Raw genomic sequence first — 70,840 nt, 5'->3', positions numbered from 1 at the left:
GGGAGGGGTGTGGGGATGTTGTACAAAGGTTCTGGGGGTGGATATAATGGAATTTGGGGGGTAAAAGGGGAGGCTTATGGCAATATTATGGTGCTATATGTTCTGGCTATACCAGTGCTCACCTTCCAACCTGTTAAAGGTCCAGCAGTACATCCCAAGCAAAAGGTGTGAGGGATGGCAGATGTTCCTGGCCTGAAACCTCCCCAAGAGTACGCAAGCAGCCCGATAAACCTTGAGGCTCATGAATTCCCAGCCAAAGGAACAGTCCTAACAGTGCCAGATGTCATTTTCTGGCTCTCCCATAGTCCAACATCGAACATGCTGAACGTCCAGCAATGGAGTCCCAGGGTCTCTAACACCTATTGCTGCCATTTCATTGGAGGCACCACAAGTTGGAGAGACACCTGCAAGCACATGTGGACCATTAAAAAGATGGAGTTTCCCTTCAAAAAGACCTCAACAAACCTGCACAGGTGACCCAAAATTGGCCAAGGAGGGTATTCCATGCCAATTCCATCAAGCTCAGCATAAAGGGGGCTGGTGGGGGGGAGGAGCGCAGGGCTCTGAGCTGTGGGGCCTGAGCTGTGTGGGTTTGGTGAGAAACTGCACCGGGCATCACCAGTGTTGTGTATTTTACTATCTTTTATTGTTTCCTTTTCCTTCCCTTCCCCATGTCCCAATTACTTCCCACCCCTCCACATCCTCCTATAGAGAGAGTGGACTCTCGGTGCCCAGCTCTTCGTTGTGTTGAAAGCAGGAGAAAGGTCCCATCACAACCCCTGCACATCAAGGCAGCTCAGATATGACAAATAGAGAACAGGCTGCAGGGACAAGAATTTGGTCGTTCCAGGGGATGCCATAGCAGTCAGAGGTGCTGAACAGGAATTTGGCCATGAGCACATTCGGTTGCACTGGGAGGAGAGTGGCCCTTCTGATACATCTAGACTCAGCACTGTTGAGGCCACCTCTGGAGCAGTCAGTCTCAGTGTGGGGCTCCAAGGTCTGGAGGAATGGGGAGGAACTGTCATGTGAAGGGGGTCAGCTTTCAGGGGAGTTTCTCTCCCAATACAGTTTTAATCAGATACATATAAAGTTCACTTATCAACACACTGACCTTCTGACAGAACAGACTTCTGAAAGATGGGATGTTATCCAACATTCTGAAGCCCAAACCAGACACTGGAGAGAGCTGAGTGACATCAGAATGAAAAAAGAGCAAACGGGGGTGGAGACCTGTGATGAAAGTGCAAACATACATCAAGTCTGCTGAAAAGATGTCTTTAGGCCTGGAGCAGGGAGATATTACATTAGGAATGGGATAAACGTGCACCATGTTATAATGGGTTAGAAAATATAGAAGGAAAAAATAAAAATCTAAAATCCTTACAAAATAAGAAGAGTTCTAACGTGTTACATGGCCAGATGGATGTAGAAGAAGATGATCAGTTTATTGCTGCTTAGAAATATCCAGTCATCAGTTTCCACACAGCATCCTTGAGCTCCTGGTTCCTCATGCTGTAGATGAGGGGGTTCACTGCTGGTGGAACCACCGAGTAAAGAAATGACACCACAACATCTAAAATTGGGTGGGAGGTGGAGGGGGGCTTCAGATAGGAAAAGAAGGCAGTGCTGACAAACAGGGATACGACAGCCAGGTGAGGGAGGCAGGTGGAAAAGGCTTTGTGCCGTCCCTTCTCTGAGGGGATCCCCAGCACAGCCCTGAAGATCTGCACATAGGACCACAATGAACAGAAAACAACCTAAAACTAAACAGACACTGACTGCGTTGACTCCAGTTTCCCTGACGTAGGCATATGAGCAGGAGAGCTTGAGGATTTTGGGGATTTCACAGAAGAACTGGTCAACAGTATTGCCATGGCACAGGGGCAGCGAAAATGTATTGGCTGTGAGCCAATGTGTGCAGCACAGCATGGAGAAACCCACTGGCCCAGGCAGCTGCTGCCATATGGACACAAGCTCTGCTGCCCAGGAGGGTCCCGTAGTGCAGGGGGTGGCAGATAGCAACGTAGCGGTCATAGGCCATGACAGTGAGAAGACAGAGCTCTGTGATGATCAAAAATAAAAGGAAAAAGAGTTGAGCCACACATCCTGTGTAGGAAATGACCCTGGTATCCCTCAAGGAATTGGCCATGGACTTTGAGATTGTGGTGGAGATGCAGCCAAGGTCAGTAACGGAGAGGTTGAGGAGGAAGAAGTACATGGGGGTGTGGAGGCGGTGGTCACAGGCTATGGTGATGATGATGAGGCCATTGCCCAGGAGGGCAGCCAGGTACATGCCCAGGAAGAGCCAGAAGTGCAGGAACTGCAGCTCTCGTGTGTCTGCAAAGGGCAGGAGGAGGAACTGGCTGATGGTGCTGCTGTTGGACATCTGCTGCCATCAAGCGTGGAGACCTATCCATAGAGGAAAAGGCACAATGAGAAGTTAGGAAACGCATCTGTCAGGAAAACATCTTCCAACTCTTAGGGAATACCCTCAGATTGACTCTCTGTATTCAGGAAGACTTTTGGCAGGTCCCTTTTGGGAGGTCTGCTTTGTGCTGTCTTAAGCGTGCCACTGCTGGGAGGAGGGTCAGCTGTGGGCTCTGGAGAACTCAGTCCTGCCTGGCAGCAGTCAGTAAATAGAAGGATGTTGTGACCTCAGACTAAATCCCCTGTGGATAGGAATGAGCTTTTCAGCACTGTCACTCCAGCTTCAACCGAGGGCAGAGCAGAGCTTTGGAGCTTTGGTTTTCTCCTCACTGCAACTGAGGAGTGTTTCTTCTGTCAGGACTCCCTGACATTGCTGCTGCAGTGCCAGTGAAACCTTCCCCTGAGTGCAGAGTGGGGAGAGCTGCTGTGTCCATCAGCCCTGCTCTCAGCTGCCCTGTGCTTGATGCTCTGTGATCAGAATCTGGTGTTCCTTGTAGTAGATTAAGGTCTGCACTGTGTGGCATGTCAGGGAGGTACCAAATCCTCACTGCCACGGATTTTCTTGGAGCAGCTCCTTCTCCCTCAGTTCCCAATGTCTCTGATGCCTGGAGCTGTCCCTACAGCTGCTTCGCTTTTCCCATGTCACCTCCCGCTCTGTGCTCACAGATCTCATCCAACCTGCTCTGTGTTCAGTCTTCTCTGCAGACCCCTCCCAGCATCTGGGCACTGGCCCACGGAACTTCTGCCTGTGCAGGGCTAAGGCAAAAATGTGACATCTTAATGATAACTGAGTTTCCATTGCATATTCCTATGGGAAGAAATAAGTCTGCACAGCCCATAGGAGAGTAAAAGTGAAAGCAAAGACTCTGCCTACAGGAAAAATGCTTCCTTGGTGTTGTTCCTCAAAGTGTCTTTGCAATTTCTTAAGGATCAGCTGGAGCTGGGAGGAAACCTGACCCATGTAGAACTTTCTTACAGCAGAAGAACCTTACACTGCTATTCCCTGTGCTGACTCAGGCAGCACTTTCTGGTCCTATAGAGAACCCCACACACTGCCCCATGTCCCAGCTTTAGGAGATCTCTCCAGGAACAGAACCTGCATTGCCCTGCACCCACAGACATACCAGGGAGAGTGCTGTGCAGATTTCTCCTCCAGTGAGCTCTCAGCATCCATCAGCTCTCTCAGCCTCACAGGTCTCCCCTCGGTGCCTACAGGCAGTGTCCCCAGCCCTGTGTGCTTGACAGAGGAGCTGCTCCTGGCCAGAGCTGTCTCTTGTCAGAGCTGCTGGGTTGCAGTGAGCTCCCTCTGTCCCAGGAGCCCAGCCCAGCTCACAGCAGAGGAGCAGGCAAATACGTCACATACTCCATTCCCCAGAGTGTCCTGTGAGGTGTCCCTGGAGCTCCAAGGAAATTACTTGGAAAGACACTAAGTCTTTCCTGCCTTTCCCTCCCTTGGCTGGGGAGAATTCCTTCTGTCCAGCAGAGTTGTTTCTCCTGACCAAACCAGAGCTGGGCAGCAGAATCACCTTTCCTTGTCTCCCCATCAGACAGGAACCCCCGGCAGGGACAGGGAGGTGACTCTTTCCCGCTGTGAGAGTCACTCCCGACCCCTCATCCTTGCTTTGCAGCCCTGGGGCTGGAAGGGAACACAGCTCTGACCTTTGACTGCCACAAACCCATTGCAGCTGGGATTCCTCTTGCCCCAGTTTCCGTGGCACAAAAATCAAAACCTTCTGCAATGGAGCTGCTGTTCCCAGCTCCCATGGGAATTACTGGGGGCAGAGGCAAGTTTCCAAGATCCCCTTCTCCATGAGAGTGGACTTGATCTGATGGAAACTGTGTCATCCCCATTCACCTGTATCCATAACTGAAGACCAGGACTGACTCTTTGGGAGCCCATGGGGGAGGCTTCTGCTCCTATTGCACACCTGGGAGTTTGTGAGACAAATGAAGATTGTATTTTTCCTTGTTATAAATCTCTCCTCACTCCTGTCTTTTACTTTGGAAAACACTTTTCCATACCCAGAGGCAGCAGATGTCCAACAGCAGCTCCATCAGCCAGTTCCTCCTCCTGCCCTTTGCAAACACATGGGAGCTGCAGCTCCTGCACTTCTGCCTCTTCCTGGGCATCTACCTGGCTGCTCTCCTGGGCAAGAGTGTCATGATCATTACTGCAGCCTACAACCATTGACTCCACATGCTCATGGATTTGTTCCTTTTCCATACCTTGTTGAATGTGTGGTGCTCACCAAAGCTGCTCTATCTCTCCCCCTTCTCAGCTGCATAGGGAAGAGAAGATGTAACAAAAGGTCAAGTGCTAGTAGAGTTTGAAAATGATGTCAGGCACTGTTACAACCATTCCCTTGGCTAGGAAAGCCCTGAGCCCCAAGGTCACTGGTGCTCCTAGTGAGGGAGATTTCAGGCCAGTAAGATCCTTCATCCCTCGCAGATGTTGTTTGGGTGCTGTTGCTGGGTATTGAGCGTTTGTGAAACTTGATGCTGATAGAGCTGCAAAGTGATGTCAGGCAGTGTTAGGACCCCTCCATTCAATGGGAAAGCCTTGAACCCCAAGGTTACTGATTCTTCTAATCCACACCCTGAGGAGGTGCCCAAAGCCTTTTTCAGCCCACACACATTTTGCTTGGGAGGTATTTCTCTACATATAATGGTTTCAAAGGTGGAAGCTGGTAGAATAAACTTGACACAACAATAAACCCATCCAGTTCTCTCCTTCCACTGATTGAGTGGCGCAGGGGGATAGCGATTGGGGGTTGGGGTCAGTTCATCACACATTGTTTCAGCTGCTTTTTCCTCATCATGGGGAAGACTCCTCACAGGCTCTCCTTGCTCCAGCATTGGGTCCCACCCACAGGAGACATTCTTCTATGACTCCCTCCAACATGAGTCCTTCCCACATAGCTTCAGATCAGCACCAACTGCTCCAGGGTGGGTCACTTTAATGGGGTGCCATCCTTCAACAACAGACTGCCCCAGCGTGGGTCCTCCACAGTCCTGCCAGCAAACCTGCTCCAGCACAGGCTTCCTATGAGGTCACAGCCTCCTTCAGGTGTCTGCACCTGCCTGAGCACAGTGACGTCTACAGGCTGCACAAAGAATCACTGTTCCACATCATCCAGCATGGGCTGAGGGGGAACAGCCTCATTCACCATGGTCTTCTGCATGGGTTGCACGGGAATCTCTGCAATGAGGTTTGGAGGACCTTCTCCCCCTTCTTCACCAACCTTGTTTGCAAAGTTTCTTGCACTTTCTCGCTCTTTTCTCTGGCAGCAAAAAGCAGCAGATAATTTTTAATTTCTTACTAAATATACTGTCACAGCAAATATATTTTCACTCCCCCTCTGCCAAGGCAATGCTGCTGACCAGTTCTTCTGTGAAATCCCACAGATCCTCAAGCTATCCTGCTCAGCTGCCTACCTCAGGGAAATAGTGGTCATTCTGGTCAGTGTCTGTTTAGTTGTGGGGTGTTTTGTGTTCATTGTGGTGTCCTATGTGGAGATCTTCAGGGCTGTTCTGAGGATCCCCTCGCAGCAGGGACGGCACAAAGCCTTTTCCACCTGCCTTCCTTACATGGGAGTAGACTCCTTCTTTGTCAGCACTGACATGTTTGCCTACCTGAAGCCCCTCTCAATCTCCTCCCTATTTACAGATTCACAGATTCACAAAATTGCTGGGGTTGGAAGGGGCCTCCAGAGATCATCAATTCCAAGCCCCCCTTCAAAAGCAGGATCCCTTGGACAGGTCGGACAGGTCGGCATCCAGATGGGTCTTGAATATCTCCGGAGAAGGAGACTCTACTACCCTCTCAGCAGACTGTCCCAGGGCTGTATCATCTTTACTTTGAAAATTTCTTCTGCATTTTGGTGTGGAACTTCCTATGCTCAAACTTGGAGTCATTGGCCTCTGTCCAGTCTCCACAGACCACTTAACCTGGTAGAGGTATTTCTTTACATGGTGGTTCCACAAGCAGTGAACCCCCTCATCTACAGCATGAGGAACCAGGAGCTCAAGGATGCCATGTGGAAACTGATGACTGGATGTTTCTAAGAAGCAACCAACTGATCATCTTCTTCATTGTATTGCTGGCCCTGATGATTCAATGGAATGTAATCACGGTGAATAGATTGATGGAGATGTAGCTAGGAGACAATTAATACAACTTTAATCTAAGAATTTTCATGTTTTTAAGAATAGATATTTTTTGGATTTTAGTAGGTGTGGTTTTGCCCCAGCTGAGAGCCGAGCACTAAACAGTCGCTTGTTCTTTAAAAGGGAGTGTGGAAGAAGAAACAGTTTGGGGGGCGAGGGGGGGAGGGGGAAGAGGATGGAAAAGGAAAAAAAAAACAAAACCAAGGAAACAAAACCCTGTGTGTTGGGGTAAGGATAGTTTACTAGAATAGCAGAAAGAGAGATATAACAAAGATACCAGGACTTTGTAGAAATATATATGTAACTGGTGATGCACAATGCAGTTTGTCATTGGACCACACAACCCAGGCATGCAGCCCAGAGCTGTCCTGAAAACAGGACCATCCCCAATACTGCACGTCCTGGAGCTGCCTTCTCCTCCTCCCACCAGCCCCCTTTTTGTGCTGAGCATGGTGTTATTGGCATGGAATACAGCCTTTGGCCAGGTCAGGTCACCTGTCCTGGCTGTGTCCCCTTCCTTCTCCTTAGTAGGGAAATAGGAACATCTGAATAGTCCTTGATTGCTTGGTAACAACCAGAAACATCAGGGTGTTATCAGCACTTCTCCAATCCCAACTCCCAAACACAGCATTCCATCCACTATTAGAAAAGAAATTAACTCCATCCCAACCAAAATAAGCACTCTGCCATAATTTCCCTGTCGAAGGGGCTGGTTGGGGAGGGGTGGTCATGACACGGTGCAGCACTCTGTTATTTTTGTGTATGTAAGGTACTCTGTGCTATACCTGGGTGTGAGTGCAATATGGGCTGTTTTTGTTCCCCTTTTATGGTGCTTTTGTCAGTAAACTGTCCTTATCCCAGCCCGCAGAGGCTCTGTCTGTTTCTCCTCCGCGAGTGAGAGAACCGCATGTGATGCTCAGCCATTGTTTGGGGCTGAACCACCACAGTATCCAAGCCACAAGCAGTGAGCTTCTCTAGGAAAAGGTGGTGGGACTCTGTGTCCAAGGCCTTGCTAAAGTCAAGGTAGACAACATCCAGAGCCCTTCCCTTCTCCAAGAAGCAGGTCACTCTGTTACAGAGGGAGATCCGGTTGGTTAAACAGGAACCCTTATGAAGCCAAGCTGACTGGGCCTGATCAGCTGGGGGTTCTTCATGAACTGGATAATGCTGCTCTGGATGATCTGCTCCATCAGCTTCTCTGGGACTGAAGTCAAACTATCAGGCCTGTAAATTCCCAGATCATCCTTCTGTCCGTTCTTATATAGGGGGTTACATTGACTGATCCAGTCAGCCAGGACTGATGGGAAGTGGCTTGGTGAACCCCCCTTGCATCTCTTTCAGTACCCTTCGGTGCATCCCATTCAGCCCCACAGATCTGTGCACACCTCTGTGGTGAACCAGTACCATCTCGTCCTGGATTGAGGGGGGATCATTCTCCTCCCTGTCCCTGTCTCCTAGCTCAGGGAATTGGATTCTCTCTGTACAACTGCTTCTATTACTGAAGACAGTGGCAAAGATTTCATTAAGCACCTCAGCCTTGTTGTTCTTGCCTGAGTGTTATACACCCCACGCTGCCCCGGGAAGAGCCTGAGCAATGCCTGCGGGACAGGACCTGTCTTCCCTGGGCTGGGGGTCAGGGCTTGGCCTTTCTGCTTCATCAAACCAACCCAGGGCTTGCTCAGCATCTCAGCTGCTTGTACATTGCCTTTGCCTACCAGACAACATGGCCTCCAATTACCTGTTCCAACGAGTCCCTGGGGAGGCTCAGCCAGCAATGGCTCTCAGCGGGACTCATTAATACTTCAGGGTACTTTGGCTTCTGCTTTTGACATGGAGTTTCTTCTGTAATTTCCTATCAGTACCTGAGCTTCAAGGACTCAGCACCAAATGCACCCCAGAGCTAATTAAAAATAAAAAAGCAAGCCCTAATGAGTTATGTCTCTTTGTGTAATTATCTTCAAGTCTTCAAGAGATGTACAGATCATTGAAGCTGTTTCAAAGGGAGCTCAGAGTAAAATTGATTTATTTTTAAGGGTGTAGGTTATTATTTTCACTGTAGAGGAGAGGTGATAACCTCTGACTGAGATTGATCCAGGGTGCCTCCTAAGGAGGTCTGGACTGGTCTGAAAAAGGGTCCCTTGAGGCAGTGGGGACAACCTTGCTGCACATCTCCACAAGCCCACCATGACTCTCACCAGCCAACTGGGACTTGCATCCCTTGTCCTTACATCAGGTCTCTCTGCTGCACTCCACAGTGGGGCATTACAGCCCCTCTGTACCAGCTCCCCTGCTTTCCTTAGAGAACTGGCTGCACACAGGCAGCACACAGGGAGTTATTTTCCCACCAACAGAAGAAACTTGACAAGATTCACCATTAAATTCAACACTCCTCACTCTATGGCAAGTGCAATCTGCCACCAGTGAGGTTCACCTTCCACAAAGCTTAACCCTGTGAGAAATGTTCTAGTGAGGAAGGAGGCTGTGAAATCACTGCAACTCAAGAGCTGGATAAAGACAGAATGAGTCAGTCAACTGCCAGAAAGGCAGATTTAACTCCCTGAAACTCAGAGCAGCAGCTGGATGGTTGAGAGGTGTCTGAATGGTCCAAGGGGAAGGTGAAGGGAAATTTTGAGAGCAACCAGAAGCACTGGTGTGTAGATCCACTGTTGGAATGATGATTTCAGACACGGACAATTGACTTTGGACAGGTAGAAATATGTGACAGACAGGGGAGATTAAATGCACAGCAGTTCTGTTTCTGGTCAGGCAAGAGTTAACCTCCCTAAGCAGCCAGCAGAGGTGAGCTAAGTTAGCAGAGGTGACCTGAGTTAGCACAGGTGAGCTGAGTTAGTCAAGGCTGTTTTCCACACCACTTGACATCTCTCGCCCATAAAAGGGGCTTGTTGGGGAGGGGCACTCCTGGGTTCCTTAAGGGCAGTCTGAGTTTGGCTGTAGCGTTTGATTTGTCCTTGCATTGTGCGGTACCTTGTGATCCTTTGGTCAATAAAGTACTCTCTGCTATCACTGCATGTGAGTGTAGTTTGCAATGTGCAAATGATTTATAATTTTTTGACAGTGATTTTTTCATAAACTGTCCTTCTCCAAACCCAAAGAGGGTCTGTCTGTTTCTCCTCGAGGAGTGAGCATTATAACCTGATCCTTGTACATGAGTGAGCTGGGAGAAATGAGAAAATATTTCAGCTGCCCTCCAGGGGAGCACATCATCACCTGGCTACTCCGATGCTGGGACAATGGGGCATGCAGCCTGGAATTTGAAGGCAGGGAGGCCAAGCAGCTGGGATCCCTGTTCAGAAAAGGAGTCATTGACAAGGTGATTGGAAAGAAGTCTCAAGCCCTCAGGCTGTGGAGGCAACTTCTGTCAAGTGTGGGGGAAAGGTACCCGTTCAGTGAAGACGTCATGTGTTGGCCAGGCAAGTGCATGACCACAGAGCAGAGTATGCAGTATTTGAGAGGATTAGCCCCTCATCATAGATGAATTACTATGATCCTGATCATCTGCAGCTACCCACCAATCCTGATGAAGTCCAATGTTCCTCACCTATGTGGCGTAAGTCTGTGTGGAGTGCACCAGCTTCATATGCCAACTGACTGGCAGTAATAGATTGGGGAAAGGAAGAAGCACCGACAGTGGCTGAGGTGTCTGACCAACTCCATCTATTTGAAGAAAGTCTTTGTTCCTCCCTTGACTCAGCTGTGGAAAAGTTGTCTTGAGAGGTCTGGCAACTCAAAGACGATATGTCCTACTGCCCACCTGGGCAGACAACAATTTCACCCATCTGAAGCAGGCCTTCCCCTGTTCCAGAAAGAATCCCACACTACGAGGCATCCTGTGGTTCTCTCTGCATGACCATGGCAAAGACATGAGGAGGTGACCATGGGAAACCCACCTGTTGCAGTTTTGTGAGGCTGTGCTGCTGAGACGGTTTCTTTAAGCAGCAGTTAGAGTTTTCTGCCAGCCTGAACTATAAACAACGAGCAATTCAAGGCCAATGTCGTGGCCCCAGAGATAGCCGAGCACCTCTGAGAATCACATAGAGGAGAAAACAACCCAGAAGCAGCTGCATTTTGCCACTAGAGGAGGAAGGGAGAAGATGTAACGAGCTGTGCAGACACAGGGCAGGGGAGGAGGTGCCTCAGGTTACAGAGAGAAAGATGCCCCTTCAGCCCCTGGAGAAACCCGTGGAAAAGGCTGAGACCCCACCTGCAGCCCGTGGAGGGGCTCCATGCTGGATGGAGCAGGTGGAGACATACAGGAGATGCTGTGACCCTACGTTGGAAGAAGCCCCTGCCAGCACTCGCAGCCATGAGGAGAATCAGAGAGGCAGAGATGAGTGAGAGAGAGATTTGCACTGGAACAGGTTTGCTGGGGGAGGCTTGGAACCCTGTGGAGGGATTGAGAGACACTGTGATTTATGACTGCACCCATAGCAGTGACCCACACCAGGGCAGCTGATGAATAAAGCCCTGGGGAAAGGATTCATGTTGGAGAAGTTCATGGAGGACTGTCTCCTGTGGGTGAGACCCCACGGTGCAGCAGGGGGAGGGTGTGGAATGAATGCTTCCCCCACACACCCCGGCCAAGAAGGAAACCAACTTGCAAGGGACTGACTGAACCCCTCCATCTCCCAGTCCCTGCCTCCCTGTGCTGTGAGCAGGGGGAAGAAGGGAGCAAGATCATGGCTAAAGGGAAGTCTGCTTAGAATAGAGGGGTGGGGGGAAGGTGCTACCGAGAACCCCATCTTCCCCAGTCCCTGCCCCCCTTGTGCTGTGAACAGGGGGGAAGAAGGGAGCAAAATCCTGACTAAAGTCTGCTAAGAAGGGAGTGGTGGGGGGAAAGTGTTTTAAGATCTGGGTGTGTTTGTTTTAAGATCTGGTCACACTCCCAAATCCGGTTTTTTTCTTCACTGTTCTTTGCAGTTGTAGTGTAATGAAGTAGAGTAGCTTCTCTCTTCTTCATTTTGTGTTGAGTCTGTTTTGCCCACGTCGACGACAGAGTGATCTCTCCCTGTCCTTATTTTGACTCCTGAGCCTCTTCATATATATTTTCTCCCTGTCCAACTAAGAAGGGGAGTAATAGACTGACTTTGGTGGGCATCTGACTTCCAGCCAGGGCTAAACCACAACAACATTAATAACAGAAGGAGGGTCAGGGAGAATCTCCCACTTTTACTGAAAGTGGGGGGAACTATTGTGATGGAGGATGAAGAAAAAAGGCTGATGTACTTAATCCCTTCTTTGCCTCAGTCTTCAGCAGTAAAACCAGTTGTCTCCTGTTACACAGATCCCTGATTGGAAAGATGGGGATGGGAAGCAGACCAAAGCTCCCATAATCCCAGGGTAATTCGTAAGTGACCTGCTCAGCTGCCTAGATCTGCACAAGTCGATGGTTCCAGATGGGATACACCTGAGAGTACTGAGGGAGCTGGCAGAAGTGCTTGCCAAGAATCTTTCCCTTATTTACCAGCTTTCAAGGATGAGCAGGATGGTTCCACCTGACTGGAAGCTGGCACATGTGACACCCATCTACAAGAACAGCCAGAAGAATGTCACAGGGAACTACAGGCCTGTCAACCTGACCTCAGTGCTGGGGAAGGTGATGGAACAAGTCATCTTGAGTGCCATCATGCAACACATGCAGGACACTCAGGCAATCAGGCCCACTCAGCATGGGTTTAGGAAAGGCAGATGGTGCTTGAAGAAGCTGATCTTCTATAACAAGGTGACCTGCTAAGTGGATGAGGGGACGGCTGTGGATGTGGTCTACATAGTTAAGCCTTCATCACTGTCTCCACAGCATCCTCCTGGAGAAATCTGAGCACCTTTCCAGGGAGACATAATGCAAAGAGAGCACAGCTTTTTGTTAAGGAATGTCTGCATCACACAAGACCTGGAGATACTGGGTTAGGAATGGGATAAATGTGAACCATGTTAGTATAGAAGAGATTCCCTGGAAGCCCCTGGTGAAGGCCATGGTCAGTAAGGTTGTTCCCCCACCTCCCATTCTGGATGATATGGAACACTGATTCTACCTGCAGCCTGTAGACATCCCCACGCTCAAGCATGTGGAGACACCTGAAGGAGGCTGTGACCCCATAGGAAGCCTGTGCTGGAGCAGGTTTGCTGGCAGGGCTGTGGAGGACCCACGCTGGGGCAGTCTGTTGCTGAAGGAGGGCACCCCATTAAAGTGACCCACCCTGGAGCAGTTGGTGATGATCTGAAGCCATGTGGGAAGGACTCATGTTGGAGGGGTTTATGGAGGACTGTCTCTTGTGGGTGGGACCCAATGCTGGAGTAAGGGGAGACTGAGAGGAGTCCTCCCATGAAGAGGAAGGAGCATCAGAGACTATGTGTGATGAACTGACCCCAATCCCCATTCCCATTCCCCACCCCCATGCCGCTCAGTTGGAGGAAGGAGAGAAGTGGAGAGTGAAGTGGACCCTGACAAAAACAGGGAGGGATATGGGGTGTGTTTTAAAGTTTGGTTCTTTTCCTTTTTTCCTCATTGCTCTACTCCCTTTGGATTGGGTAATAAATTAGATGGGTTTCTTGAGAGTAACTCAGGAGACTGACCGCTGCATGATCTCTCCCTGTATTTAACCTGACCCTTTGTTACATCTTCTCTCCCCTATTCAGGTGAGGAGGGACAGTGATAGAAAAGCTTTAGTCAGCACCTGGGTGAAACCACCACACATTCAAAAAGAGGTTGAAGAGGAAGAATAAGTACATGGGGGTGTGGGGTCAATGTTCATAGGCTACAGTAATGATCATTAAACACTTGCCCAGGAGAGCAGCCAGGTAGATGCCCAGGAAGAGCCAGAAGTGCAGGAGCTGCAGCTCCTGTGTGTCTGCAAAGGGCAGGAGGAGGAACTGGCTGATGGAGCTGCTGTTGGACATCTGCTGCCTCTGGGTATGGGAAAGTGTTGCAGAAGTAAAAGACAGAAGTCAGGAGAGATTTATATAGAAGGAAAATTAAAATGCTTCATTTGTGTCACAAACTCCTAGGTATGTATGAGGAGCTGAAGCCTCTTCCAGGGGCCAGAGCTGTGTTCCCTTCCAGCACCAGGTCTGCAAAGCAAGGATGACGGGTCTGGAATGACTGGCCTGACTCCCTTCTTTTCACAGGGGACAAGAGTTGCCTCCCTGTCCCTGCGTGGTGGTCCTGTACCATGGGGAGACAAGGAAAGGTGATTGTCCTGCCCAGCTCTGGTTTGATCAGCAGAAAGGACTCTGATGGACAGAAGGATTTCTCCCCAGCCAAGGGAGGGAATGTCAGAGAGGACTTCAGTATCTTTCCAAGTTGGTTCCTTGGAGCTCCAGGGACACCTTGCAGGAGCCTGTGGGGAATGGAGTATGTGATGTATTCACCTGCTCCTTTGCTGTGAGCTGGGCTGGGCTCCTGGGACAGTGGGAGATCATGAAACATTACAGCGCTGCAGAGAGACAGCTCTGCCCAGGAGCAGCTCCTCTGCCAAGCACACAGGGCTGGGGACACTACCTGTAGGCACCGAGGGGAGACCTGTGAGGCTGAGAGAGCTGATGGATGCTGAGAGCTCACTGCAGGAGAAATCTCCACAGCACTCTGCCTGGTATGTCTGTGGGTGCAGGGCAATGCAGGTTCTGTTCCTGGAGGGATCTCCTAAAGCTGGGACATGGGGCAGTGTGTGGGGTCTGCCAGGAGGACAGGTTCTCTGTAGGACCAGAAGGTGCTGCCTGGAAGGGATGCCCTTCTGCCCCGTCACCTCTCTTTTCCTGGGCATGGTTGCAGAGGTGTGAAGCAGAGTGTGCACCCAGGGGTGCCCAGGGCTGTCCTTGTGAGCAGGGTCAGCACTCAGCCTGGCTCATGGGCTTTCTGCAGCGATAGAGACAGCACCTGTGGGTTTGAGGGACCCAAGGAAAGGCAGCGTAAGATCCTCCTGCTGTAAAAAAATGCTGCATGGGTCAGCTTTGCTCCCAGCTCCAGCTGATTCCTGAGAAATTCCAAAGGGACTTGGAAGAATAACATCAAGGAAACATTTTCCTGATGCTTTCCTGATTATCCTTAATCTTTACTTTGACTTCTCCTCTCCTGTGGGCTGTGCTGACTGTGGTAGATGAGAACTTATTACTCTCCTCAAGAATGTGAAGTGAAAACACAATTCTCATTGAGATGGAGCTTTTCCTGAGCCTTGCACTGGGGCAGAGCCCTGATGCCAGGAGGGGTCTGCAGAGCAGAGCTGAGTGCAGATCAGGTTGGATGAGTTCTGTGAGCACAGGGCACGAGGTGAAATGGGCAGAGAGAAGCAGCTGCAGGGATAGCTCCAGGCAGCAAAGGCATTGTGAGGGAGGGAGAAGGAGCTGCTTCCAGAAATGCCACCCAGCACAGACTCTGACCCCAGGATTGTGTGGCTCACTAATGAATCTTTGGATTGGCTTCTTTAGAGAAAAGAAACCCCTGACTGTATTTCAGTCTGTCCCTGTCATTCCAGCTTTGTCAGCCCTCACCACTCTGAACTCAGGGGAAGATTTCACTGGCACTGCAGCAGCAATGTCAGGCAGTTCTGACAGAAGAAACACTCCTCAGTTGCAGTCAGGAGAAAACCTAATCTCCAAAGCTCTGCTCTGCCCTCGATTGAAACTGGAGTGACAGTGCTGAAAAGCTCATTCCTATCCACAGGGGATTTAGTCTGAGATCACAGCATCCTTCTATTTACTGACTGCTGCCAGGCAGGACTGAGTTCTTGAGAGCCCACACCTGACCCTCCTCCCAGCAGTGGCACGCTCAAGCCAGCACAAAGCAGACCTCCCAAAAGGGACCTGACAAAAGTCTTCCTGAAGCCAGAGAGACAATGTGAATTAGAAGAGTATTTCCTCAAAGAAGAGTTCCCTAACTTCTCACTGTGCCTTTTCTTCCACTGTCAGGTCTCCACACTTGACAGCAGCAGATGTCCAACAGCAGCAGCTCCATCAGCCAGTTCCTCCTCCTGCCCTTTGCAGACACACGGGAGCTGCAGCTCCTGCACTTCTGCCTCTTCCTGGGCATCTACCTGGCTGCTCTCCTGGGCAATGGCCTCATCATCATCACCATAGCCTGTGACCACCACCTCCACACCCCATGTACTTCTTCCTCCTCAACCTCTCTGTTCTTGACCTTGGCTGCATCTCCACCACTGTTCCCAAATCCATGGCCAATTCCTTGTGGGACACCAGGGCCATTTCCTACACAGGATGTGTGGCCCAACTCTTTTTCTTTTCATTTTTGATCACAACAGAGTACTGTCTTCTCACTGTCATGGCCTATGACCGCTACGTTGCCATCTGCCACCCCCTGCACTACGGGACCCTCCTGGGCAGCAGAGCTTGTGTCCACATGGCAGCAGCTGCCTGGGCCAGTGGGTTTCTCTATTCTCTGCTGCACACAGCCAGTACGTTTTCCCTGCCCCTCTGCAAGGGCAATGCTGTTGACCAGTTCTTCTGTGAAATCCCTCTGATCCTCAAGCTCTCCTGCTCAGATGCCTACCTCAGGGAAATTGGACTCATTGTGGTCGGTGTCTGTTTTGCTTTTGGGTGTTTTGTGTTCATCGTGGTGTCCTATGTGCAGATCTTCAGGGCTGTGCTGAGGATCCCCTCGCAGCAGGGACGGCACAAAGCCTTTTCCACCTGCCTCCCTCATCTGGCTGTTTTCTCCCTGTTTCTTAGCACTGGCATCTTTGCCTACCTGAAGCCCCCCTCCATCTCCTCCTTATTTCTGGACCTGCTATTGGCATTTCTTTACTCAGTGTTTCCACCAGCAGTGAACCCACTTATCTACAGCATGAGGAACCACGAGCTCAAGGATGCTTTGTGGAAACTCATGACTGTATGTTTCTAAGCTGCAAAAGCCAGCTCATCTTCTTCTGCATATCACTGTCCATTTAACTCACATTAGGACTATTGTTGTAGCTTTTTTATTTGTTTAATTATTTCTTTTAGTATGTCTAAGCTATAATATCATGGTGCATGTTCATCCCATTCCTGCTGTATTTCCTGCTCTTGTGGTTCTCAGACAGCGTGTAATGACAAGCTGTGCTCTCTGCATCATGTCTGCCTGCAAAAGTCCACTTTCTTTCCTTTTTTCTTTTTGTGTTTTTTTTTTCTGTTACATTTATAAAAACTTACAAGCACATATTCCTCAGCTGAATCACTTGAGTACTTGAATGAAATTGCAATGCTTTCCCACCATGACGGAACAGGAATTTCCAGGATTGGTGCCCATGGCAGCAGAAGAAATACTCACCTTCCCCTGTACCTGCATTACTACTTGTCTCTCTGTTTCGTGTCCCTCATCATTCAGGTGTTTCCACCTCTCCTGATAACATGGCCATGCCTAAGGACATCCTTTTCTGCAGACTGACTGGATGTATGCTTACAGATTTCCACCTCAGCTTTCTCTTTAGTCATTCTGATGCTGCTCTGTTACCTGGTTTCTGCTTTGAGCTTCAGAGAGTTAGAAAACGTCCCATCTTTCAGAAGTCTACAGAACTGTTCTGTCACAAGTTCAATGTGTTGATAAGTGACCTTCCTATGTATCGAATTCAAACTGTTCTGGGAGAGAATCTCCTCTGAAAGCTGACTCCCTTCATAGGCTGCTTGGCCGTAGCAGGCACCTGAGGAGAGAGATTTCATGGTTATTAAACTGTGTCATGTTTAACTGCTGTTTGTTGTCAGAGAAATCTGTCTCTGCCTGTGAGCACAGATGATGGGAGGAAAAGTGTTGGGAGTCCCAGAAGGCCAGTGAGGGACCTGCTGGGCTTGGGGAAGAGCAATGGTCTCCAGGCAGGGTTAGATCTCCAGAGACTGCTTTTCCTGCCTGTCCAGATCTCCTTATGAGACCCATATCCATCACAGAATGCTGCTGTCACTGCTTCTATCAACTGAGCCATGACAGAAAATACCCGTGACTGAAAAAGGTCCTTCATGGGAAATTCCTTTGAAACCTGTATCACTAAGGACCCAACTAAAATCCAAGTAGTTGTACATGTCTTGAGTTCTTTAATGAAAATGTCTGCAAGAGCCATGCTTGTAAGGGCTTTCTGGATGCTAAGGAGCCCCATGGTGTCTTTTCTTCTGACTCTACAGACTCAGATACCAAGCGGAGAATGATGAAACCTCTCCAGAAGTTAAGTCAGGAGTAATGCCCAAAGTACACTGAAGCATTCTGGAACCCCAGTAGGAGCCATTCCTGACAAAGCCTCCCCATGGGCTCATTAGAGCAGACAACTGGAGGCCATGAGGACAAACAGAGGCAAAGCACAGGCAGCTCTGATGCTGAGGACACCCTCGCTTGGTCTGATGAAGCAGAAATGCCAAGCACTGACCTCTAGCTTTTGGGCAGGGAGATACTGACCCTCACTTGTGTCTTAGAGCTCATCCATTTGATGTGAGGAGTGGGATGCCTAGGGAAGGACAGGGGTATGACACATGGTGTCCTCTCGTGTGGTGGGTTCCAGGATTCAATGATGATCCGTGGCCATGAGGACAATGTGTGTCCTCTGAGGCCTGTGTGGCAGGGCCATCAGCCATAGAGAAGGGGGCAGAGACCTCATTTCTATTGGACCCTTTTTAGCCTGGCCAGCACCCTTGGCCATCTGCACCACGGCCCATCCCACACTGCCCTTATGCTATACCTGTTTCCCTGCATGCTGCAGGCAAGCATTGTCCTTCCTATCCTCATTCTCACCCTATGATGTCCCTTCCAGTTCTGCTGTTTCTCCTTCACCAGCTGTTTCCCTAAGCACAAAGCCACCAGCTCATCCACAGTTTCTCTGAGTGACTTCTTGCACCACAGCACTACCCTCAGAATGACATTTCTTTATCCTCACGTCCACTCTGACCTTCAAAGCTGCAATTTCAGTGGATTTGATACCCTATGTGCTTTCCACATACCACAGACAGGGCTTCCCTCAGCCTCCCCTTCCCCGACCTATAGAAGCAATGGTCACTCAACCCCTCCACACAAGACCCCTAATCGTAACTTGGCATACTTTTACTGCCCACATGAGTGTTCCTCCCTATTTCTCCAGACTGGGGAGCCCCACACTGGCACTGACTGCTCCAGAAGTGGCCTCACCAGTGCTGCATCCAGTTGGACAAGAAGGGCCCTTGTCTGTGTGGCCACGGTCCTCCCAGTGCAGCCCAATGTGCTCATGGCCAGATCCCTGTTCAGCACCTCTGACTGCTATGGCTTCCCCCAGAATGACCAAATTCTTCTTGTGCCCGGTTCTCCACCCATCATGTCTGAGCTGCCTTGATGTGCGGGTGTTGTGCTGGAACCTTTGGTCATGGTTTCATCCCAGCTGAGAGCCGGGTACCACACAGCTACTCTCTCTCTTTAACAGGGTGTGGGGGTGGATTATGGCTGGGATGAAGGGAGAAAAAAGGAAACCAAAACACCCAAAACATCGTGGGTTGGGATAAGGACAGTCTACTGGGCCAGCAGAGAGAGACTAACAACAACAGGACTTTGTAGCACAATATACAAACTGGGGCTGCACAATGCAGTTTCTCACTGAACCGCACAGCTCAGGGGCAGCAGCTCAGAGCTGTCCTGAACCTGGACAGTCCCCAAAACTGCATGTCCTGGATCTGCATGATCCTCTCCCCTCCAGCCATCATCTGAGCATGAGACAATTGAATGGAATATGCTCTTTGGCCAGTTTGGGTCACCTGGCTGTGTCCTGGCTGTGTCCCCGCCCAGCTCCCTGGGTGCAACTCGTGTTCTCGGAAACAGGGCAGCATAAAAAACTGAAAAGTCCCTGACTGCTTGGACACAACTCGACCATCCCTGTGTTATCAGCACTGCTCTCACCTGAACTCACAAACACAGCATTGCACCCACTGCCAGAAAGAAAATCAACTCTATCCTGGCTGAAACCAGGCCACCTTTGCAGACAAGAAGTGCAACACAACAGTGGGCTCACTCTTGTAATCATACAGTATGGATAATCCCTTGTGTCAGTTATGGTCAGCTGGGCCTGTTCTGTCCCCTTCCCAGCACTTGGGCACTCCCAGTTGACTCATTTCTGGAGCAAAATTAGTCCAAAGCCCTTGATGCTGTGCAAACCCTGCTCAGCGAGGAACAAATCCATTTAGTTAGACTTTTTTGCTTACAAATCCACCCCACAGAACTCTGGGGGCTGCAAACATGACAATTAATTCCAGCCCAGACAAAATATGGTCAGGAGGAGAAGATCTCTTCTGGTTGGAAAACTTCTTGATGTTTCTGGTCTGGAAATCCCAGCGTTTGTCAAGGTCAGTTTGAAGTGCAGCTCCATTTTGTTAACAGTGCACATGTGTGCATGCAGGTATCTCTCCAAATTGTGTTCCCTCTAACAAAATGACAGCAATTGGTGTTAAAGAACCTGGGACTCTATGGCTGAACGTTCAGCATGTTTGAAGGTCGATGAAGGTAGATGCCAAAAATGAAATCAGGCCTCTTTAGGACCATTCTCGTGGCTAGGAATGCCCTGAGCTCCAAGCTTACCAGTGCTCCTAGTGCAGTGCCTGGGGAGGATTCAGTCCCCACACCTTTTGCTTTGGTGCTATTGTGTTACATGTAGAAGTTTTGAATTTGGATGCAGGTAGATATGTAAATTGACATCAGGCCCTGTTAGTACTGTTCCCTGTCTGGGAATGCCCTGAGCCTCAAGGTTAATGGGGTTGCTCATGGGCTACCTGGGGGAGGTTCAGGCCAGGAACCTCTTTAATTCCTCACACCTTTGGTTGGTGAACTATTGCTCTACATTTAGAATATTTTAAGGGTGACGCTGGTAGAGCTTGAAAATGACATCAGACTCTGTTAGGATTGTTCCCATGGCAAGGAATGCCCTGATCTCAAGGGTTACTGGGGCTACTTGCCTCTCACAGTGGAGGTTTCAGCCTACGAACATCTTTCATCCCTCAAATTTTATTTAGGAAGGATTTATTGCTGGAGCTTTAGCAGTTTCGAAGCTGGATGGTAGCAGAGCCTGGAAGTGACATAAAGAAGCCTGCCTTAGGACTGTTCTCCTAGCAAGCAAATCTCTGAGCCCCAAGGTTACCAGGGCTGCTAGTTGGCTACCTGGGCATGTTCCATTCCAAGTAACTTTTTTCAACCCTCTCACTTTTCCTTTGGGAGATATTGCTGGACGTTTAGCAGTTTCCAAGTTGGATGCTGGTAGAGCCTGGAAATGACATCAGGAACTGTTACAACCATTCCCTTCATAAGGACTGACCTGAGTCCGAGTATAACTGGAGCTGATAGTGGGCTACCTAGTGAGGTTTCAAGGCAGGACAATCTCTCAGCCCTTGATTTTCTTAGGGGGGATTTATTGATGGACGTTTTGCAGTTTCAAACCTGGACATTGTTAGAGCCCGAAAAATGATGTCAAGCACTTCCAGGAAGATTCTGTTGTCTATGAAAGCCCTGAGCCCTAAGGGTACTGGGGCTGCTTGTGGACTATCTCAGGAGCTTTCAATCCAGGAACATCTTTCATCCCTCAAAGCTTTTTTTAAGGATCTATTGCTGTTTGTTTAGCAGTTGGAAAGTGTATACTGGTAGAGCCCAAAAGCGACATCAGGCATTGTCAGGATTGTTCCCTTTCTAAGGAAAGCCCTGAGCCCCAAGGTTCCTGGTGCTGCTAGTGTGCTACCTGGGGAGGCTGTAGTCCAGACCCATCTTTCATCCCTCGCACGTTTTGTTTGGGAGATATTTCTGGATGTTTAGTGTGTTTGAAGGTGGACACTGGTAGAGTCCTAAAATGGCATCAGGCAATTTTAGGACCGTTCCCTTAGTACTCATGTACAAGGGTCAGGTTATAATGCTCACTCCCGGAGGAGAAACAGACAGATGCTCTGTGGGCTGGGAGGAGGACAGTTTACTGACAAAATCACTGTGAAAAAATGATAACAGCACATCACAAACTACACTCACATACAGTGATAACAGAGAGAACTTTACTGACCAAAGGATCACAAGGTACTGCACAATCAAGGACAAAACATATGCCCCAGCCACACTCAGACTGCCCTTAAGGAAACCATGAGTGTCCCTCTCCAACCAGCCCCTTTTACGGGGGAGTGATGTCAGGTGGTGTGGAAAACAGCCTGGACTAACTCAGCTCAGCTGTGCTAACTCAAGTCACCACCGCTGGCTGCTTGGGGAGGTGAACTCTTGTCTGGCCTGAAACAGGACAGCTGTGCATTTAATCTCCCCTGTCTGTCACATATTTCTACCTGTCCAAAGTCAATTGTCCATGTGCAGATAGGTTATACCCACTGCCTCAAGGGACCCTTTTTCAGACCAGTCCAGAGGTCCTTAGGAGGCACCCTGGATCAATCTCAGTCAGAGGTTGTCACCTCTCCTCTACAGTGAAAATAATAACCTACACCCTTAAAAATAAATCAATTTTACTCTGAGGTCCCTTTGAAACAGCTTCAATCATCTGTACATCTCTTGAAGACTTGAAGGTAATTACACAAAGAGACATAACTCATTAGGGCTTGCTTTTTACTTTTAATAAACCCTGGGGTGCATTTGGTGCTGAGTCCATGAAGCTCAGGTACTGAGAGAATATTACACAAAAAACTCCATGTCAAAAGTAGAAGCCAAAGTGCCCTGAAGTATTAATGAGTCCCGCTGAGAGCCACTGCTGGCTGAGCCTCCCTAGGGACTCGTTAGAACAGGTAATTGGAGGCCATGTTGTCTGGTAGGCAAAGGCAATGTACAAGCAGCTGAGATGCTGAAGAAAGCCCTGGGTTGGTTTGATGAAGCAGAAAGGCCAAGCCCTGACCTCCAGTCCAGGGAAGACAGATCATATCTCTCAGGCATTGCTCAGGCTCTTCCTGGGGAATAGTGGGGTGTGTAATGCTGAGGGAAGAACAACAGAATGAGAGTTTCTCCTCATTGTTGGTCCAAATCCCAGCTAGAAATTCATCTGTCCTCCATTTAAATGAAAGAAAGTGCAGGGAGACCCTCCATCCTCTTTCAGATTCAGGAGGAAACATTGTGGAAAGATGAGGCCAAGGCTGAGGTGCTTAATGAAATCTTTGCCACTCTCTTTAGTAATAGGAGCAGTTGTACAGAGAGAATCCCATTCCCTGAGCTAGGAGACAGGGAGCAGAATGACCCCACCTCAATCCAGGAGGAGATGGTCCTGCTGCACCACAGAGATGTGCACAGATCTGTGGGGCTGAATGGGATGCATCCAAGGGTGCTGAAAGAGCTGGCAAGGGGGGGTTCACCAAGCCACTTCCCATCGGTCCTGGCTGACTGGATCAGTCAATATAACCCCCTATATAAGAAGGAACAGGAGGATGATCAGGAAAATTACAGGCCTCATAGTTTGACTTCAGTCCCAGAGAAGCTGATGGAGCAGATCATCCTGAGCAGCATTATCCAGTTCATGAAGAACCCCCAGGTGATCAGGCCCAGTCACCTTGGGTTCATAAGGGCAGGTCCTGTTTGACCCACTGGATCTCCCTCTATGACAGGGTGACCTGCTTCTTGGACAAGGGAACGGCTCTGGATGTTGTCTACCTTGACTTTAGCAAGGCATTGGACACAGTTTTCCAGAACTTTCTCTTAGAGAAGCTCACTGCTTGTGGCTTGGAAACTGTGGTGCTTCAGCCCCAAACAATGGCTGAGCACCACATGCTGATCGCTCACTCACGGAGGAGAGACAGACAGAGCCTCTGTGGGTTGGGATAAGGACAGTTTAGAGACAAAAGCACTATAAAAGTGTGATAGCACAGAGAGTACCTTACAAACCCAACAATAACAGAGTGCTGCGCCATGCCACGACAACGACAACAACAACCACAACCACCACAACGACAACGACGACCACCACCCCCAGCCAGCCCCTTTTATGGGGAAGTGGTGTCAGGTGGTGTGGAAAACAGCCTGGGAAAACTCAGGTCACCTGTGCTGGCTTCTTGAGGAGGTGAACTGACTCCCGTGTTTCAACACCAGGCCCAGATCTTACATTTTCAGAGTATTTGGGAGGTTCATAACATCATTTTTGATTTAGACCATCTGCCATGGACCATCCATCATCAGTATAGAGCTACATATGTGGCCACTCTTCTCCTCTGGCAATGTCTAAAGCCAGCTGAGTGGCTTTCACCTCTGCAAACTGGCTGGATTTGCCTTCTGCACAGGCAGCTTCTGCAACGAGTCGTGTAGGACTCCATACAGCAGCTTTCCACCTCTGATGTTTACCAGCAATGCCACAGGACCCATCGGTGAACAGGGCATATTTTTTCTCATTTTCTGGCAGATCACTGTACAGTGAGGTCTCTTCAGCACGTGTCACCGTTCCTCTGGTGATATTCCACCTTCTTTGCCTTCTGGCCAGTCTGTGATCACTTCCAGGGTTCCTGGGTGATTGGGGTTTCCTATTCAAGCCTGCTGTGTGATAAGTGCAACCCACTTGCTTCACGTAGCATGAGTGGCATGTTGTGTAGAAGGGGCCTTCCCTTTGAACATCCAGCCCAGCACCAGCAGTCGGGGTGCCAGGAGGAGCTGGGCTTCAGTCCCAATCACTTCCTAAGTGGCTCAAACCCTTTCATGTGCTGCCAGTATTTCCTTTTCTGTTAGAGTGTCTGGATCCTCTGTAACCCCGACTCCAAAACCACAGAGGCTGACCTTGAGATTCCCCTGGTGCTTCCTGTCAGAGACTCCAGATAGGGCCATTCTCCCAGGCTGACCTGTAGAACACATTTTTTACATCTGGCCCAGTCTGGAAGGGCCCAAGGGCTACTACACGGACCATCTCCTGTGTGATCTCTTCAAAGGCTTCTCGCTGGGCCCCATTGGAAATCATTCTCTTACCAGGTTACACGGTAGAGAGGGCTGACAATGAGACTGTGGTTTGGGATATGCATTTTCCAGAAACCCACAGTGCCTAGGAAAGCTTGTGTCTCCTTTTTGTGGATGGGTGGAGACATAGCTGCTATTATACTGATAACATCCAATGGGATCTGATGACACCCATCCTGCTATTTTATTCCTAATAAGTGGATTCCTTAAGCAGGTCTCTTGCCCTTACTCTGTTTGATGGCAAAACCAGCTTAAGCAGAATTCAGATCATTTTCTTCCCTTTCTCAAAAAATTCCTCTGCTGTGTTGACCCATGCCATGACATCATCAATATACTGTACGTGCTCTGGGGCTTCATCCAGCTCTAATGCAGACTGGATCAGTCCATGGCAGATGGTGGGGCTGTGTTTCCAGCCCTGGGGCAGTCGATCTCAGGTGTACTGCATTCTCTTCCAACTGAAAGCAAACTGTGGCCTGTGTTCTGCTGCCAAAGGAGTCGAGAAAACCACATTTACAATGTCAGTTGTAGTGTAGCACTTGGCTGCTTTTGACTCCAGTTCATACTGGTGTTCCAGCAGGTCTGGCACTGCAGCACTCAGAGGCAGCGAGACCTCATTCAGGGCATGATAGTCCAGCGTCATCCTCCACTCTGCACTGGACTTCTGCACTGGCCAGGTTGGACTGTTGAAGGGTGAGCAGGTTCTACCAATCACTCCCTGACTCCCCAGTTGATGATCAGTTTCTGAATGGGAATCAGGGAGTCTCTGTTGGGTGTGGTATTGTTGCCTGTCCAACATCATGGTAGCAACTGGTACTCGTTGTTCTTCAACCTTTAGCAGCCTCACAACAGCAGGGTCTTCTGACAGCCCAGGCAGAAGAGACACTTGTTCAATGTCTTCTGTCTCTGAGGCAGCCAAAAGCCCACTGGTACCCTTTTGGGTCTTTGAAGTGCCCTCTCTGCAGGAAGTCTATGCCCAGTATGCATGGAGCTGCAGATCATCAGGATCACACTAAATCATCTCTCACATGGCTAATTCCTTCAGACAATGGATATCTCTCTCCATGGTCATCCACTGGTCTGGCCAATACACAGCATCTTCAATGAACTGGTACCTTGCCCTTACCCTTGATAGAAGTCACCTCCAAAGGCTGAGAGCTTGAGACTTCCTTCCAATTGCCTTGTTACTGCCTCCTTCTCTGGACAGGGATCCCAGCTGCTTGGCCTCCCTGCCTTCTCCCTGCTGTGTGCCCCATTGTCCCAGCATCGCAGTAGCCAGGTGATGATGTGCTCCCCTGGAAGGCAGCTGAAGTCTTTTCTTATGTCTCTCAGCTCAAGGACAGGAATCAGGTTACAACCTCTGGTATTGCCTCTTCAGGGCCTTGCAATGGTCCCAGTTCATCATCGACTTTCACAATGAGGACTGATTTCTCCATGTATTTCTTCTTCTGGATAGAGGTGACTGACAGTCGTACTGGTTGGCTGTCTGGATCAGCTCTGGGGTTGGCCTCTGAGGTTTGAGTACCCATGGTGCTTCTTGGGGAGACTGGAGGAGCTGCACTCTCTGAGTTATGGGTAGCTCCAGTGCCTGTTGTAAGGGTTCTTTCTGGCTCAGCTGTGGTGTTGGTTTCTGAGGCCTGGGCAGCCACAGTGCCTCTGGATCTGTTTTTCTTGTCTAGGTATTTTTCAATGCCCTCCCACACCCCATGCCACCCCTGACCCTTCAGTCCAGGGAAGACCTCTTGGCAATATTCTTGGAACAGTTGTTGGTTACACGTAGGTCCAGACAGACATTCAGGAGAGCGAGCAAGACACATATGCTGGTCTGAACATCCCAGGGATAGTCAACATTCTCAACAGATGCTGTAAAAAGCCTAAAGGGAAAAGGGGAGGAGATAGCACCCCTCACCTCATTCTCTACCGTTATCATAAACCTTCAGGCCCCACCTTGGGCTCCAAAAAGGTCTGTGGTGGTTCAGCTCCAACCAGTGGCTGAGCAACACATGCGGCTCACTCACTCCCACAGGAGAAACAGACAGAGCCTATTTGGGCTGGCCTAAGGACAGTTTACTGACCAAACCACCATGAAAGGTGAATAGCCCACAGTGAATTTCACTTATACCCAGTTATGACCCAGTAACTTCACAACACGATGACCAATTCGATGACTCGGCTGCACTTGCACTGCCCTGGAGGCACCAGGAGTGCCCCTCCCCAACAAGCCCCATTTTATGGGGGAATGATGTCAAGTGGTGTGGAAAACAGCCTGGGCTAACTCAGCTCACCTGTGCTGCCTGCCTGGGGAGGTTAACTCTTCTCTGGCAAGATCCAGGACAGATGGGATGAAATTGGGATGGGGGTGGGATTGGGATGATGTAGTCAAGGCACCCATCGATCAGGTGGCATGTCAATTTTCCAGGGTTGTTTGCCTGTGCAGCTGTAAAGTCACAGGCTGTAGGAGGTGATAACTGCTCTATGACCTGGCCAAATCCTTCCACAAACTCTGCCAGCCAGGGACTGGCTGCTGAGGGAGGAGGAAATGTTGGAGAGACTATAACACTGATCATTAAACTGTTGCCCAGAGGAGCAGCCAGGTAGAATCCCAGGAAGAGCCAGAAGTGCAAGAGCTGCAGGTCCCATGTGTCTGTAAAGGCCAGGAGGAGGAACTGGCTGATGTAACTGCTGTTGGACATGTGGTGCCTCTGGGTATGGACGGTCCTAACTGTGTCTTGTCAGTTGGCCAAAGGAATTCCCCACCAGGCTCAAAACTGCTGCTCCCAGGCACTGCCCTCTTTCACCATTGCTCCATTGGTCCTTGATCCCACTCATGTCTCTTGGACCACCTCTTGCCCTTTGGGTGACAACAGGGGTTGGTGTCTGAGCAACTCTCTCCTGGCCTCCACCCTCATTAATTCCCATGGGCACTGGGACCAGCAGCTGCCAGACAGCCATGCTCCTTAACCTCTCCAGGGGGACAGATAATCCTCCCGTCCCTGTCAGGGTGTTCTGTCTCATGCAGAGACAAGGAAAGGTGATTGTCCTGCCCAGCTCTGGTTTGATCAGGAGAAAGGACTCTGCTCGACAGAAGGATTTCTCCCCAGCTGAGGAAGGAAACATCAGTGAGAACTTCAAAGTCATTCTAAGTAGGTTCCCTGGACATTAAGGGTGGAGCCCAGAGGGAACCGAGGGTATGATGTCTTCACCTGCTGCTCTCCTGTGAGCTGGGCTGGGCTCCTGGGATGGACAGTAGGAGCTCAAGAAATATTGCAGCACTGCAGAGAGACAGCTCTGCCCAGGAGCAGCTCCTCTGCCAAGCACACAGGGCTGGGGACATTGCCTGTAGGCACCGAGGGGAGACCTGTGAGGCTGAGAGAGCTGATGGATGCTGAGAGATCACTGCAGGAGAAATCTCCACAGCACTCTGCCTGGTATGTCTGTGGGTGCAGGGCAATGCAGGTTCTGTTCCTGGAGGGATCTCCTAAAGCTGGGACGTGGGACTTTGTGTGGGGTCTTTCAGGAGGACAGGTTCTCTCTAGGACCAGAAAGTGCTGCCTGGAAGGGATGCCCTTCTGCCCCATCAGAGGGAGAGGGCAGGACAGCTGTCTTCTCCTGGGCATGGCTGCAGAGGCATGAAGCAGTGTGTGCACCCAGAGGTGCCCAGGGCTGTCCTTGTGAGCAGGGTCCCTGCGCCCTGGGGGCTGTGTGCTGGGGCAGGGACTCTGCTGCTGCCAGGGTCAGCACGCAGCCTGGCTTGTGGGCTTTCCCCAGGGATAGAAAAGGACCTGTGTGTTGAAGGAGTGACCAAGGAAGAGAAGCCTAAGGTCCTTCTGCAGTAAGACAGTGCTGCCTGGGTCAGCTTTGCTCTCAGCTCCAGCAGATCCTTGAGAAATTCCAAAGGGAATTTGAAGAACAACATCAAGGAAGCATTTTCTTGCCAGGCAGAGCCTTTGCTTTGACTTTTCCTCTCCTGTGGGCTGTGCTGACTGTGGTGTATCAGAACTAATTTCTCCCCTCAAGAATGTCCACATCAGAGGATCTCCCGAGCCCTGCACACACAGAGGTCCCCTGAGGCAGTGCCCTGATACTAGGAGGGGTCTGCAGTGCAAACCTGAGTGTAGGGCAGGTTGGATGAGGTCTGTGACCACAGAGCGGGAGGTGACATGGGCAAAGAGAAGCAGCTGCAGGGACAGCTCCAGGCAGTGGAGACGTTGGCTAGGAGGGAGAAACAAGGAGCTGCTCCCAGAAATGCCATGGGACTGGGGATATGAGACATCCCTGATATCCTCCACAGTGCAGACACTGATATCCTACAGGAACACCAGGGTGTGATCACAGAGCGTCCAGCACAGGGCAGCTGAGACCAGGGCTGATGGACAGAGCAGCTTTCCGCACTCTGCACTCAGGGGAAGGTTTCACTGGCACTGCAGCAGCAATGTCAGGCAGTTCTGACAGAAGAAACACTCCCTAGTTGCAGTCAGGAGAAAACCAAAGCTCCAAAGCTCTGCTCTGCCCTCGATTGAAACTAGAGTGACAGTGATGAAAATCTCATTCCTATCCACAGGGGATTTAGTCTGCGATCACACCATCCTTCTATTTACTGACTGCTGCCAGGCAGGACTGAGTTCTCCAGAGCCCACAGCTGACCCTCCTCAAGCGAGCAGAAAAGGGACCTGCCGAAAGTCCTCCTGAATACAGAGTCAATGGGAATTGGAAGAGGTTTTCCTCAAAGAAGAGTTCCCTAACTTCTCACTGTTCCTTTTCCTCCTTGGACAGGTCTCCACACTTGACAGCAGTAGATGTCCAACAGCAGCTCCATCAGCCAGTTCCTCCTCCTGCCCTTTGCAGACACACGGGAGCTGCAGCTCCTGCACTTCTGCCTCTTCCTGGGCATCTACCTGGCTGCTCTCCTGGGCAATGGCCTCATCATCATCACCATAGCCTGTGACCACCACCTCCACACCCCCATGTACTTCTTCCTCCTCAACCTCTCTGTTACTGACCTAGGCTGCATCTCCACCACTGTTCCCAAATCCATGGCCAATTCCTTGTGGGACACCAGGGCCATTTCCTACACAGGATGTGTGGCCCAACTCTTCTTCTTTGTATTTTTGATTGTCACAGAGTACTGTCTGCTCACTGTCATGGCCTATGACCGCTACGTTGCCATCTGCCACCCCCTGCACTACGGGACCCTCCTGGGCAGCAGAGCTTGTGTCCAAACAGCAGCAGCTGCCTGGGGCAGTGGGTTTCTCTGTTCTGTGCTGCACACAGCCAATAAATACATTTTCACCCCCCCTCTGCCATGGCAATGCCCTTGACCAGTTCTTCTGTGAAATCCCTCTGATCCTCAAGCTCTCCTGCTCAGATGCCTACCTCAGGGAAATTGGACTCATTGTGGTCGGTGTCTGTTTAGCTTTTGGGTGTTTTGTGTTCATTGTGGTGTCCTATGTGCAGATCTTCAGGGCTGTGCTGAGGATCCCCTCGCAGCAGGGACGGCACAAAGCCTTTTCCACCTGCCTCCCTCACCTGGCTGTGGTTTCCCTGTTTGTCAGCACTGCTGTGTTTGCCTACCTGAAGCCCCCCTCCATCTCCTCCCTATTTCTGGACCTGGTAGTGTCATTTCTTTACTCAGTGCTTCCTCCAGCAGTGAACCCCCTCATCTACAGCATGAGGAACCAGGAGCTGAAGGATGCTGTGTGGAAACTGAGGACTGGCTTCTTCTAATCAGCAATAAACTGTTCATCTTCTTCTGCATATCACTGGCCATGTAACTCACATGAGGACCAGTCTCTATTTAGTAGGGTTTTTTCCTTTTATGTTGTCCAAGCTGTAATAGCATGCTGCCTGTTCATCCCATTCCTAATGCAGTATCCAGTGGACTTGTGTGAATCAAACCCTGTGTAATGAAGTGCTGTGCTCCCTTTGCATCATGTTACCTTGAAATGTGCATATTTTTTGTTTCATTATTTTTATCCTGGCATTTATAACAAAATTTACAAGCACATTTTCATCATCTGAATCAGTTGACCAGTTGTCTGAATTGGCAAATCTTTCCCACCATGAGAGAATGGGAATTTCCTGGAACTTTACCATAGAATCATAGAATCTCTTATATGGTCCAACCACAGCCTGACCCTTTCCAGTCCTCCTGTAGAGCATGTCCTCAAGCATAATATCTAGATGGTTTTTAAATGCCTCCAGGGATGGTGAGTCCACCACTTCCCTGGGCAGCCTGTTCCAACACTTGACTATGCTTTGAGTAAGGAAATGTTTCCTGCTATCTAACCTAAATTTCCCCTGGTGCAGTTGAAATTATTTCCTCTTATTCTATCCGTGTCTATCCAAGATAAGAAACTGACCCCCACCACCCTACACCCTCCCTGCAGGTAGCTGTAGACAGAGATAAGTTCTCTCCTCAGCCTCCCTTTGTTAAGACTTTAAAAGCCCCAGTTCCCTCAGCTGATGAGCATAGGACTTGTGCTCAAACACTTCTCCAGATTCATTGCCCTTCTCTGGACACACTCCAGCATCTCAACATCCTTCTAGTAGTGAGGGGCAAAAAACTGGACACGGTACTCAAGGTGTGTCCTCATCAGAGCTGAGTATAATGGAACAATCACTTCCTTACTCCTGCTGGTTACACTATTCCCTACGCTGGTGACACCTCCTTATAGAGGCCAGGATGCCATTGCCCTTCTTGAACAGCTGGGCACAGCGCTGGCTCATGTTCATCTGCCTGTCCACTAACATCCCCAGATCTTTGTCCTCCAGGGAGCTCCCCAGCCACTCTGCCCCAGGCCTGTAGCATTGATTGGGGTGATTGTGACCAAAGTGCATGACTCGGCTCTTGGCCTTGTTGAACCCCATAAAACTGGGCTCTGCCCATTGATCCAGCCTGTCCAGGTCGCTCTGCAGAGCCTGCCTGCCTGCCAGCAGATCAACACTCCCACACAATTGGGTGTCATTTGCAAACTTAATGAGATTGCAATAAATCCCCACATCCAGATCATTAATAAAGACGTTAAAGAGGATGGGCCCCAGCACAGTGATGAAGGATTACTGAACACTAGGTAGATCACATCCACAGCCTTCCCCTCATCCACTAAGCAGGTCACCCTCCAATAGAAGGAGATCAGCTTCTTCAAGCACAACATGAATATCCTGAACCCATGCTGACTGGGACTGATGGCCAGAGTGTCCTGCATGTGCTGCATGATGGTACTCAAGATGATTAGTTACATCCCCTTTCTCATCACTGAGGTCAGGCTGACAGGCCTGTAGTTCCCTGTGTCCTCCTTCTGGCCCTTCTTGTACATGGGTGTCACATGTGCCAGTTTGCAGTCAGGCAGAACCATCCCAGTCAGCCAGGACTGCTGGTAAATATGGAAAAGTGGCTTGGGGAGCACTTCTGCCGGCTCCCTCAGTGCCTTTGGGTGTATCCCATTTGGACCTATAGACCTGTGCACATCTAAGCAGCTGAGCAGGTCAGTAACCAATTCCCCTTGGATGATGGGTGCTTTGGTCTACTTCCCATCCCCATCTTCCCACTCAGGGGTCTGACTATCAGGAGACAATTGTCATGTTGCTAGGGACTGAAACAAAAATGGCATTAAGTACCTCAGCCTTTTCTTCATCCTCTGTCATAGTGGTTCCTTCTGACCCAATAAAGGTGGGAGATTCTATTGTTAATACTTTACAATTTTTAATAGATTCAATTTTTTCAATTCTTTAAGTACAATAACAAAAGGAGGGACAGAGAGAATCTCCCATCTTTATTGTAGGTCGCAAACAAAAGTTGCAAGGGCTGTAAAACCTTCCTGGCCTGAAATCTCCCCAGGTAGCCCACTAGCAGCCCAGTAACCATGGGGGTCAGGGCATTCCTAGCCAAGAGAATGGTCCTAAGAATGGCTCACGTCATTTTTGGGTTCTACTATGTTCCCCCTTCGATATTTCTAAACATACATCAATAGCTCCCAAATAAATCCATGAAGGATGAGTGATTTTCCTGGGCTGAAACCTCCCCAGGTAGCCCACAAGCAGCCCCGGTAACCTTGTGGGGAAGGGCATTCCCAGCCAAGGGAATGGTCCTGTAATACCAGACATCATTTTCCGGCCCTACCAGTGTCCACATTCAAGAAGTGGAAAACGTCCAGCAATAACTTCCAAACAAAAGGTTTGTGAGCTACAGTATCTTGTGAGCCTGAAAACCTCCCCTGGTAGGTAGAGCAAAAGCAGCCCCAGTAAATTTGGAGCTCAGAGCTTTCGTAGCTGAGGGAATGGTCCTAAGAGTGTCTGATGTCATTTCCGGGCTCTGCCAGCGTCCGACTTCGAAAATGCCAAACGTCCAGTAAGAGCCCCAAACAAAAGTTGTGAGGGAGGAATGAAATTTCTTCCATGAAATGTCCCCAGGGAGCCTGCAGGCAGCACCAGTAACCTTGGGGCTCAGGGCTTTCCTAGCCAAGGGAGCGGTCCTAATATTGTTTAACTTCATTGTCAGGCTCTACAAGCATCCACCTGTGAAACTGATAAATATCCAGTAACAGCTCCCAAACAAATTGATGTGGGGTCTGGAAAAGGTTTGTGGCCTGAAACCTCCCCAGGTAGTAGACTAGCAGTACAGGAAACTTTGAGGCTCAGGGCATTCCTAGCCAAGGCAACGGTCCTAAGAGTGCCTGACATCAGCTTTCAATCTACCAGCAACAACCTCTAAAACTGCTAAACCTCCAGCAACAGGTGTCAAAGAGAACGAGCGAGGGCTTGAAGATATTCCTGGCCTGAAACCTCCACAGCTATCCCACTAACTGTGCTTGAGGTAGTTTTCCAGTTCTACCAGAAAAAGTTTCAAACATGCTAAATATCCAGCAAGAGCACCCAGCACAAGTTGCAAGAGATGAAGGATCTCCTTGGCCTGAAACCTCCCCAGGTTGTGCACTGGGAGCACCAGTAAAGCTGATCCCCTTCACACGCTGCTTGGCCGTAGCAGCAGCTGAGGAGAGAGATTTCATGGTTATTAAACTGGATCATGTTGAACTGCTGTTTGTTGTCAGAGAAATCTGTCTCTGCCTGTGAGCACAGATGATGCCAGGAAAAATGTTGGGAGTCCCAGGAGGCCATTGAAGGACCTGCTGGGCTTGGGGAAGAGCAAGGGTCTCCAGGCAGGGTTAGATCTCAAGAGACTGCTTTTCCTGCCTGTCCAGATCTCCTTAGCAGACCTCTGGACCAGCCCCCATTGCAGCATGCTGCTGAACTTTCTTCCATGATCTGAGATATGACAGAAACTTTTTTTCCTATGAAAAAATCCTCCATTGTGAAACTGCTTTGAAATTTTCATCACTCAAACTCACCTCTCCAATTAGTCATACAAGTCTTAATTTTTTTAATTAAAATGTGTTGAAGAGCCATGGTTGTAAGGGATTTCTGGGTTGTAATGAGCCCCATGGTGTCTTTTCTTCAGAGTCCACAGACCTCAAGATACCAAAAGGAGACTCAAGAAACCTCTCCAGAAGTTCAAGTCAGGAGTAATGCCCAAAGTACCTTGAAGCACTAACAGGCCCCACTGGGAGCCATTACTGACAAAGCCTCCCCATGGGCTCCTTAGAGCAGACAACTGGAGGCCATGAGGACAAACACATGCAAAGCACAGGCAGCTCTGATGCTGAGGACACAATGGCTTGGTCTGATGAAGCAGAAATGCAAAGTGCTGACCCCCAGCCCCTGGGCAGGGAGATCCTGACCCTCACCTGTGTCTCAGGACTCTTCCATGGGATGTGGGGAGTGTGACACCAAGGGAAGGACAGAAGAAGGACCCAGGGTGGCCTCTCCTAGGATGAGTGCAGGGAGTCAACCATGCTCCATGGCCATGAGGACAATGTGTCTTCCCTGAGGCCTCTGTGGCAGGGACATCAACTGTAGCCAAGGGGGCAAAGACCTTGTTTCTATCAGGCCCTTTCAGCCTGTCCAGCACCCTCGGCCATCTGTACCACAGTCCATCCTACAGCTCCCCACACCTGTGCCTGTTTCCCTGCAGGCACCTTATCCCCTTCCCGACCATGTTCTCACCCCATGATGTCCCTGCCTGTACTGCTGTCTCTCCGTCCTCACCAGCTGTTCCCACAAACACAAAGCCACCAGCTCACCCACTCTTCCTCAAAGTGACATTTTACACCACAGCACTACCCTCAGAATGTCATTTCTTTAGCCTCACGTCCTCTCTGACCTTCAAAGCTGCAGTTTCACGTGGACTTCCTTTCTTATGTTCTTTCCCTGTAGCACAAAGAGGGCTTCCCTCAGGCTGCACTTCCCCAGGCTAAAGAAGCCCGGGTCTCTCAGTCTCTCCACACAAGACCCCTAACTGTATCTGGTCAGACTTTCTGTGACCACACAAGGGTTTCTCCACATTCCACCAGACCGGGGAGCCCCACACTGGGACTGACTGCTCCAGAGGTGGCCTCACCAGTGCTGAGTCCAAATGGACGAGAAGGGTCCTTGTCTGCATGGCCATTCTCCTCCCAGTGCAGCCCAATGTGCTCATGAACAGATTCTGGTTCAGCACCTCTGACTGCTATGGCAGCCCCTGGAATGACCAAATTCTTCTCCCCGCAGCCTGTTCTCCACCCATCATGTCTGAGCCTGTCTTGATGTGTGGGTGTTCTGTTGGAACCTTTTGTCATGGTTTCGTTCCAGCCAAGAGCTGAACATCAATACAACACTGGTGATGCCCAGTGCAGTTTCTCACCAAACCACACAGCTCAGGCTGTAACAGCTCAGAGCCCTGTACTCCTCCCCCCCACCAACCCCCTTTATGCTGTGCTTGATGGAATTGGCATGGAATACCCTCTTTGGCCAATTTTGGGTCACCTGTGCAAGTTTGTTGAGGTCTGTTTGAAGTCAAGCCCTATCTTGTTAACAGTTCCTGTGTGCTTGAAAGTGTCTCTCCATCTTGTGGTGCTTCCAATGAAATGGCAGCAATAGGTGTTAGAGACCCTGGGATTCCATTGCTGGACGTTCAGCATGTTCAATGTGTGACTATGGAAGAGCCTGATAACGACCTCTGGCACTGTTAGGACTGTTCCCTTGGCTTGGAATTCATGACCCTCAAGGTTTATGGGCTGCTTGTGTACTCCTGGGGAGGTTTCAGGCCACGAACATCTGCCATCCCTCACATCTTTTGCTTGGGGTGTACTGCTGGACGTTTAACAGGTTGGAAGGTGGGCGCTGGTATAGCTGGAACGTATAGCACCATATTACTGACCTAAACCTGCCCTTTTACCCCCAAAATTATCTTATATCCACCCCCAGAACCTTTTTACAACATCCCCACACCCCTCCAGTCACCCATGGGTGCCCCCACAATTAACCCTCCCAGCACCCCTGGTGGCCCCCTGTCGTGGTTTTACCCCGGCTGAGAGCCGAGATCCACGCAGCTGCCTGCTCCTCAAAGGAAAAGAGCAGGGGAAGAGGGAGGGGGGGGGGGGGGGGGGGGTGAGAGGCAAGGGAAGGGAAGAGGAAGGGGCAAATAACCCCAAAACCAAGAAACTAAGAGGCCCGTGGGTTGGGATAAGGATAGTTTACTAAGATAACAGAAAGATACAATATAACAATGCTAACAGGACTTTAGAGCAAAAATATATGAAGCTGTTGATACACAATGCAGTTTCTCACCGAAACCACAGCTCAGGCCGTGCCACCCAGAGCCGTCCCGGAACCCGACCGTCCCCCAAGAACCGTGCGTCCCGGAGCCGCCCCTGTTCCTCTTCCCATCACCCCCCCCCTTTATACTGGGCAGAACGTAATTAGCATGGAATACTCTCTTTGGCCAGTTTGGGTCACCTGTCCTGGCTTCGCCCCTCCTTTCTCATGAATCCTGACCAAAACCAGGACTTCTTTTCCTATGTTCTTTTCACGTAGCACATGAGGGCTTCCCTCAGGCTCCCCTTCCCCAGGCTAAAGAAGCCCAGGTCTCTCAGCCTCTCCACACAAGACCCCTATCTGTATCTTGGCAGACTTTGTCGGACCAGATGACAGTTCCTCCCCATTCCTCCAGACCAGGGACCCCCGCACTGGGACTGACTGCTCCACAGGTGGCATTGTCTGTGCTGAGTCCAGATGGACAAGAAGGGCCCTTGTCTGTGTGGCCACAGTCCTCCCAGTGCAGCACAATGTCAGATTCCAGTTCAGCACCTCTGACTGCTACGGCAGCCCCTGGAATGATCAAATTCTTCTCCTTGTGACCACTTCCCCATCTAGTCATGTCTGAGCTGCCTTGATGTGCGGGTGTTGTGGTGGAACCTTTTGTCATGGTATCTCCCTTGAAGTTTTAAGAGAAGGTTTAAGAAGATTTGAGAGAGAGAGAGAGAGAAAATGCAGCAGGGGAAGGGGGTGTGGATTTCCACCCCCCCAGCTAAGAAGGAAAACAATTCCGGAGGAACGGACTGAAACAACATTCCCCCAGACCCTGCCCCTCCCTGTGCCACTGTGGGGGGGATGATGGGAGAAAAATCATGACTAAAGTGAAGTCTGCTAAGAAGGGAGGGATGGGGGAAGGTGCTTAAAGACCTGGCTACTCTTCTCACTACCTGACTCTGGTGTCACTGGGTGTGTAGCTGTAGTGTAATAAATTAGTTTTCTTTCCTTTATTCTGTGTTGAGTCTGTTTTGCCCGTGACACTAATTGCAGGGTGATACCTCTCTGTCCTTATGTCAAATCCTAAGCCTCCCACTATCTATGTTCTCCCCTTTCTGGCTGAAAAGGGGAGTGATAGGAGGATTTTGATGGGCATTTGGCCTGTAGACAGGGCCAAACCACTACAGTTTTCAATAGACTGTGGAGGGGCATAAAGTCCCTGTATTACACATGAAAAACCTGTTGGGGAAGGCACTCTGGGTTGTTCCTTCTTCAGACAAAGGCAAACCCATTCATGGGATTGCTTTTGCTCAGGGACCTGGGCGCAATTGGTGGGGGATGCGAAAGGATGGGGAAGTCCAGTGTGTACCCCAAGGGGGGTTAGTTCTAGGAAAGGATAGACAGGAAATTTTTGGTGTATAAATAAATCTGTCCATGGCAGAAGTTCTACATAATAGATCAATGATGTTCTGAATGTCCCCAATACTCTGAACATGTAAGATCTGGCTATGATGTAGACGGTGTAGAAAAAGGGGTGGATAATGACCTGGTTCTGGCCAGGTAAGAGTTAACCTCCCCAAGCAGAAGAGTTAACCTCCCCAAGCAGCCAGCACAGGTGATCTGAGTTCACCTGGGCTATTTTCCATACCACCTGACACCACTTCCATGTAAAAGAAGCTGGTTGGGGAAGGGTATGCTCTTGGTGCCTCCAGAAGAGTTAGTCTATCTGTCTGTCAGGTATGCTGTGTTAGCAGTGGGTGTGGGTGTAACTGGCCACTCTTGTTCTACATTAATGGTGAATTTTGTCAGTAAACTGTCCTTAACCAGTCCTGTCACGGTGGGAAAGCATTGCCATTACAGACAAGTACTCCAGTTGTTCAGCTGATGAAAAGGTTCTTGTAAAATTTTTATTAACAAAAGGGTGAAATAAAGAGGAAAATTATGGCTCTGTGGAAGCAGACGTGAGGCAAAGAGAGCACAGCTCATCCTTACACGGAAGAGCAGGTGATACTGCATTAGGAATGGGATGAACGTTGACCATGTTAGTATAGCTTAGACAAACTAGAGAGAAACCAAAAACTACCAACTAAAACCCCTATTAAATATGAACTGATGATAACAGGAGTTACATTGTCAGTGGTATTCAGAAGACAAGCAGTTTATTGCTGCATAGAAACATCCAGTCATCAGTTTCCACATGGCATCCTTGAGCTCCTGGTTCCTCATGCTGTAGATGAGGGGGTTCACTGCTGGTGGAAACACTGTGTAAAGAAATGCCAATACAAGGTCCAAAGATAGGGAGGAGATGGAGGGGGGCTTCAGGTGGTCAAACACACCAGTGATAATAAACAGGGAGACCACGGCCAGGTGAGGGAGGCAGGTGGAAAAGGCTTTGTGCCGTCCCTGCTGCGAGGGGATCCTCAGCACAGCCCTGAAGATCTGCACATAGGACACCACAATGAACACAAAACACCCAAAACCTAAACAGGAACTGAACACAAGGACTGCAGTTTCCCTGAGGTAGGCATCTGAGCAGCAGAGCTTGAGGATCTGGGGGATTTCACAGAAGAACTGGTCAACAGCATTGCCATGGCAGAGGGGCAGTGAAAATGTACTGGCTGTGTGCAGCACAGCATGGAGAAACCCACTGCCCCAGGCAGCTGCTGCCATCTGGACACAAGCTCTGCTGCCCAGGAGGGTCCCGTAGTGCAGGGGGTGGCAGATGGCAACGTAGCGGTCATAGGCCATGACAGTGAGCAGACAGAGCTCTGTAGAGATCAAAAATAAAAAGAAAAAGAGTTGAGCCACACATCCTGTGTAGGAAATGGCCCTGGTATCCCATAAGGAATTGGTCATGGATTTGGGAACAGTAGTGGAGATGCAGCTAAAGTCAAGTACAGAGAGGTTGAGGAGGAAGAAGTACATGGGGGTGTGGAGGTGGTGGTCACAGGCTATGGTGATGATGATAAGGCCATTGCCCAGGAGGGCAGCCAGGTAGATGCCCAGGAAGAGGCAGAAGTGCAGGAGCTGCAGCTCCCGTGTGTCTGCAAAGGGCAGGAGGAGGAACTGGCTGATGGAGCTGCTGTTGGACATCTGCTGCTGTCAAGTGGAGACCTGTCCAAGGAGGAAAAGGCAAAGAGAAATTAGGGAATATTTCCTTGAGGAAAATCCCTTCCACTACTTATGGAATGCCCTCAAGTTGACTCTCTGTATTCAGGGAGAATTTTGTCAGGTCCCTTTTGGGAGGTCTGCTTTGTGCTGGCTTGATTCTACCACTGCTGGAAAAAGGGAAGTCCTACAGATTGGGGTCCTGAAGTGAGGGTCATCTCAAGGTCAGCCCCACCAATGGACATGCCCAGAGCCCCAGGTAACCAGGAGACAAAGGCAGTAAGGACAGGAGAGGAAACAGGGAGAAATGCTCCAGCCCAGGCGGGAAGTACAGGGACAGACAGACAGGTACTCGGAGGTTTTTCTTCTCTGTGGGTTGGGCTTCCAAGGAGAAGGCTCAGCCTGAAACCCTGGCAGTCTGTGTGCAGAGTCTGTGCTGGGTGACAGAAACCAGGGGGTTGGTGAGGGAAAGGGTCTGCATTGCAAGGAATGTCAGGGAGGTACCAAATCGCCACTGCCAGGGCATTTCTGGGAGCAGCTTCTTCTCCCTCCCTGACAATGTCTCTGCAGCCTGGAGATGACCCAGCAGTTGCTTCTCTTTGCCCATGTCACATCCTGCTCTGTGCTCACAGACCTCATCCAAACTGCCCTGTGCTCAACTCTGCTCTGCATTCCCCTCCTGGCATCAGGGCACTGCCCCAGAGAACCTCTGTGTGTGCAGGGCTCATGAGAAGCTCTGACAAGTCTTAATGACCAATGAGTTTGCACTGCCTGCTGGAAAGTTATTGAGAAAAGCTCAGCTCTCACTTCCCACTCAGTCACCAGGAGCAGAAAATTCAAAGCAAAGTCTCTTTACCTTTCTCCTCCAGTGAGCTCTCAGCTTCCATCAGCTCTCAGCTTCACAGGTCTCCCCTCAGTGCCTACAGGCAGTGTCCCCAGCCCTGTGTGCTTGGCAGAGGAGCTGCTCCTGGCCAGAGCTGTCTCTGCAGCACTGCTGGGTTGCCATGAGCTTTTCCCATCCCAGGAGCCTGGCCCAGCTCAGCAGAAGACCAGTTCTTGTAGGCTCCCTCCTGGTGTCTCAGGCCTCATGGGGATCATTCTATGACCTCATCTCTGAGATCATTCTGCCTGGGAGCAGAATGATCAGCACAGGGAGAAATCATGCAGGGAGAAAGCACAGGGGGAGGCCATGCAGCTGTTACTCTCACTGGCAATACAGACTTGACAACAACAATAAAATCAATCTAATTCATTCTTCAATACAAAGAGAGCAGAGAAATGAGAACAAAACCTAAAGAAATGAAATTTTAAACACCCACCTACGACCCTCCCTTCATATCCCAGGGTCCACTTCACTCTTTAACTCTCTCCTCTCTGACTGAGAGGCACTGGGGGACAGGGAATGGGGGTTGGGGTCTGTTCATCACACATCGTCTCAGCTGCTCCTTCCTGGTCAGGGGGAGGACTCCTCACTGTCTCCCCTTGCTCCAGCATTGGGTCCCACCCACGGGAGACAGTCCTCCATGAACCCCTCCAACGTGAGTCCTTGCCACATGGCTTCAAATCAGCACCAACTGCTCCAGGGTGGGTCACTTGAATGGGGTTTCATCCTTCAGCAACAGACTGCTCCAGCCTGGGTCCTCCACAGCCCTGCCAGCAAACCTGCTCCAGCACAGGCTCCCTATGAGGTCACAGCCTCCTTCAGTGTCCTCACATGCTCAACCTTGGGGACCTCTATCGGCTGCAGACACAATCACTGTTCCACATCATCCAACATGGGCTGTGTGGGAACAGCCCCATTCACCATGGGCTTCTCCACAGGCTGCAGGGGAATCTCTGCAATGAGGCTTGGAGGACCTTCTACCCCTACTTCACCGATCTTGTTGTCTGCAATGTCCCTTACACTTTCTCACTCCTTTCTCTGGTGGCAAAAAGCACCTGCTGGCTTTTATTTCCCTTCTTAAAAATACTGTCCCAGCGTTGTGATTCACAGTGCTCTGTTCCAAACGGCCAAAACATTGTCACTGCCCCTCTGCGAGGGCAATGCCTGTGACCAGTTCTTCTGAGAAATCTCCCAGATCCTCAAGCTCTCTCACTCATGATCCTACCTCAGTGAAATTGTAATCAGAGCATGTCTAGCTTTTGGCTGTTTTGTGTTCATCGTGGTGTCTTATGTGCAGATCTTCAGGGCTGTACTGAGGATCCCCTTGGAGCAGGGACGGCACAAAGCCTTTTCCACCTGCCTCCCTCACTTGGCTGTGGTCTCCCTGTTCCTCATCACTGCTGTGTTCACCTACCTGAAGCTCCCCTCCATCATTTGCACCTGGTAGTGACAGTTTTTAGTCAGTGGTTCCTCCAGAATTAAAATTTCCCATCTACAGCATGAGGAACCAGGAGCTCAATGATGCCGTTTGGAAAGTGATGACTGGATGTCTCAAAGCAGCAACAAACTGCTCACTCTGCGTATCACTGGCCATGTAACTCACGTTAGGAACAATCTGTATTTCGCAGGGTTTTTAGCTGTTGGGTTTGGTTTTGTTTTCCCCCTCCTAGTTTGTCTAAGCATTAACAACACAGACCACCTTCATCCCATTGCTAATGCAGTATCTCCTGGTCTTGTGTGACCCAGACACTGTGTAATGATGAGCTGTGCTCTCTTTCCATTGTGTCTGCCTGGAAAGGGGCACAACTTTTTATTCCTTTTTTTCCGCCCGATATTTATAAAAGTTTTACAAGCACATTTCCAACAGCAGAACCACTCAACTATGTTTCTGAAATGACAGTGCTTTCCCACCATGACAGAATAGGAATTTCCTGGAACTGTACCATAGAATCATAGAATCACTTAGGTTGGAAGAGGCCTTTACGGTCATTGAGTCCAACCAAAGCCAACCCCTGCCTAGTCCACCTCTAGGCCATGTCCTGAAGCACAACATCTATCGGAACCTTTTAAATCCCTCCAGGGATGGTGACTCCACCACTTTCCTGGGCAGCCTGTCCCAATACTTGACTAAAGTTTCAGTAATGAAATTCTTCCTGATATCCAACCTAAATCTCAGTGGTGCAATTTGAAACCATTTCCTCTCATCTTATCACATGTTACCTGAGAAAAACCACCGGCTCTCACCTCTCTACATTCCTCCTTGCAGGTAGTTATAGAGAGTGGCGAGGTCTCCCCTTCAGCCTTCTTTTCTCAAGGCTAAAATGCCCCAGTTGCCTCAGCTGCTCCTCAGAGACTTGTGCTTCAAATCCTCCATCAGCTTTGTTGCCCTTCTCTGGACACACTCCAGCATCTCAGGGTCCTTCTTGTAGTGAGGGGCCCAAAACCCGACACAGTGCTCCAGGTGCAGCTTCACCAGAGCCGAGGATAATGGAACAATCACTTCACTCCTCCTGCTGGTCACACTATTCCTGATCCAGGCCAGGATGCTGTTGGCCTTCTTGGCCACCTGGGCACAGTGCTGGCTCATGTCCAGCCAAGGTATCCACGGACACCCCCAAGTCATTCTCCTCCAGGGAGCTCTCCAACCACTCTGACCCAGGCCTGTAGCGTTGCCTGGGGTTATTCTGATCAAAATGCAGGACCTGGCACTTGGCCACAAGAACCCAAGAACCTCATACAATTGGCCTCTGCCCATCGATCCAGCCTGTCCAGATCACTCTTCAGAGCCTACATGTCGTCCAGACAATAAATACTCCCACACAATTAGGTGTCATGTGTAAACTTACTGAGGGTGCACTCGATCCCCTCGTCCAGACCATGAATAAAGATGTTAAAGAGGACAGGTCCCAGCACTGAGTCCTGGAGAACACACCTTTTGACCTGCCGCCAGCTGGACTTAACTCAGTTCACTACAACCCTTTGGGCCTGGCTGCCCAGCCAGTTTCTAACCCAGCACAGAGTGTACCCATCTAATCCATGAGCGGTTAGTTTCTGCAGAGGGGGAAATGCTTTGGGAGACAGTGATGAAGGCTTCACGGAAATCTAGGTAGACCACATCTACAGCCTTCCCCTCATCCACTGAGCAGCAGGTCACCTTGCCATAGAAGGAGATCGGGTTGGTCCATCATGATCTGCCTCTCCTAAACCCATGCTGACTGTGCCTGATCACCTGAGTGTCCTGCATGTGCTGCATGATGGGACTCATGACGATTTGTTCTATCACCTTCCCCAGCACCGAGGTCAGGCTGACAGGCCTGCAGTTCCCAGGGACCTCCCTCTGGCCTCTCTTCACGATGGGCGTTGCAGCTGCTTGTGGTTTTCTCCTCTGTGTGATTCCCAGAGGCTCTGTGACCATCGCAGATTCGCTCGGCCCTGGTCAGCAGCACCTATGGCCTTGAATTGGCCGATGTTTACTCTTCAGGACCTGCAGAGAGCTCTCGCTGTTCCTTACACCAGACATTTTCTGCAGCCCCAGTTCTCTCCCAGCACCCAGCTACACAAAACTGCGACAGTCACAAAATCCTTACCTCACAATCCACTTAACTCACAATCTGTCAAATTGCTTACCTCACAAACTGTCTATCAGTCAATCTCCTGACCTCACAATCTTTCTCAGTCAATCTCTTTACCTGACAGTCTATCTATGAATCAATCTCCTTACCTCACAAACCCCTTACCTCACAATTGGTTACTCTCCTTACCACATAATCTATATCAGTCAATCCCCTTACCTCACAATCATCATACCTCACAATCCCCTTACCTCATAATCTATCAGTTAATCTCATTACCTCACATCTATCAGCCCATGTTCTTACCTCACAATGTGTTTATCTGTCTATCGGCTTACCTCACTATCTATGTGTCAGTCAATCTCTTTACCAGGTCACACAGGTCAGCGTCCAGAGGTCTTGAATATCTCCAGAGGTGGAGACTCCACCACCTCCCTGGGCAGCCTGTCCCAGGGCTCTGCCACCCTCACTGTGAAAAAGTTCTTCCGCATGTTGGTGCGGAACTTCCTATGCTCCAACTTGCAGCCAATGCCCCTTGTCCTATCCCCACAGACCACTGAAAAGGGGCTGGCCATTTCCCCCTGCATCCCCTGCTTCAGATAATTATAAACTTTAATTAGGTCCCCCCTTAGTCTTCTCTTCTCAAGGCTGAAGTGTCCTAACTTACTCAGCCTGTCCTCATAGGGGAGATGCTCCAGGCCCTTAATCATCTTCGTGGCCCTTCTTTGTACTCTCTCCAGGAGATCCTGTCCTTTTTAAACCAAGGAGCCCAGAACTGGACACAATACTCCAGGTGGGGCCTGACCAGGGCAGAGTAGAGGGGGAGGATCACCTTCTTTGACCTGCTGGCTACACTCCTCCAGATGCACCCCAGGATCCCATTGGCTCTCTTAGCCACCAGGGCACACTGCTGGCTCATGGCCAACCTGTCATCTACCAAGACCCCCTGGTCCTTCTCCACTGAGCTCTTCTCCAGCAGGTCATCCCCCAGCCTGTACTGATACAAACGGTTGTTCCTTCCCAGGTGCCAGACTCTCCACTTGCTTTTGTTGAACTTCATCTGGTTTCTCCCTGCCCAGCTCTCCAGCCTGTCCATGTCTCGCTGGATGGCAGCGCAGTGTTCCTGTGTGTCAGCCACTCCTCCCAGCTTTGTATCATCGGGTACTTGGTGAGGGTGGATGCTGTTCCCTCATCAAGGTCGTCAATGAAGATATTAAACAGGACTGGAACCAACACCGAGCCCTGGGGAACACAGCTAGTCACACGCCTCCAGTCAGATTCTGCTCCTCGAATCACAACCCTCTGGGCTCGGTTCGACACCCAGTTCTCAATCCACCTCACTGTCCACTCATCTATCCCATGCTCTCTCAGATTTGTTATCAGGATGTCATGGGAGACAGTATCAAAGGCCTTGCTGAAGTCAAGGTAGATGACATCCGCTGCTCTCCCTCCATCCACCCAGCCAGTGATGAGATGGTAGAAGGCTATGAGATTGGTCAAGCACAATCTTCCCTTGATGAATCCATGCTGACTACTCCTCATGACCTTCTTCTCTTCCAATTGCTTGGAGATGGCATCCAGAACAAGCTGTTCCATCACCTTTCTGGGGACAGAGGTGAGGCTGACTGGCCTATAGTTGCCCAGATCCTCCTTCTTGCCCTTTTTAAAGACTGGAGTGACATTGGCTATCCTCCAGTCCTCAGGCACTTCTCCTTTTCTCCAAGACCTATCGAAGATGATAGAGAGCAGCTCAGCAATCACCTCCACCAGCTCCCTCAGCACACGTGGATATAACCCATCCGAGCCCATGGATTTGTGTGCATTAATCCCTTTGAGACACTCCTGGACCTCCCCTACCTCAACCAGATGGAAGCTCTTCATTTCCCAAACATTATTTCTTTCATCCAGTGTCTGTGGGTCCCGGGGGGCCTTTGAAGTGAGGACTGAATCAAAGAAGGCATTCAGTATCTCCACCTTCACATCATACCCCGTTACCAGGACACCCTTCTCGTTCAGCAAGGGACCCACATTATCCCTGGTCATCCTCTTCCTATTCACATAGCTAAAGGAAGATCCCCAAGTACCAGTATAGGTTAGGGACTGGCCTGTTGGAGAGCAGTGTAGGTGAGAGGGGTCCTGGGGGACAGAGGGATGACCATGAACCAGCAATGTTCCTCCTGGTTAAGAAGGCCAATGGCATCCTAGTGTGTGTTAGAAGGGATGTGGTTAGCAGGTCAAAAGATGTCCTTTTCCCCCTCTCTTCTGCCATGGTGAGACCACACCTGGAGTGTTGTGTCCAGTTCTGGGCCCCTCAGTTCAAGAAGGACAGAGAACTCCTTGAAAGAGTCCAGGGCAGGGCCACCAAGATGATTCCTTATGAGGAAAGGCTGAGGGAGCTGGGCCTCTTGAGCTTGGAGAAGAGGAGATTGAGGGTTGACCTTCATCTTTATAAACATGTAAATGGTGAGAGTTGGGAGGATGGAGCCAGGCTTTTCTCAGTGATGGCCAGCAATAGGAGAAGACAACAGGTTCAAGCTGGAGGAGTAGGCAACAGGTACAAGCTGGAGCATGAGAAGTTCCATGTGAATGTAAGGAGAAACTTTTTCCCTGTGAGTTAGAGCCCTGGGACAGCCTCCCCAGATAGGCTGTGGACTGTCCTTCTCTGGAGACATTCAAAACCTGCCTGGATGCATTTTTATGTAATTCAGTCTATGTCATCCCGCTCTAGATGATCTTTTGAAGTCCTTCCAACTCCTAATGTTCTGTGATTCTATGATTCTGTGATTCCTCCCCAAGGGAACTATCCTAAAAGCTCCTGAAATCATTTTCAGGCTCTACCAGTGTCCACCTTAGAAACTGCTAAATGTCTCCAAAACAAAAGGTTTGAGTGACGACAGATGTTCCTGGCCTGAAACCTCCCCAAGTAGCCCACTAGCAGACACAGGAGCCTTGGGACTCGGGGCTTTCATAGATAACAGAATGGTCCTAACAACGTCTGATATAATTTTCGGGCTCTTCCAGGTTTCAAACTGCAAAACATCCAGCGGTAAATCCACCCCCAAAAAATCAAGGGCTGAAAGATGTTTCTGCCCTGAAACCTCACTAGGTAGCCCACCAGCAGCTCCAGTATCTTTGGACTAATGTCTGTCCTTAGCAAGATAAGTAATTTTCAAGCTCCAGCTTCAATACTGCTAAACCTTCAGCAGTAAATCCCCCTCAAAAAAAGTATTTGAGGGCTGAAAGATGTTTTTGCCCTGAAAGCTCAGTACAAAGCTCACTAGCAGCCACAGTACCCTTGGGGATCAGGGCTTTCCTTTCCAAGGGAAAAGTCCTAACTGGGCCTGAGGTTATTTTCTCTATTAGAGTCTACACTCAAAAATGTTAAACAACTAGCTATAGCTGCCAATCAAAGGGTACAAGGGCCTAAAGATCTTCTTGGCTAGAAACCTCCCCAGGTAGCCCAAAGATGCATTGACAATGGAATGCTCATAACAATGCAAGGCATCTGGTTTTAGCTCTACCAGCTTCTATTTTTGAAACTTCTAAACGCCCATCACTAGCTCCCAAACAAAAGTGGTGAGGGTCTAGTAATCTTCCTGGCCTGAAACCTCCCAAGGTAGCCCACTAGCAGGCCCAGTTACCTTGGGGTTCAGGGTTGTCATAGACAGCAGAATCATCCTGACAGTGCCTGACATCATTTTCTGGCTCTACCAGCAACCACATTTGAACTTGCTAAACGTACAGCAGTACATCTCAAACAAAAGGTATGAGCAATGAAAGAAGTTCGTGGTCTAAAACCTCTACAGGTAGCCCAGTTACAGCCCCCCTAACTTGGGGGTCAGGGCTTTTGTAGCCATGGGAGTGGACATAAATCTGCCTGACTTCATTTTCTGACTTTAACATTGTCCAGCTTCAAAACTGCTAAATGTCCAGCAATATAACCCAAACAAAAGGTGTGAGGGCAGAAAAATGTCCCTGGCCTGAAACCTCTCCAGGAAGCAAACTATCAGACCCAGGAACATTAGGGCTCAGGGCTTTCCTTGCCAAGGGTCGGTCCTAAGAGTATCTGACATCATTTTTGGACTCTACCAGCACCCAACTTCAAACATGCTAAACGTAGAGTAATGGCACACAAAGAAAAGTTGAGAAAGATGAAAGATGTTCCTGGCTGGAAACCTCGTGAGGCAGTGGACAAGAAGACCCCATAACCTTTGGGTCAGGACTGTCCTTTCCAAGAGAACAGTCCTAAAAGTGCCTGATGTAATTTTCTGGCTCTACCAGTATCCACCTTCGAACACTCTAAAAATCCAGCAATATCCCCCAAACAAAAGATGCAAGGGTGGAAAGATGTTCCTGGACTGAACCCCCCCCCATGCAGAATAAAAACAAGACCACTAAGCCTGGGGTTTAGGTCTTCCCTTGCCAAGCGATTGGTCCTAACAGTGCCTGGCTTCATGTTAAGCCTCTACCAGCATCTGCCTTTGAATATCATAGAATCAGAGAAACACGGGGGTTGGAAGGGACCTGGAGAGATCATCGGGTCCAACCCCATATGCTAACCATCTAACAATTTTATTGAAACAAAAGGTGCAAGGCATGAAAGATGTTACTGGCATGAAAACTCCTCAGGTATCGGATGAGAAGCACCAGAACCTTGGGGCTCAAAGCATTCCTTGCCAAGGGAATAGTCCTAACATTGCCTGATGTCATTTTTGGGCTCTACCAGTTTCCATCCAGGAAACTGTAAATGTCCAGCAGTAGCTCCCAAAAAAAGGTGCAAGGGCCAAAAGACAATCCTGACCTTAAACCTCCCCAGGTAGCCCACAAAACACCCCAAAACTAAACAGGCACTAAATAGAAGGATGCCAGTCTCCCAGGGGTAGGCATCTGAGCATAAGAGGCTGAGGATCTAGGGGACTGCAAAGAAGAACTGGCCAACAGCATTGCCCTTGCAAAGGGGTAGGGAACATGTATTGGCCGTGTGCAGCACAGCACTGAGAAACCCACTGCAGCTCCCGTGTGTCTGCAATGGCCAGCAGGAGGAAGTGGGGAATGAAGCTGCTGTTGGACATTCTCTGGCTCTTTGCATGGAGCCCTGTGCAAGGAGAACAAGGCAGTGAGAACTTGGAGCACTCTTCCCTGTTCTCGTTGCAGACCCAAGGACTGCCTCTCTCTGTTCTAGTACACATTGGGAAGGTTTTTTGGGATGTGCATTTCCTGCTGTCTGAGGGTGCAAGTGGCTGTATGGGGCTCTGATGGGAGCTCTCCAGGTGTCAGTTTGTCCTTGCAGCAGAAGGTCTGTCTTTTTTGATCTATGTGAATTTTTCTGGATTGTGGTTTCCACTTCCCCCAACTGCAGAGCAGAGCTTTGTAGATTTGTTTTCCCTGATTTTATTCTTGTGAAACACCAAGAAATGCCCAAATGCTCACCTAAACCCCTTCCTTTCACTGGGGGAAAATGAGCTGTCCCTGTCCCCTCCAGGGGTTCCTATCCCATGGGGAGAAAGGGAAAGGTGATTGTCCTGCCCACCTCTAGTTTGATCAGGAGAAAGGACTCTGCTGGATAGAAGGATTTCTCCCCAACTGAGGGAGGGAACATGAGAGATGAGATCATAGAACAATCCCCATGAGGCCTGGGACACCTAGAAGAACTGGTCTTCTCCTGCTGAGCTGGGCTGGGCTCCTGGGAAGAAGGGAGCTCATGGCAACCCAGCAGCAATGCAGAGAGACAGCTCTGGCCAGGAGCAGCTCCTCTGCCAAGCACACAGGGCTGGGGACACTACCTGTAGGCACCAAGGGGAGACCTGTGAGGCTGAGAGAGCTGACGGATGCTGAGAGCTCACTGCAGGAGAAATCTCCACAGCACTCTGCCTGGTATGTCTGTGGGTGCAGGGCAATGCAGGTTCTGTTCCTGGAGAGATCTCCTAAAGCTGGGACATGGGGCAGTGTGTGGGGTCTGTCAGGAGGACAGGTTCTCTCTAGGACCAGAAAGTGCTGCCTGGAAGGGATGCCCTTGTGCCCCATCAGAGGGACAGGGCAGGACAGCTGTCTTCTCCTGGGCATGGCTGCAGAGGTGTGAAGCAGTGTGAGCACCCAGGGGTGCCCAGGGCTGTCCTTGTGAGCAGGGTACCTGCACCTTGTGGGCTGTGTGCTGGGGTAGGGACTCTGCTGCCACCAGGGTCAGCACTCAGCCTGGCTTGTGGGCTTTCCACAGGGATAGAGAAGGACCTGTGGGTTGAAAGAGTGACCCAGGGAAGAGCAGTCTAAGGTCCTTCTGGAGTAAGACAGTGCTGCATGGGTCAGCTTTGCTCCCAGCTCCAACTGATCCTTGAGAAATTCCAAAGGGAATTTGAAGAACAACATCAAGGAATAATTTTCCTGTAGGCAGAGTCTTTGCTTTGACTTCTCCTCTCTTGGAGGCTTTGCTGACTGTGGTATATTAGAACTAATGTCTCCTCTCAACAATATCCAAAGAAAACCTGATTCTCATGAAGATGTTTGAGCTTCCTCTGGTCCCAGCACACACAGAGGTTCCCTGGGGCAGTGCCCTGATGCCAGGAGGGGTCTGCAGAAAAGAGCTGAGTGCAGGGCAGAATGGATGAGGTCTGTGAGCACAGAGCAGGAGGTGACATGGGCAAAGAGAAGCAGCTGCAGGGACAGCTCCTGGCAGCAGAAACAGCAAGAGCTGCTCCTAGAAAGGTCATTGGAGTGGGGATTTTTACTTCCCTGACATCCCCTGCAGTGCTGACCCTATCCCAAAAAAACCCCCTGTTTCTGACACCCAGCACAGACTCTGCATCCAAACTACAGGGTTTATGCCTAGTCTTGTCCTTGGCAGCCTGAACCCAGTGAGGAGAAGCCCCTGAGTGAATTTCTCTCTGTCCCACTCCTTCCAGCCATGCGACCTCCCAGCTGACCAACCTCCCAGCAGTGACGTGCTCCAACCAGCACAAACCACACTTCCCAAAAGGGACCTGACAAAAGTCCTCCTGAATCCCTCATCCAATTTACATTGAAATAGGTTTTCTTCAAAGAATAGTACCCTAACAACTCACTGCCTTTTCCTCCTTCAACAGGTCTCCACACTTGACCACAGCAGATGTCCAACAGCAGCTCCATCAGCCAGTTCCTCCTCCTGCCCTTTGCAGACACAAGGGAGATGCAGCTCCTGCACTTCTGCCTCTTCCTGGGCATCTACCTGGCTGCTCTCCTGGGCAATGGCCTCATCATCATCACCATAGCCTGTGACCACCGCCTCCACACCCCCATGTACTTCTTCCTCCTCAACCTCTCTTTTACTGACCTTGGCTGGATCTCTTCCACAATCCCAAAATCCATGGCCAATTCCTTGTGGGACACCAGGGCCATTTCCTACACAGGATGTGTGGCTCAACTCTTTTTCTTTGTATTTTTGATTGTCACAGAGGCCTCTCTTCTCACTGTCATGGCCTATGACCGCTACGTTGCCATCTGCCACCCCCTGCACTACGGGACCCTCCTGGGCAGCAGAGCTTGTGTCCACATGGCAGCAGCTGCCTGGGCCAGTGGGTTTCTCAATGCTGTGTTGCACACAGCCAATACATTTTCACTGCCCCTCTGCCATGGCAATGCCCTTGACCAGTTCTTCTGTGAAATCCCCCAGATCCTCAAGCTCTCCTGCTCACATGCCTACCTCAGGGAAATTGGACTCATTGTGGTTGGTGTCTGTTTAGGTTTTGGGTGTTTTGTGTTCATTGTGGTGTCCTATGTGCAGATCTTCAGGGCTGTGCTGAGGATCCCCTCGCAGCAGGGACGGCACAAAGCCTTTTCCACCTGCCTCCCTCACCTGGCCATGGTCTCCCTGTTTTTCAGCACTGGTCTGTTTGCCCACCTTAAGCCCCCCTCCATCTCCTCCTTATTTTTGGACCTGGTAGCAGCATTCCTTTACTGCACTTTTCCACCAGCAGTGAACCCCCTCATCTACAGCATGAGGAACCAGGAGCTCAAGGATGCGGTGTGGAAACTGAAGACTGGTTGTTTCTAAGCAGCACCAAACTGCTCATGTATTTCTGTATATCACTGCCAATGTTACTCATGTTGGGACCAGTCTGTATTTAGTAGGGGGTTTAATTGTTAGATGTTTTTTCCTTCTATTTTGTCTAAGCTATAATGACATGGTCAATGTTCACCTCATTCCTAATGCAGTATCTCCTGTTCTTGTGTGACCCAGACACTTTGTAAGGATGAGCTGTGCTCTCTTTCCATCATGTCTCCCTTGATAGGTGCACAAATTTTTCTTTCTCCTGTCATCTATAAAAAATTTACAAGAACATTCTCATCAGCTGAATTATTGTCACAGTTCTGCGTAGCTGAGTTCTGTTAGAGAAACGGGGGCTACAGACAACAGCGGCTGTAAGGAGCAGCCAGAAGCTCCCCGCTGGCCCTGAAGAGTAAACATCTGCTGATTCAAGGCCAGAGTTGCTGCTGACCAGGGCTGAGCCCATCAGCGCTGGTCACAGTGCCTCTGGGAATCACATTTAGGAGAAAAAAACCACATGCAGTTGCATTTTGCCCCAAGAGAAGGGAGTGAGAAGGTGTAACAAGCTGTGCAGACACCAAGGCCAGGGAAGGGCGGGAGGAGGCGCCCCACGTGCTAGAGAGAAAGATGCCCCTGCAGACCCTGTGGAGAGCCATGTTGGAATGTGTGTCCCCCCAGAGCCCATGGAAAAGGCCCAGAACCCACCTGCAGCCCGTGGAGAGGCCCCACGCTGGAGCAGGGGGAGACACACAGGAGATGCTGTGACCCACATTGCATCAATCTCCTCCCAGCACTTGCAGCCCTTGGAGAGAGACAGAGACACAGAGATGAGCGAGGGAGAGATTCACTCAGGAACAGGTTTTCTGGGGTGAGGCTGGTGACCCCGTGGAGGACTGGGACTGAGAAACATTGATATTTACTACTGCCCACCATAGCGGTGACCCACGGTGGAGCAGCTGGGGAAGAGCTGAAGCCCTGTGGGAAAGGGCTCACGCTGGAGAAGTTCATGACGTAGTGTCTGTCATTGGTGGGACCCCACGGTGCAGCAGGGGGAGGGGGTGTGGATTGAATGGTGTCCCCCAGCCGAGAAGGAAACCAACTTGCAAGGGACTGCAAGAAGAAAACAGAAAGAAACAGAAAGAAGCCTCATTTCAAACAAACCTCCAACCAGAGGAGATCTTCTCCTCCTGCCCTTATTTTGGCTGGGGTGGAATTAATTTTCATGTTGGCAGCCCCCATAGTTCTGTGGGTTGGATTTGTAAGCAAACAAGTCTAGCTAAATGTGTTTGTTCCTTGCTGAGCAGGACTTGCACAGCATCAAGGGCTTTTCTCTCATTCTTCTCCAGAAATGAGTCCCTTGGGAGTGCACAAGTACCTGGAAGGGGACAGAACAGGCCCAGCTGACCATAACTGACGAGTGGGATTATCCATACTGTATGACTACAGGAATGAGCCCACCATTGTCTTGCACTTGTTGTCTATAAAGGTGGCCTGGTTTCATCCAGGAGAGAGTTGATTTTCTTTCTATAAGCCAGTGAAATGCCGTGTTTGGGAGCTGGGATGAGTGCAGTGCTGGTAACACAGGGAAGGTTTAGAGTTGTTTCCAAGCAGTTAAGGACTTTTCAGTTGTTCATGCTGCCCTGCTAACGAGAACGCGGGGGGTACCGAGGGAGCTGGGCGGGGACACAACCAGGACAGGAGACCCAAACTGGCCACAGAGGCTATTACCGTGCAGCTTCATCACACTCAGCATAAAGGGGGGTTGGACGGGGAGGAGCATTGAGGTCAATCAAACGCAGTTTTTGGGATGATCTGGTTTCGGGACAGCTCTGAGCTCTACAGCCTGAGCTGTGCAGTGAGCTCTACAGCCTGAGCTGTGCAGTTCAGTGAGACACTGCATTGTGCACCACCAGCTTCATATATTTTGCTAAAAAGTCCTATTGTTGTTGTTTCTCTCTGTCTGCTGTCCCTGTAAACTGACCTTATCCCAACCCATGAGGTTTGGGGGGGTGGTTCTTTGCCTTTTCCCTTCCTTCATGCTGACTCCTATCCCCCCACATACACTCTTAGAGAGAGTGAGTGGATGGTGCTCGGGACGAAACCATGACAAAAGTTCCCAGCACAACACCCGCTCATCAAGGCAGCTCAGACATGATGGGTGGAGAACTGTCCACAAAGAGAAGAATTTGGGCATTCTGGGTGCTGCCATAGCAGTCAGAGGTGCTGAACAGGAATCTGCCTATGAGCACGTTGGGCTGCTCTGGGAGGAGCGTGGCCACACAGACAAGAGCCCTTATTGTTTATGTGGATTCAGCACTGGTGAAGCCATCTCTGGAGCAGTCAATCCCAATGTGGGGCTCCCTGGTCTGGTAGAAGAGTGAAGAAAACTCATGTGGACAAAGAAACTCTGCCAAGATAAAGTTAGGGGTCTTGTGTGGAGATGCTGAGAGACCCAGGCTTCTTTATCCTGGGGAAGGAGAGACTGAGGGAAGCCCTCTTTGTGCTACAGGGTAAGAACATAAGAAAGGAAGTCCTCTGTAACTGCAGCTTTGAAGGTCAGAGTGAGGATAAAGAAATGTCATTCTGAGGGCAGTGCGGTGGTGCAAGAAGTCACTAAGATGAAGAGTAGATAAGCTGGTGGCTTTGTGTTTATGGGAACAGCTGGTGAAAAGGGAGAGACAGCAGTACAGGCAGGGACACCATGGGGTGACAGTGAGATAGGAAAGGGGTTGGTTGTCTGCAGCCTTCAGGGAAACAAGCACAGGCGTGGGGCAGTGTGGGATGGGCTGTCCTGCAGATGGTCAAGGGTGGCGGCCAGGCTGAAAGGTGCCGTGTTGGAGAGACGGGACACAGCTTGATGCAAGCACAAGTCGATCTATTGTATAAATCATTCCTTTCAATATGCTCAGAAAACAGCATGCTTGAAACAGATTGGTCCTTTGTACATACACTGCCCATGGGCTGTATCTGGTTGGTCAGCGGTCTACTGTCACACTAGCAACCCTAACTTATCTTGAGGAAGCAACTCCTGAGGCCTCCCCAGACAGCAGGCATACCTTATTAGCTTGAGAACAGGCTCCTTCTGGCGCCTGTCCCAGCAGGGGGTCTGGAACTTTGTTCATCTCAGTATTGCCACCTGTGTTTAGTTTCCCCAAGGTTTATGGCCTCCAAGTTCCAGCATGTCCCACAGTCCTAGGAGTGGCTGTTGTAATTTTCAGACTCTACCAGTGTCCAAATTCTAAACTGCTAAACATCCAACAATAGCTCCCAAACAAAAAGTGAGAGAGCTGAAAAATGTTCCTTGGAATGAAACCTCCCCAGGTAGACAGCTAGCAGCCCTAGGAACCTTGGAGTCAGGGATTTGCTTGGTAGAATGGTAGTAAGAGTGCCTGATGAGAAAAGGAGGGTGAGGGGGAGACCTTACCGCTCTCTACAACTACCTGCAAGGAGGAATGTAGAGAGGCAAGAACCGGTGTCTTCTCTCAGGTGACATGTGACAAGATGGAATGGTCTCAAATTGCACCAGGGGAGATTTAGGTTGGATATCAGGAAGAATTTCATTACTGAAACATTAGTCAAGTTTTGGAACAGGCTGCCCAGGAAAGTGTTGGAGTCACCATCCCTGGAGGGATTTAAAAGGTTCCGATAGATGTTGTGCTTCAGGACATGGCCTAGAGGTGGACTAGGGAGGGGTAGGCTTTGGTTGGACTCAATGATTGTAAAGGCTTCTTCCAACCTAAGTGATTCTATGATTCTGTGGTACAGTTCCAGGAAATTCCTGTTCTTTCATGGTGGGAAAGCTTTGTCATTCAGAAACATAGTTGAGTGGTTCTGCTGTTGGAAATGTGCTTGTAAAACATCTATAAATGTCAGGGGGATAAAAAGGAAGAAAAAGTTGTGCCCCTTTCCAGGCAGACATGATGGAAAGAGAGCCCAGCTCATCATTACTGTCCTGGTTTTGCTCAAGATGGAGTTGACTTCATTTGTAGCAGCGCATGGGATGCTGTGTTTGATATTTAAAATGGGAGTAGTGCTGATAACACCCTGATGTTTTTAGTTGCTGTCAGGTAGTCAAGGACTTTCTCAGCTCTTCATGAGAAAGGAGGGGTGAAGCCAGGAAAGGTGACGCAACTGACCAAAGAGAGTATTCCATGCCAATTACGTCCTGCCCAGGATATCGGGGGCTGACAGGAGGAAGAGCAGGGGTGGCTCCGGGACGCGCGGTTCTTGTGGGACGGTCGGGTTCTGGGACGGCTCTGGGTGGCACGGCCTGAGTTGTGTGGTTTGGTGAGAAACTGCATTGTGTATCAACAGCTTCATATATTTTTGCTCTAAAGTCCTGTTAGCATTGTTATATTGTATCTTTCTGTTATCTTAATAAACTATCCTTATCCCAACCCACGGGCCTCTTAGTTTCTTGGTTTTGGGGTTATTTGCCCCTTCCTTTACCCTTCCCTTATTTCTGTTCCCGCCCCCCCCCCCCCCCCCCCCCTTCCTTTTTCCCTGCTCTTTTCCTTTGAGGAGCAGGCAGCTGCGTGGATCTCAGCTCTCAGCCGGGGTGAAACCACAACAACCCCACAAAACAAACAAAAGCTCAAAATAAAAACCTAGTAAAGAGGGAGTGGTCATAATGTGAGTTACATTGTTGGTGATATGAGCAGTTTATTGCTGCTTAGAAAAATCCAGTCATCAGTTTCCACACGGCATCCTTGAGCTCCTGGTTCCTCAAGCTGTAGATGAGGGGGTTCAGTGCTGGTGGAATCACCGAGTAAAGAAATGACACTGACAGACCCAGAAATAGGGAGGAGATCGAGGGGGATTTCAGGTGGGCAAACACACCAGTGCTGATAAACAAGGAGACCACAACCAGGTGAGGGAGGCAGGTGGAAAAGGCTTTGTGACGTCCCTTCTCTGAGGGGATCCTCAGCACGGCCCTGAAGATCTGCACATAGGACACCACAATGAACACAAAACACCCAAAAGCTAAGCAGAGACTGACCACAATGACAGAAATTTCCCTGGGGTAGGCATGTGAGCAGGAAAGCTTGAGGATCTGGGGGATTTCACAGAAGAACTGGTCAACAGCATTGCCATGGCAGAGGGGCAGTGAAAATGAATTGGCTATGTGCAGCACAGCATTGAGAAACCCACTGCCCCAGGCAGCTGCTACCATGTGGGCACAAGCTCTGCTGCCCAGCAGGGTCCCGTAGTGCAGGGATTGGCAGATGGCAACGTAGCGGTCATAGGCCATGACAGTGAAGAAAACAGAGCTCTGTTGTCATCAAAAACACAATGAAAAAGATTTGAGCCACACATCCTGTGTAGGAAATGACCCTGGTGTCCCACAAGGAATTGGCCATGGATTTTGGGATTGTGGAAGAGATCCAGCCAAGGTCAGTAAAAGAGAGGTTGAGGAGGAAGAAGTACATGGGGGTGTGGAGGTGGGGGTCACAGGATATGGTGATGATGATGAGGCCATTGCCCAGGAGAGCAGCCAGGTAGATGCCCAGGAAGAGGCAGAAGTGCAGGAGCTGCAGCTCCTGTGTGTCTGCAAAGGCCAGGAGGAGGAACTGGCTGATGAAGCTGCTGTTGGACATCTGCTGTGGTCAAGTGTGGAGACCTGTCCAAGGAGGGAAAGGCAGTGAGAAGTTAGGGATCTCTTCTTTGAGGGAAACCTCTTCCAATTCACATTGACTGTCTGGATCCAGGAAGATTTTGTCAGATCCCTTTTGGGAGGTCTGCTTTGTGCTGGCTTGAGCGTTCCACTGCTGGGAGGAGGGTCAGCTGTGGGCTCTCAAGAAGTCAGTCCTGCCTGGCAGCAGTCAGTAAATAGAAGGATGGTGTGATCTCAGACTAAATCCCCTGTGGATACGAATGAGCTTTTCAGAACTGTCACTGCAGTTTCACCCGAGTGCTTTGGAGCTTTGGTTTTCTCTGCCGGTACCTGAGGAATGTTTCTTCTGTCAGAACTGCCTGACATTGCTGCTGCAGTGCCAGTGAAACCTTCCCCTGATTGCAGAGTGGGGAGAGCTGCTTTGTCCATCAGCCCTGGTCTCAGATGTCCTGTGCTGGGCACTCTGTGATCACACCTGGTAGTTCCCTGTAGAACATCAGTGTTGGCACTACAGGGGATATCAGAGAGGTGCCAAATCCTCACTTCCATGGCATTTCTGGGGGCAGCTACCTCTCCTTCCCTGACAATGACTTTGCTGTCTGGAGCTGTCCCTGGAACTGCTTCTCTCTGTCCATGTCACCTCCTGCTCTGTGCTCACAGATCTCATTCGACCTGCCCGGTGCTCAGTTCTGCTCTGGAGACCCCTCCTGGCATCAGGGCACTTCTCCAGGGAACCTCTGTGTCTGCTCAGGAGATGCTCTGACAAGTCCTAATGACCAATGAGTTTGCACTGCCTGCTGCACAGTTATCAAGAAAAGCTCAGATCCCACTTCCCACCCAGTCCACAAGAGCAGAAAATTCCAAGCAAAGTCCCTTTCCCTGGACAGGAAAATGCATCCTTGGTGTTCTTGAAAAGTGTCTGGGAAGTTGCCAGTGATCCGCTGGAGCTGGGAGCAATCCTGTCCTACACAGCACACTGACAGCGGAAGGACTCTACTCTGTCCTTCCATGGGTCACACTTTCCACCCAGAGCTTCTTTGTGCACCAACGGGGATGGAAGCCCACCAGGCAGGCTGACTGCTGACCCTGGTAGGAGCAAAGTCCCTACCCAGGCACACAGCCCTCGTGGCACAGGGAAAGCCCTGGACACCCCTGGGTGCACATGCTGCTTCACACCTCTGCAACCATGCCCAGGAGAAGACAGCTGTCCTGCCCTCTCCCTCTGATGGGGCAGAAGGACATCCCTTCCAGGCAGCACTTTCTGGTCCTAGAGAGAACCTGTCCTCCTGACAGACCCCACACACTGCCCCATGTCCCAGCTTTAGGAGATCTCTCCAGGAACAGAACCTGCATTGCCCTGCACCCACAGACATACCAGGCAGAGTGCTGTGGAGATTTCTCGTCCAGTGAGCTCTCAGCATCCATCAGCTCTCTCAGCCTCACAGGTCTCCCCTCGGTGCCTACAGGCAGTGTCCCCAGCCCTGTGTGCTTGGCAGAGGAGCTACTCCTGGGCAGAGCTGTCTCTTGTCAGGGCAGCTGGGTTGCCATGAGCTCTTTCCATCCCAGGAGCCCAGCTGAGCTCACAGCAGAGGAGCAGGCAAATACGTCACATATTCCATTCCCCAGAGTGTCCTGTGAGGTGTCCCTGGAGCTCCAAGTAACTAACTTTGAAAGACACTAAGTCTTTACTGCCTTTCCCTCCCTTGGAAGGGGAGAAATCCTTCTGTCCAGCAGAGTTGTTTCTCCTGACCAAACCAGAGCTGGGCAGGAGAATCACCCTCACTCTGTCACCCTCAATGTGAAAATTTCTTCTGCATTTTGGTGTTGAACCTCCTATTCTCCAACTTGAAGCCGTTGCCCCTTGTCCAGTCTCCACAGATCACTTAACCTTGCAGAGGTATTTCTTTAATTAGCGGTTCCACCAGCAGTGAACCCCCTCATCTACAGCACGAGGAACCAGGACCTCAAGGATGCCATGTGGAAACTAATGAGTGGATATTTCTAAAATATAATAAACTGCTCATATCAATTTCTAAGCATCAACCAACTTATCATCTTCTTCATTATATTGCTGGCCCTGTTGATTCTATGAAATGTAATCATGGTGAATAGATTGATGGAGATGTCGCATAAAGACAACTAATATAACTTTAATATAAGAATTTTCATGTTTTTAAGAATATATTTGTTTTGGATTTTAGTAGATGTGATATTGCCCCAGCTGAGAGCTGAGCACCACACAGTCACTTCTTCCTTAAAAGGGAGTGTGGGGTGGGCAAGTTGTAGGGGAGAGAAAGGGAAGGGAAAGGGAAAAAAAAACAAAACTGAAGAAACAAAACCCCGTAGGTTGAGGTAAGGATAGTTTACTAGAATAGCAGAAAGAGAGATATAACAACGATAACAGGACTTTGTAGCTATATATATGAAACTGGTGATACACAATGCAGTTTCTCACTGAACCACACAACTCAGGCCGTGCAGCCCAGAGCCGTCCAAGAACCCAACCGTCCTCCAAAAACTGCACGTCCTGGAGCTGCCTCCTCCTCCTCCCACCAGCACCCCCTTTTATGCTGAGCATTATGTGATTGATATGGAATAGCCCCTTTGGCCAGTTTGGGTCACCTGTCCTGGCTGTGTCCCCTTCCTTCTCCTTAGTAGGGAAATAGGAACAACTGAAAAGTCCTTGATTGCTTGGCAACAACCAGAAACATCAGGGTGTTATCAGCACTGCTCTCATCCCAACTCCCAAACACAGCATTCCATCCACTATTAGAAAAGAAATTAACTCCATCCCAGCCAACATCAGCACTCTGACATAATTTCCCTGTCGAAGGGGCTGGTTGAGGAGGTGTGGTCATGGCAAGTTGCAGCACTCTGTTATTGTTGTGTTTGTAAGGTACTCTCTATGCTATCACTGGGTGTGAGTGCAACTGAGGCTGTTATTGTTCCCCTTTTATGGTGCTTTTGTCAGAAAACTGTCCTTATCCCAGCCCACAGAGACTCTGTCTGTTTCTCCTCATGACGTGAGGGAGCAGCATGTGGTGCTCAGCCATTGCTTGGGGCTGAAGCACCACAGTTTCCAAGCCACAAGCAGTGAACTTCTCTAAGAGAAAGTTCTGGGGAACTGTATCAAAGGCCTTGCTAAATTCAAGGTAGACAACATCCAGAGCCCTTCCCTTGTCCAAGAAGCAGGTCACCCTGTCAAAGCGGGAGATCCAGTGGGTCAAACAGGACCTGCCCTTATGAACCCAAGCTGACTGGGCCTGATCACCTGGGGCTTCTTCATTAACTGGATAATGCTGCTCAGGATGATCTGCTCCATCAACTTCTCTGGCACTGAAGCCAAACTATAAGGCCTGTAATTTCCCTGATCATCCTTCTGTTCCTTCTTATATAGGGGGTTACGTTGACTGATTTCCAGTCATCAAGGACTGATGGAAAGTGGCTTGGTGAACCCCCCTTGCCAGCTCTTTCAGCACCCTTGGATGCATCCATAGAGTCCCACACATCTCTGCACATCTCTGGTGCAGCAGAACCATCTCCTCCTGGATTGAGGTGGGGTCATTCTGCTCCCTGTCCCTGTTTCCTAGCTCAGGGAATGGGATTCTCTCTGTACAACTGCTCCTATTACTAAAGAGAGTGGCAAAGATTTCATTAAGCACCTCAGTCTTGTCCTCATCTTTCAACAATGTTTCCTCCTGATAGGGAATGGAGGGTCTCCTTGGTCTTTCTTTTATTTAAATGGAGGCCAGATGAATTTCTCGCTGAGCTTTGGAACAACAATGAGGAGAAACTCTCATCCTGATGTTCTTCCCTCAGCATTACACAACCCACACTGCCCCAGGAAGAGCCTGAGCAATGCATGAGGGACAGGACCTGTCTTCCCTTGGCTGGGGGTCAGGGCTTGGCCTTTCTGCTTCATCAAACCAACCCAGGGCTTGCTCAGCATTTCAGCTGCTTGTACATTGACTTTGCCTACCAGACAACATGGCCTCCAATTACCTGTTCTAAGGAGTCCCTTGGGAGGCTCAGCCAGCAGTGGCTCTCAGTGGGACTCATTAATACTTCAGGGTAATTTGGCTTCTGCTTTTGACATGGACTTCTTGTGTAATCACCTCTCAGTACCTGAGCTTCAAGGACTCAGCACCAAATGCACCCCAGGGCTCATTAAAAGTAAAAAGCAAGCCCTAACGATCTATGTCTCTTCAATTAATTACCTTCAAGTCTTCAAGAGATGTACAGATCATTGAAGCTGTTTCAAAGGGAGCTCAGAGTGAATTTGATTTATTTTTAAGGGTGTAGGTTATTATTTTCACTGTAGAGGAGAGGTGATAACCTCTGACTGAGATTGATCCAGGGTGCCTCCTAAGGAGGTCTGGACTGGTCTGAAAAAGGGTCCCTTGAGGCAGTGGGGACAACCTTGCTGCACATCTCCACAAGCCCACCATGACTCTCACCAGCCAACTGGGACTTGCATCCCTTGTCCTTACATCAGGTCTCTCTGCTGCACTCCACAGTGGGGCATTACAGCCCCTCTGTACCAGCTCCCCTGCTTTCCTTAGAGAACTGGCTGCACACAGGCAGCACACAGGGAGTTATTTTCCCAAAAACAGAAGAAACCTGACAAGATTCACCATTAAATCAAACACTCCTCACTCTGTGCCAAGTGCAATCTGTCACCACTGAGGTTCACCTGCCACAAAGCTTAACCCTGTGAGAGATGTTCTAGTGAGGAAGGAGACTATGAAATCACTGCAACTCAAGATCTGGCTAAAGACAGAATGAGTCATACAACTGCCAGAAAGGCAAGGGTTTAACTCCCTGAAACTCAGAGCAGCAGCTGGATGGTTGAGAGGTGTCTGAATGGTCCAAGGGGAAGGTGAAGGGAAATCTAGAGAGCAACCAGAAGCACTGGTGTGCAGATCCACTGTTGGAACAATGATTTCAGACATGGTCAATTGACTTTGGAAGTGTAGAAATGTGACAGACAGGGGAGATGAAATGCACAGCTGTCCTGTTTCTGGCCAGGCAAGAGTTCACCTCCCCAAGCAGCCAGCAGAGGTGAGCTAAATTAGCAGAGGTGACCTGAGTTAGAAACAGCTGAGCTGAGTTAGTCCAGGCTGTTTTCCACACCACCTGACATCTCTCCCCCATAAAAGGGGCTGGTTGGAGAGGGACTCTCATGGTTTCCTTAATGGCAGTCTGAGTGTGGCTGTGGCATTTGGTTGGTCCTTGCATTGTGCTGTTCCTTGTGATCCTTTGGTCAATAAAGTACTCTGTGTTATCACTGGATGTGAGTGTAGTTTGCAGTGTGATGTTATCATTTTTTCACAGTGATTTTGTCAGTAAACTGTCCTCCTCCCAGCCCACGGAGGGTCTGTCTGTTTCTCCTCCAGGAGTGAGCATTAGAACCTGACCCTTGTACCTGAGTGAGCTGGGAGAAATGAGGAAAGATTTCAGCTGCCTTCCAGGGGAGCACATCATCACCTGGCTACTCTGATGCTGGCACAATGGGGCACGCAGCCTGGAATTTGAAGGCAGGCATGCCAATCAGCTGGGATCCCTGTTCAGAAAAGGAGTCTTTGACAAGGTGATTGGAAAAAGTCTCAAGCCCTCAGGGTCTGGAGGCGACTTCTGTCAAGTGAGGGGGAAAGGTACCCGTTCAGTGAAGATGTCATGTGTTGGCCAGGCAAGTGCATGACCACAGAGCAGAGTATGCAGTATTTGAGGGGATTAGCCATGTGAGAGATGAATTACTATGATCCTGATGATCTGCAGCTACCCACCAATCCTGATGAAGTCAAATGTTCTTCACCCATGTGGTGTAAGTCTGTGTGGATTGCACCAGCATCATATGCCAACTGACTGGCAGTAATTGATTGGGGAAAGGAAGAAGCACCGACAGTGACTGAGGAGCCTGGCCAACTCCATCTATTTGAAGAAAGTCTTTGTTCCTCCCTTGTCTCAGCTGTGGATAAGTTGTCTTGAGAGGTCTGGCAACTCAAAGAGGATATGTCCTACTGCCCACCTGGGCAGACAACAATTTCATCCGTCTGAAGTAGGCCTTCCCCTTTCCAGAAAGAATCCCACACTACGAGGCATCCTGTGTTTCTCTCTGTATGACCATGTCAAAGACACGAGGAGGTGATAATGGGAAACCCACCTGTTGCAGTTTTGTGAGGCTGTGCTGCTGAGATGATTTCTTTAAGCAGCAGTTAGTTTTCTGCCAGCCTGAACTATAAACAACGAGCAATTCAAGGACCAAGTCGTGGCCGAGAGATACTCGAGCGCCTCTGAGAATCACATAGAGGAGAAAACAACTCGTAAGCAGCTGCATTTTGCCACCAGAGGAGGAAGGGAGAAGATGTAACAAGCTGTGCAGACACAGGGCAGGAGAGGAGGTGCCCCAGGTTACAGAGAGAAAGATGCCCCTTCAGCCCCTGGAGAAACCCGTGAAAAAGGCTGAGACCCCACCTGCAGCCCGTGGAGGGGCTCCACGCTGGATGGAGCAGGTGGAGACATACAGGAGATGCTGTGACCCTACGTTGGAAGAAGCCCCTGCCAGCACTCGCAGCCATGAGGAGAATCAGAGAGACAGAGATGAGTGACAGAGAGATTTGCACTGGAACAGGTTTGCTGGGGGAGGCTTGGAACCCTGTGGAGGGATTGAGAGACACTGTGATTTATGACTGCACCCGTAGCAGTGACCCACGTCAGGGCAGCTGGTGAATAAAGCCCTGTGGGAAAGGACTCACGTTGGAGAAGTTCGTGGAGGACTGTCTCCTGTGGGTGAGACCCCACGGTGCAGCAGGGGGAGGGTGTGGAATGAATGCTCCCCCTGCACACCCAGGCCAAGAAGGAAACCAACTTGCAAGGGACTGACTGAACCCCTCCCATCTCCCAGTCCCTGCACCCCTGTGCTTCGATCGGAGGGAAGAAGGGAGTGAAATCATGACTAGAGTGAAGTCTGCTAAGAAGGAAGCTGGGGGGGAGGTTAGAGGTGTTTTAAGTTCCGAGAGAGGAAAACAGCTCATGAAGAAGTAGCTGAGAACCCCATTTTCCCCAGTGCCTGCCCCCCTACGCTGCCAATGGGGTGAAGACGGGAGCAAAATTCTGACTAATGTCTGCTAAGAAGGGAGAGGTGGGGAGGAAATGTTTTAAGATTTGGTCGTGCTTCTGACTCCAGTTTCACTCTTTTTGTCATGTAGACTAAGAAATTAGACAGTTTTCCTTCTTCACTCTGTGTTGAGTCTGTTTTTCCCATGTCGTTGATGACAGGACAATCTCTCCCTGTCCTTACACTGATTCCTAAGCCTCTCAATATATATTTTCTCCCCTGTCCAATAACAAAGGGGAGTGACACACCGCCTTTGGTGGGCATCAGGCCTCCAGCCAGCTCTAAACCACCACAATGGACCAAAAGATGTTCCTGTTCCAGAGAATCTCCTCTGAAAGCTGACCCCCTTCACACGCTGCTTGGCCGTAGCAGCAGCTGAGGAGAGAGATTTCATGGTTATTAAACTGTGTCATGTTTAACTGCTGTTTGTTGTCAGAGAAATACGTCTGTGCCTGTGAGCAGAGATGATAGGAGGAAAAGTGTTGGGAGTCCCAGGAAGAGCAAGGTTCTCCATGCAGGGTTGGATCTCAAGAGACTGCTTTTCCTGCCTGTCCAGATCTCCTTAGGAGACCTCTGGACCAGCACCCATTGCAGCATGCTGCTGAACTTTCTTCCATGGTCTGAAATATGACAGAAACTTTTTTTCCTATGAAAAAACCCTCCATTGTGATACTACTTTGAAATTTTCATCTCCAACTATTTTTAAATGTCTTATTTTTTTAAAGAAAATGACTTGAAGAGCCATGCTTGTAAGGGCTTCCTCTGTGATTGCTGAGCCCCATGGTACACTTTCTTCTGAGTCCAAGGATTTCAAGATACCAATAGGAAAGTGAAGAAACCTCTCAAGAAGTTCAGTCAGGAGTCATGCCCAAAGCACCCTGAAGCATTATCAGGCCCCACTGGGAGCCATTCCTGACAAATCTTCCCCATGGGCTCATTAGAGCAGACAACTGGAGGCCATGAGGACAAACACAGGCAAAGCACAGGCAGCTCTGATGCTGAGGACACCCTGGCTTGGTCTGACAAAGCAGCAATGCCAAGTGCTGACCCCCCACTCCTGGGCAGGGAGATCCTGACCCCCACCTGTGTCTCAGAACTCTTCCTTGGGATGTGGGCTGTGACACCAAGGGAAGGACAGTGGTATGAGACATGGTGTCTTCCCCTGGCATGGGTTTATGGAGGCAATGATACTCTATGACTGTGAGGACAATGTGGTGCCTCTGAGGCCTCTGTGGCAGGGATATCAGCTCTAGTCAAGGAGACAAAGACCTGGCTGCCACCCTTGTCCATTTGCACCACAGGCCATCCCACACTGCCCCACTGTTTGCCTGTGCTGTTTGCCTGCAGGCTTCAGGCACCCAACCCCCTTCCCCACCTTAATCTCATTCCATGATGTCCCTGCCTGTTCTGCTGTCTTTCCCTCCTCATCAGCTCTTCCCACAAACACAAAGACACCAGCTCATCCACATCTCCTCCAAGTGACTTTAAGCACCACAGCAGTGCCCTCAGAGTGACATTTCTTTATCCTCATGGCAAATCTGACCTTCAAAGCTGCAGTTTCACATGGACTTCCTTTCTTATGTTCTTTCCCTGTAGCACAAAGAGGGCTTCCCTCAGGCTCCCCTTCCCCAGGCTAAAGAAGCCAGGGTCTCTCAGCCTCTCCACACAAGACCCCTAACTGTATCTTGGCAGACTTTCTGCCCACATTACAGTTCCTCCCAGTCCTCCAGACTGGGGAGCCCCACACTGGGACTGACTGCTCCAGAGGTGGCCTCACCTGTGCTGAGTCCAGATGGACCAGAAGGGCCCTTGTCTGCGTGGCCACTCTCCACCCAGTGCAGCCCAATGTGCTCATGGCCAGATTCCAGTTCAGCACCTCTGACTGCTACGGCAGCCCCTGGAATGATCAAATTCTTCTCCTTGTGACCGCTTCCCCATCTAGTCATGTCTGAGCTGCCTTGATGTGCGGGTGTTGTGGTGGAACCTTTTGTCATGGTATCTCCCTTGAGGTTTTAAGAGAAGGTTTAAGAAGATTTGAGAGAGAAAGAGAGAGAGAATGCAGCAGGGGAAGGGGGTGTGGATTTCCACCCCCCCAGCTAAGAAGGAAAACAATTCCGGAGGAACGGACTGAAACAACATTCCCCCAGACCCTGCCCCTCCCTGTGCCACTGTGGGGGGGATGATGGGAGAAAAATCATGACTAAAGTGAAGTCTGCTAAGAAGGGAGGGATGGGGGAAGGTGCTTAAAGACCTGGCTACTCTTCTCACTACCTGACTCTGGTGTCACTGGGTGTGTAGCTGTAGTGTAATAAATTAGTTTTCTTTCCTTTATTCTGTGTTGAGTCTGTTTTGCCCGTGACACTAATTGCAGGGTGATACCTCTCTGTCCTTATGTCAAATCCTAAGCCTCCCACTATCTATGTTCTCCCCTTTCTGGCTGAAAAGGGGAGTGATAGGAGGATTTTGATGGGCATTTGGCCTGTAGACAGGGCCAAACCACTGCAGTTTTCAATAGACTGTGGAGGGGCATAAAGTCCCTGTATTACACATGAAAAACCTGTTGGGGAAGGCACTCTGGGTTGTTCCTTCTTCAGACAAAGGCAAACCCATTCATGGGATTGCTTTTGCTCAGGGACCTGGGCGCAATTGGTGGGGGATGCGAAAGGATGGGGAAGTCCAGTGTGTACCCCAAGGGGGGTTAGTTCTAGGAAAGGATAGACAGGAAATTTTTGGTGTATAAATAAATCTGTCCATGGCAGAAGTTCTACATAATAGATCAATGATGTTCTGAATGTCCCCAATACTCTGAACATGTAAGATCTGGCTATGATGTAGACGGTGTAGAAAAAGGGGTGGATAATGACCTGGTTCTGGCCAGGTAAGAGTTAACCTCCCCAAGCAGCCAGCACAGGTGATCTGAGTTCACCTGGGCTATTTTCCATACCACCTGACACCACTTCCATGTAAAAGAAGCTGGTTGGGGAAGGGTATGCTCTTGGTGCCTCCAGAAGAGTTAGTCTATCTGTCTGTCAGGTATGCTGTGTTAGCAGTGGGTGTAACTGGCCACTCTTGTTCTACATTAATGGTGAATTTTGTCAGTAAACTGTCCTTAACCAGTCCTGTCACGGTGGGAAAGCATTGCCATTACAGACAAGTACTCCAGTTGTTCAGCTGATGAAAAGGTTCTTGTAAAATTTTTATTAACAAAAGGGTGAAATAAAGAGGAAAATTATGGCTCTGTGGAAGCAGACGTGAGGCAAAGAGAGCACAGCTCATCCTTACACGGAAGAGCAGGTGATACTGCATTAGGAATGGGATGAACGTTGACCATGTTAGTATAGCTTAGACAAACTAGAGAGAAACCAAAAACTACCAACTAAAACCCCTATTAAATATGAACTGATGATAACAGGAGTTACATTGTCAGTGGTATTCAGAAGACAAGCAGTTTATTGCTGCATAGAAACATCCAGTCATCAGTTTCCACATGGCATCCTTGAGCTCCTGGTTCCTCATGCTGTAGATGAGGGGGTTCACTGCTGGTGGAAACACTGTGTAAAGAAATGCCAATACCAGGTCCAAAGATAGGGAGGAGATGGAGGGGGGCTTCAGGTGGTCAAACACACCAGTGATAATAAACAGGGAGACCACAACCAGGTGAGGGAGGCAGGTGGAAAAGGCTTTGTGCCGTCCCTGCTGCGAGGGGATCCTCAGCACAGTCCTGAAGATCTGCACATAGGACACCACAAGGAACACAAAACACCCAAAACCTAAACAGGAACTGAACACAAGGACTCCAATTTCCCTGAGGTAGGCATCTGAGCAGGAGAGCTTGAGGATCTGGGGGATTTCACAAAAGAACTGGTCAACAGCATTGCCATGGCAGAGGGGCAGTGAAAATGTATTGGCTGTGTGCAGCACAGCACTGAGAAACCCACTGGCCCAGGCAGCTGCTGCCATGTGGACACAAGCTCTGCTGCCCAGGAGGGTCCCGTAGTGCAGGGGGTGGCAGATGGCAACGTAGCGGTCATAGGCCATGACAGTGAGCAGACAGAGCTCTGTAGAGATCAAAAATAAAAAGAAAAAGATTTGAGCCACACATCCTGTGTAGGAAATGGCCCTGGTGTCCCACAAGGAATTGGCCATGGATTTGGGAACAGTGGTGGAGATGCAGCTAAAGTCAAGTACAGAGAGGTTGAGGAGGAAGAAGTACATGGGGGTGTGGAGGTGGTGGTCACAGGCTATGGTGATGATGATGAGGCCATTGCCCAGGAGAGCAGCCAGGTAGATGCCCAGGAAGAGGCAGAAGTGCAGGAGTTGCAGCTCGCGTGTGTCTGCAAAGGGCAGGAGGAGGAACTGGCTGATGGAGCTGCTGTTGGACATCTGCTGCTGTCAAGTGGAGACCTGTCCAAGGAGGAAAAGGCAAAGAGAAATTAGGGAATATTTCCTTGAGGAAAATCCCTTCCACTACTTATGGAATGCTCTCAGGTTGACTCTAAGTATTCAGGGAGAATTTTGTCAGGTCCCTTTTGGGAGGTCTGCTTTGTGCTGGCTTGATTCTACCACTGCTGTAAAGAGGGAAGTCCTACAGATTGGGGTCCTGAAGTGAGGGTCATCTCAAGGTCAGCCCCACCAATGGACATGCCCAGAGCCCCAGGTAACCAGTGGACAAAGTCAGCAAGGACAGGAGAGGAAACAGGGAGAAATGCTCCAGCCCAGGCGGGAAGTACAGGGACAGACAGACAGGTACTCAGGGGTTTTTCCTCTCTGTGGGTTGGACTTCCAAGGAGAAGGCTCAGCCTGAAACCCTGGCACTCTGTGTGCAGAGTCTGTGCTGGGTGACAGAAACCAGGGGGTTGGTGAGGGAAAGTGTCTGCATTGCAAGGAATGTCAGGGAGGTACCAAATTGCCACTGCCAGGGCATTTCTGGGAGCAGCTTCTTCTCCCTCCCTGACAATGTCTCTGCTGCCTGGAGATGACCCTGCAGCTGCCTGTCTTTGCCCATGTCATCTCCTGCTCTGTGCTCACAGACCTCATCCAAACTGCCCTGCGGTCAGCTCTGCTCTGCAGACCCCTCCTGGCATCAGGGCACTGCCCTGGGAACCTCTGTGTGTGCAGGGCTCATGAGAAGCTCTGACAAATCCTAATGACCAATGAGCTTGCAATGCCTTCTGCAAAGTTATCGAGAAAAGCTCAGCTCCCACTTCCCATCCAGACACCAAGAGCAGAAAATTCAAAGCAAAGTCTCTTTACCTTTCTCTTGCAGTGAGCTCTCAGCTTCCATTAACTCTCAGCTTCACAGGTCTCCCCTCAGTGCCTACAGGCAGTGTCCCAAGCCCTGTGTGCTTGGCAAAGGAGCTGCTCCTGGCCAGAGCTGTCTCTCTGCAGCGCTGCCCGGTTGCCATGAGCTCTTTCCATCCCAGGAGCCTGGCCCAGCTCAGCAGAAGACCAGTTCTTGTAGGCTCCCTCCTGGTGTCTCAGGCCTCATGGGGATCATTCTATGACCTCATCTCTGAGATCATTCTGCCTGGGAGCAGAATGATCAGCACAGGGAGAAATCATGCAGGGAGAAAGCACAGGGGGAGGTCATGCAGCTGTTACTCTCACTGGCAATACAGACTTGACAACAACAATAAAATCAATCTAATTCATTACTCAATCCAAAGAGAGCAGAGAAATAAGAACAAAAGCTAAATAAATGAAATTTTTAAACACCCACCTACGACCCTCCCTTCTTATCCCAGGGTCCAATTCACTCTTTAGCTCTCTACTCTCTCTGACTGAGTGGCACTGGGGGACAGGGAATGGGGGCTGGGGTCTGTTCATCGCACATAGTCTCTGCTGCTCCTTTCTGGTCAGGGGGAGGACTCCTCACTGTCTCCCCTTGCTCCAGCATTGGGTCCCACCCACGGGAGACAGTCCTCCATGAACCCCTCCAACGTGAGTCCTTCCCACATGGCTTCAAAAAAGCACAAACTGCTCCAGGGTGGGTCACTTGAATGGGGTGCCATCCTTCAGCAACAGACTGCCCCAGCGTGGGTCCTCCACAGCCCTACCAGCAAACCTGCTCCAGCACAGGCTCCCTATGAGGTCACAGCCTCCTTCAGTGTCCTCACATGCTCAACCTTGGGGACCTCTATCGGCTGCATGTAGAATCACTGTTCCACATCATCCAACATGGGCTGTGTGGGAACAGCCCCATTCACCATGGGCTTCTCCACAGGCTGCAGGGGAATCTCTGCAATGAGGCTTGGAGGACCTTCTTCCCCTACTTCACCGATCTTGTTGTCTGCAATGTCCCTTACACTTTCTCACTCCTTTCTCTGGTGGCAAAAAGCACCTGCTGGCTTTTATTTCCCTTCTTAAAAATACTGTTCCAGCGTTGTGATTCACAGTGCTCTGTTCCACACGGCCAAAACATTGTCACTGCACCTCTGCGAGGGCAATGCCTGTGACCATTTCTTCTGAGAAATCTCC

General features: G+C 50.0%; 3 protein-coding genes and 2 pseudogenes across 5 annotated transcripts; 3 read left to right on the top strand and 2 right to left on the bottom strand.

Annotated features, from left to right (window-relative positions):
* The first annotated feature begins 15,539 nt into the window (after positions 1–15,539).
* LOC311199247 (olfactory receptor 14A16-like) lies at positions 15,540–16,465 on the top strand (annotated as a pseudogene). Its single transcript has one exon. The product of its transcript is annotated as an olfactory receptor 14A16-like (transcript).
* A 12,761-nt stretch (positions 16,466–29,226) lies between these two features.
* Positions 29,227–30,154, top strand: LOC311199246 (olfactory receptor 14A16-like; annotated as a pseudogene). Its single transcript has one exon. The product of its transcript is annotated as an olfactory receptor 14A16-like (transcript).
* An 8,031-nt stretch (positions 30,155–38,185) lies between these two features.
* On the bottom strand, positions 38,186–39,405 carry LOC311199245 (olfactory receptor 14C36-like; the record flags this gene model as incomplete). The annotated part of the gene is made up of 2 exons (XM_084273306.1): positions 38,186–39,003; positions 39,396–39,405. The coding sequence occupies 2 exons, from the start codon at positions 39,403–39,405 to the stop codon at positions 38,186–38,188; spliced, it is 828 nt and encodes a 275-aa protein (XP_084129432.1).
* Positions 39,406–50,714: 11,309 nt separating this feature from the next.
* LOC311198859 (olfactory receptor 14A16-like) lies at positions 50,715–51,638 on the top strand (the record flags this gene model as incomplete). The annotated part of the gene is made up of 1 exon (XM_084272878.1): positions 50,715–51,638. The coding sequence occupies one exon, from the start codon at positions 50,715–50,717 to the stop codon at positions 51,636–51,638; it is 924 nt and encodes a 307-aa protein (XP_084129004.1).
* A 16,148-nt stretch (positions 51,639–67,786) lies between these two features.
* On the bottom strand, positions 67,787–68,746 carry LOC311199244 (olfactory receptor 14A16-like; the record flags this gene model as incomplete). Its single annotated transcript, XM_084273305.1, has 1 exon — positions 67,787–68,746. The coding sequence occupies one exon, from the start codon at positions 68,744–68,746 to the stop codon at positions 67,787–67,789; it is 960 nt and encodes a 319-aa protein (XP_084129431.1).
* Between the last annotated feature and the right edge of the window lie 2,094 nt (positions 68,747–70,840).

This window comes from Gallinula chloropus (assembly GCF_964237585.1).
Source record: "Gallinula chloropus genome assembly, chromosome: 19".
In the NCBI taxonomy this organism is placed as follows: domain Eukaryota; kingdom Metazoa; phylum Chordata; class Aves; order Gruiformes; family Rallidae; genus Gallinula; species Gallinula chloropus.
Note: the sequence above shows the minus strand (reverse complement) of the source record. Positions and strands in the feature narration are given on the sequence as shown.